The 72,089-nt window shown below is 40.7% G+C and overlaps 2 protein-coding genes across 2 annotated transcripts; both read right to left on the bottom strand.

Annotated features, from left to right (window-relative positions):
* Positions 1 to 17,483: 17,483 nt before the first annotated feature.
* LOC147420423 (uncharacterized) lies at positions 17,484 to 17,951 on the bottom strand. The gene has a single exon (XM_086504533.1). The coding sequence runs from the start codon at positions 17,949 to 17,951 to the stop codon at positions 17,484 to 17,486; it is 468 nt and encodes a 155-aa protein (XP_086360659.1).
* An 11,025-nt stretch (positions 17,952 to 28,976) lies between these two features.
* Positions 28,977 to 29,546, bottom strand: LOC147420424 (uncharacterized). Its single transcript, XM_086504534.1, has one exon. The coding sequence runs from the start codon at positions 29,544 to 29,546 to the stop codon at positions 28,977 to 28,979; it is 570 nt and encodes a 189-aa protein (XP_086360660.1).
* Between the last annotated feature and the right edge of the window lie 42,543 nt (positions 29,547 to 72,089).

A 72,089-nucleotide genomic window follows, 5' to 3' on the forward strand; every position in this document is an offset into this window, starting at 1 on the left:
AAAACGTGAATAGATTTTGACTGCCTACCTTGGAGTAGCTTTCCTCCAAGGGAAAATGAGGGTTTGTGTTGGATACAATACCAAACTAATGTCTGCCATCTGCAGCCATCTGAACTTGATCCAATAACTGCAGCGTACATGGACCTTTGCTCATAAGATCCATCACCAAATCATGGTTATTGGCAAGAAGGGAGCTCCGAAGAAATAATTGTTGTGCGTTCAAATCCACACCCTTAGCATTACCTACTTCATATGAAGCTACTGAAGAGCAACGCTACAGTATACTGTTGTTGCTAATCTCAATTGCACCTGCATTGGCTGCCGCATGTATGCGGGTTAGCAAGACAATCTCTTTACATGTTGCAATATTGTCCATATTGTGTGGAAAGCTTTTTCTATCCCACCCAGTTGTTGAATGGCCAGCGGCACTAGAGGCTAATAGGTGTTGACATATTGGTATACTTATCTCCAGAGCCATTACTCCATAGTCGATGTTCTTTGGCTTCTCCAGCATCAAACTTCTTTTTGTGTGGAAAAAAGAATTAGCTTATGCTTTTTCTCTTTGACTATTCTTTTGATCTTGGTCAGCAGCCACATAGGCACCTGCATGATTGACTTCCGTTGCATTGCTAGTGATGCATCAGCTTGGATCTAGACGTTGACCAACTTCCTCCCACAGACACCATATTCTGCATTGAATTGGTCATGAGAGATGTTTCTTTCATAAAAATTTTAGATAGGCTATCAAAAAATCTAGACGAGGAGTGCGACTGAAGCCAATGGCTCATCCGACCAGTGACTTGCACTAGTGGCAATATTCCCCAATGCGTTTCCCTTGACATTGAGTTGTCTACCACTAATCCCCTCACACTCTGTGCTAAAAGTACAAGCATTGAAGCAACTAGATTAATTACTTGAGGATCCATCATAAGCTTTGCTCTGATCGAGCTGCTAAGCTTTTCTGTCCTAGTCTTGTCAACTTTGACGTTTACTCTTCGACCGTTGTCTGCAACGCCAACCACTTGATAGCATTAGCAAAAAAAGTGTTGGGATGGGCCTGCAAAGGCAATACGTTTTGGTGATTCGACTTCAGAGTAATTAAATTAGTCCAATTGATCATTGATTGAAATCTGATATCTTCTATTTCAGAAGCACTAGAACAGACCTCTGCCATGGTTTGATCTCACAAAATATATGATCTTTGAGAGTGCTCATCACGTTGGAAAGCATCCAAAGTACCCTCCAGGTTGATGATTTGCAAAATATAACCAGTGTTTGCAAGGTCTCCAATATTGATCCTTTTTGGTTTTGCCCGGCTTGCTACTGCACGAGAAAATTACTATGAGGAAAAGAATTGGTGTGAATCTTGAGAATTATGCATGGGGACCTGCTGCATATCATGGTTTCCATGAACATTGAAGGATGGCCGAGGGCACAATATGGTTGTTGAATTTGCATGAGCTATACTTGGAGCGGCATAATGCTGGCCATAACTAGTTGCGCATGCAGAAACTAGCTGAGTAAGGCCGTAGTTGTTGGAGCTATATATGGCTCACTCTACTCAACTTGGTCTCACCTATATATTTGTATCTTGTCCTCAATATGAATCAGTCTTTGGGAGCGTATATGGTGTGTCTCTTGTCTCGTCTCTCTCTCTTTCTCTCTACATCTCAACATGGTATCAGAGCAGTAACGATCATGCGCCGATTCAATTCATGGTGACAAAACAGTATGTGTATGCGATTTGCATGTAAGATTCAAAAATTGCTACAATTTTTTTTTTTGAGCATTGATTCTTGTTAATTGTGGTTGTTTTGTGTTAAGAAGAATATGATTAGTGTTTTGTGTGACGTTTATTGCTAATCAATCTAATCGTTGATTACGTTTTCTTGTTGATGACACCCTGAACTTCATCTCAATTTTTCTTGCTGTTCTGCTCAAAATTTGGAGAAACGGGAAAAGCGCAATGGCCTTTTTCATCCAAAACTTGTTCGTCTCCTCGAGCTCTTCGATTTGAGTTCTAGGTTTGCGTCAATCGGAGTTCGCAGCAGAAAGTTATGCTGTTTTTACTGCAATTGAGCTTGACGCAGCTTTCTTCGTCCTACTTCTTCGTGAAGCGTCCGCGATCATTTTTCTTATTTTGGCGTTAACTTTTTCGAGAAGATTTAGCTTTTTGCTATTCATATTGTGGCCGTCAATCTTGCGTCTCACGCCACTCTATTTTGAGGACTCTTCTATTATTAACGTCTCCTTTACCCTGCCCTTTTTGGGTGACGTCTCTCACATCTTTGGAAGTTCCTTGAGCGTTCTTCTTACGTTTATCGTTGACAGAACGCAGTCCTCATATCTCTCTCATTCTCAATTGCGGCCTTCAACATATATGGTGTGCAAATTCTGCGATCTTATCTTATACGTCTTCTCGCAACAAGATATGGCTATGAATATTCTCGTCAACGGCTTTCCTTCTGGCCAGCGTTCTGTTCCTCTTTTCCAAGGTCAAGGTTTTCCAGGCTGGAAAGCAAAGATGTTGTTAATTCTTGAAGGCGATGAACTCTCCGATGTTGTTCTTGGAAATCGTGTTTGTCCGCCTCAGCCTGTTGATACTGATAATGATAACGTGCTTATCACTGAAGGACCTATATTTGAAGATTGGAATGTTGCCTATACGGATTGGCAACGACGTGATAAAGCAGCTCGTCGGTATATTCTTTCTGCTCTTACTGATTCCCTTTTGCTTGATATGTACGAACTGCCTACTTCCCACGACGTATGGAAGTACCTTATTGCAAACTTTCAGAAGAAATCTGTCACAGAAATACTTTATTTGAGAGGGTTGCTTAACAAGTTACAATATGAAGTTGGTACTGCCATGACGGGACATATTGAATCTTTCAAATCTATTATTAATCAACTTGCTGCTGCCGGTGATCCTGTTCCACAAAAGCAACTGATTACACTTCTCCTTGATACGGTGAAGGACTCTTATTATGATAACATTGTTACTATTCTCTCTAATAAAGATGGTCTTGATTTCGACCAAGCCTGCATGTCTTTAATTGAATACTCTCAACGTCAAGAACGTCGTAATTCTAGTCATGATACAGCTATGATTTCACACGAGGAGACTGAGTCACAACAGATGGTACGGGCTTTTTATGCTCGAAGGCGTCCATTTCAACGAGGAAACCGCAGAGGTGGCCATCGCGGTAATATTTTCTCTCGTCTCAAATTTCCTAATAAGCAATGTTCTTACTGCAACAGAAATGGCCATACTGAAGATGATTGTTGGGCACGTCAATATGATGAAGAACACAATATTACCACAAAACAACCACGTTTATCTAGAGACTCTTCTTCTTCTTCTTGTGAATATTGTGGACGATCTGATCATCCCACTCATATGTGCTATAAGCGTCGATTCGACACAGATCGGAATAGAGCATATGCTACTGAACATCGAAACAACATTGTACCAGAAACAAGCTGCGTCCTATGTTCAGTTGCTCCAGACAGAATACTTCATGTACGCGATGGATCACTTTTTATTGTCGATTCTGGTGCTACAGGAAATATGACATATCAGTCTAAGTGGCTCCATAACTATCATCCACTACCAGTTCAACGTGTTGTTTATCTTGCTGATGATACTACTTGTCAAGTAAAGGGTATTGGAGACTTATATCTTGGTACCTTATCTTCTTCCACTCGAATTTTGCGAGGAGTATTACATGTACCAGATCTTCAACGTAATCTTCTTTCAGTTGCTAGACTTGTTGATCTTGGTCTGTTTGCTGGATTTGATCATACCAAATGCCGAATTGAGAAAGATGGACAGACTATAGCCACTGCTCCTCGAAATGGTAATTTGTTTGAACTCTCTCTCAACGATGCTGTAGCAAATGTTGTCACTGCTCCAGGTGATCATGATTGCAAAGTATGGCATCACCGTTTTGTTCATGCTGATTTCTCAAAACTCCTTGATCTTCAACGTCGTGATCTTGTTCATGGCATGGATCTTAAAGCCCATCCTCATATGGGAATTTGTGAATTTTGTGCTCTTGGGAAACACAATCGCAAACCCTTTCCTCTTTCAAATACAACTCATTCTCATGACATATTGGATCTTGTTCATACTGATATATGTGGACCTCTACCTTCTTCGAGATCACAATATCGCTACTTCATTACTTTCATTAATGATTTCTCAAGGTATACGACTGTATTTCTACTTAGACAAAAATCTGAAGCCTTATCTGTTTTCAAACAATTCCACAAGGCTGCGGAACTTCAAACTGGTCGTCGCCTTAAGAAGCTTCGTAGTGACAATGGAGGAGAATATGTTTCTCGAGAGTTTGTGAGTTACTGTGCTGACAGTGGAATTCATCATGAACACACTATTCCATATTCGCCTCAACAGAACGGAGTTGTTGAACAAAAGAATCGCACTATTCTCAATGCTGTAAGAAGTATGCTGATTCATTCTGGCTTATCTCGTGTTTTTTGGACTGAAGCTACTTTGACAGCAGTATTTATTCAGAATCATCTTCCTACTACTGCACCCTCTGGTAAGATACCCATCACAGCATGGACAGGTGACATTCCTTCTGTATCTCATTTTCGAACCTTTGGATGTATTGCTTATATTCATGTTCCCAAAGAAACACGAACAAAGCTTGATGCTCCTGGTCTTAAAGTTATTTTTATTGGATATTCTGACACTTCCAAAGGCTACGAATTCTATGACCCTTCCTCCAAGAAAGTAATTGTGAATCGTGATGCTACTTTTAACGAACAGCTTATGGGAGGCTCATGGTCCATGGATGATTCTGATGATACTAAATCATTGCTTCAAGCTTTTCCATTTCTTTCAGAAGATGAAACTCTTCCTATAGAGAAACTTTCCTCTTCACAACCATCCATTCCAAATGTCGCCAATGATCATATTGATATTTTTGTTGATCTGCCTATTGATTTTGAACATGGCTCATGTCATGTTTATGATGACGATATTGCTGATAATGGTTTTTGTACTTCCGAAGATCCCATTACTTATGATGAAGCTATCTCTTCACCACAAAAGGATCAATGGCAAGAGGCTATGGAAGCAGAGTACGATTCTCTTATCTCTAAAGGTACATGGATACTAACCGAATTACCTCCTGGTCGTACAGCTATTAAATGTAAGTGGGTGTATAAGACAAAAGTAAAAGCAGATGGATCTTTTGACAAGTTCAAGGCGCGTTTAGTTGCAAAAGGTTATTCCCAAGTAGCTGGTGTTGATTATCAAGAGACCTTTTCACCAGTTGTTCGCATTACAAGTGTTCGAGTTTTATTAGCATTTGCTGTTCAATTTGATTTAGAAGCTCATCAAATGGATGTGCGAACTGCTTTTCTTAATGGTGACTTGGAAGAGGAAATTTATATGGAACAACCAGAAGGGTTTGTTATTCCAGGTAAAGAAGACCTTGTTGCTCAACTCCATAAGGCACTATATGGTCTCAAACAAGCTTCGCGAGCCTGGTATACAAAATTTGATCTTTTTCTCACCTCTAAAGGATTCATCTCTTGCTCGTCAGACCCCAACTTATACATAAAACGCCAAGGTAGCAGTTTTGTGATTCTTGCTCTTTATGTGGATGATACCATCCTTGTTTCCAATGATTTGGGATTTCTTCAGCAAGTGAAAAAGTTATTGTCTTCTGCATTTGATATGGTGGATCTTGGAGAGATTCACTCGTGTCTTGGGATTCAAATCCAACGGAACCGTACAAAAGGTATTTTATTCCTTCGATAGTCAAAGTTTATTGCAGATACTATTCAAAAATTTGGTATGGAATCTGCACATTCAGCCAACACACCTTGTCTTGCAAGCTCTACGAAGAACACTTCTGACAATGGCGGTCAACTTGTCACAAATCAACCTTATGCTAACTTGATTGGATGTCTTCAGTTTGTTGGCATGAACACTCCTCCTGATATTCTGTTTGCTGCTAATTATCTTGGACAACATCTTGCATGTCCTTCTCTTAAGCATTGGTCTGCTGCAAAGCGTGTGTTGAAATACTTGAAACGCACTACAGATTTTGGTTTAGTCTATCGACGACAACTCACATCGGATTCTATGCAATATCTTTCTCTTTTGGGTTACACAGATGCAGACTGGGCAAGCTCACATTTATTTATGCGATCTACTAGTGGAAATTTCTTCTTTATAAATGGTTGTCTTGTTTCTTGGACTAGCAAGAAACAATGTTGTGTTGCAGTTTCTACAACTGAGTCAGAATATGTTGCGGCATCACTTGCAGCTCGTGAGTTGATTTGGCTTCGACAAATGCTGGTTGATATTGGTCACTCTCCTCTTTCTAGCACACCCTTGCGGTGTGACAACCAAAGTGCTATTAGTCTTGCAAAAGACTATGTTCAACATAATAAGTCAAAGCACATTGCTGTCCATTATCATTATGTCAGGTATGAAGTACGCAAAGGAACCATTATGGTTGAACACTGTCCAAGTGACCAGATGATTGCAGACATTTTGACCAAAGGCCTCAACGAGTCACGTTTCATCCTCTTGCGCTCGGAGCTTGGAGCTGCTTCGACCTCACTCTTTCTAGATTAGCTTCTTTGCTATTGTAATAGCTTTGTACATATGACATTGTAATCTTTTAGGTACCATGCACTATGCACACTCCACATTTGCACATTGTGATCTCTAAGTCACTTGAATATTTGTACATAGATGCACAATTCACTTTCACATCATCATCGCTGGTTCATATTTTCAGATTGTATAGGGGCTTGGGTTTTTCCCTTGAACTCCCCAAGGGTTTTTTCATCCAAAGCTAGAGACCTTTGTTTGAGTGGGGGTGTTGGAGCTATATATGGCTCACTCTACTCAACTTGGTCTCACCTATATATTTGTATCTTGTCCTCAATATGAATCAGTCTTTGGGAGTGTATATGGTGTGTCTCTTGTCTCGTCTCTCTCTCTTTCTCTCTACATCTCAACAGTAGTTGAAGGTAGATATATTGTTCAGCTGGGAATTAGGTCTTGTTGCACACAAAGCTTCTATGATCGCTACGCGGGGAAGGTGCAGGTAGGATTATAATTAGATATTGAGGCTTCACTGCAAAACAAGGCCGATTCCAATATGCAGATGGGGCAAATAGTGATATTGTCAACGTTGTACCACCAGAATGAATAGGGAGGAGCTTGGCCTACAAAGTTATCTTGTCATGTTGATGAGGTAGGCTTTTCATCATGGCTCTTTGTTTTCATGTGAACATGTATAAGGTGCCAGTACAGCTAGCTGAGTGTTCCGACTTCCAGCACCATATAAGATGGGAGTTGCCACTTCCTAACCTAACCTAACATAAAAACAACACAATGGTGAGGTGTTTAGCAAAACGGCAATCCATACAGATTGCCCACAATGCATATGCAATGTCAGCAAGGTCTATGGCTCGCCAATTTGGCAAACGACTCACCATTGTGTTGTTTTTAGGGTTGCAAAGTGATTTTATGGCCTGAAAACCGCTCGCAGAAATATAGACAACACAATGGAGATCCTTTTGGAAAAATGGAAAGCCATAGAGCTTGCCCACAATGCTATGCCTTGTGGGCAAGCTTTATGGCTTACCGTATTGCCAAACGGATCACCATTGTGTAGTTTTTAGGGACACGAGGCAGTTTTAGCACTTGAAATTTGCTCGCAAACATGTAATCAAAAACACTTCTGTCTTAGCATACGGCACTCCATAGTTTGATGACACCAATCAATACATTTTAGCCCTTATAACTGTGCAAAAGTGTATGAAGCATGACCCACCAAATTCCTCCCAAACTGGAGTACATTGGCATGTAGAAAATCTTCATTCACTTGGGAATCTCTCAAAGAATCATGTAATAAGTATAATGCATTCCGTCTATGGAAACACTTCTTTATCTCTTGCATCCATCTCATGCTCAAGATCTTGCTTTTTGTCATCTTTTGACTTCTTTTTCTTGCTTCCCATGCACTTGTAAAAAGTTGAGAGGTAGGATAATTTATAGTCTTTGTGTCTTAGCTTGTGGAAATTTTGTAAGAAAGTGATTTTGGACATTCTCAAACTCTTTCCAAGTAGACTTTGAGATGCTCCACTTTAACCTATTTCAATAGGATTGACCTAAAACGTGGCTACCATCAAATAAGGATAGTTGATCAAGACATTGTAAAGACCACATTTCGCACTACGTTTGGTCTTATGATAGATGAATAGGCTATTGATCCCAATTTTAGAGATGTGGTTTTAGCCCTTGCACTAGGGAGAAGGAAGAACCATTAACCCTACAAGATGTTTATCTTCTCTATGGCAATAGACTATGCATTACTAAGTCACTATATATGCAAGAAAGTAATGTATGAATCTCATGCTCCTCCTTATGTAGGCAATAGAGGGATGTATTATACCCTAAAAGGGATAGAAACATATTTCTATTGGCCTACCATGAAAGCAAACATACAAGAGTATGTACGTTTCAAGATGTGTGGTATGCCAAAAGATGAAGTTTGATAGAGGGAAGCAACCTCAACCTTTTCCAATCCCTAATTCCCCATGGGAGAGTATATCCATGGATTTTATCTTTGGATTGCCCACGTCCATCGATGGGAATACAGGATATGGATGATAGTAGACAGATTTAGCAAACAAGTACATTTCATACCTATCAAAAAGACTATCAAAGCCCATCAAAGGGCAACTCTCTTTATATCACAAATCTTCAAGTACCATGGCTTGCCAATGTCCATAGTGTTGGATAGAGATCCTAGAATGACCAATAATTTCAGGAAGGGTCTCTTTGAGAATTTAGCTACAAGGCTAAACTTCTCTTTGGTCTATCATCCTCAAACAAATGGTCAAAGTGAAATAGGTAACCTAACAATTCTTGATCTACTAAAAGCTTATGTCAAAGAAGTAGATCAAAAGTCCCAATGGGAGAAGTACTTACCCTTAGTTGAGTATGCTTACAATAACACTATACATACTTCCACAGAAAAAGCACCTTTTGAGGTGATAGAGGTAAGATAAAAAAGTACCCTGCTACTCAAGGTACATGGGAAGATCTTTGCTGCTGGCCATATCTTGCCAACCGAAACCCTGATTGACAAATTGGAAAGACTGACATGCTCATTGAAGTGAGTACTTTGGACCCATGCATTCGTATCATTTTTGATCTTTTATCAGTAGGTGCTCGATCCAACACGGATCTGCTAATAACTCAAATAAAACTATCATAACTTCCTATCTGTAGCTCCGATTGACGAGCCATAAAGACAGACCTGTAGAGAACTTTGAGTACTTCAATTTTGATCAATAAAATCCCAGCTATGAGCACTTCAAGCATACTAACTGTTTAGCATTACCAAGACATATTTTGGCCCTTAGAGTGGCATCTAGCACACTTTTAGCTTAAAATTGGCTTGTTACCAAGCCCTTATAACTGGTGAATAATCATGTAGGATTCAAATAATCCTGATTGGCATTCCTTTGCTGATTTTTTTGTCTTGGAAGCGGAGCGGCACAACAACGTGGATAAGCGAGGATGCAACATGAGTGTGTTCTTGTCATGAATTATGCAAAAAGGTCATTTTGAGAACTATATTTGGGGGCCACTTTACGTGATTGTGGGATGCATGATTGAGAAAAGTTTAGTGCCAGTTGTGCGAATGGATGTAGAAGGGTTTTGGCTTGTTGGGGGTCTGTTTGAGGCCATTCAAAAGGCCAAAGATGCCCAAGGGATAAAGTGAAGTGTGGACATTAAAAAAACCCTAAGAAAAAATCAGAAAAAACATGGAGAGAAGAGAAGGAACAACTGTAACTCAGTTTTTGTTGTTTTTGGAGCCTGTTTTGGCCATAAACTACTTATCCGAGCTCGGATTTGAGAACTTTGATATTGTAGACTAGGACTTTTTGCCATTCGGGACGCAATGGTGCTGTCTATTTTGCCAAATTTTGTATTGTTTTTGTGATGTTTTGGTTGTGTAAGTTTCTCCTGTGATTGAAGCCTTTGCTCAAATTGTATCTGGCATATTTCATCCATATGGTGTGAGCTATTTGCCCCATTGGTGTTGACCTAAGGTCAATTGTATCTAAGCATAGAAAATATTCCTTCTTTGAGCTGAATTGTGTATGTGTGTGTGTGTGTGTGTGTGTTGAGTGGGCAGATGGATAGTCTCTCTCCTCTCACTCCATCAGTGTGTTCCCTGTCTCAGCCACGTGGATTTTGTAAGCCGAGTGGTGCCTCATAGTGTGTGTGTGTGTGTGTATTATCCCAAGAGTGTGTGTCAGGTGATTATAGAGGCGTTGTGTGTGTTTCCATCCCGCCCACATCGCTAACTATAACCTAACCTATAACCGACACAATCTTGCATGGTGAATGGTGTGTATTCTAATCCAACCATTGCTGTCAAGGTGCTATCTTAAATAGATCTTCTTTTGATGAAACCTTGTTGACGAGAAGTGATACCCTTATCCATAGTGGCATAGAGACTTTGGGAAATTGACTTAGCAATAATTTTGTAAGCTATTTACATCATGGTTATGGGACGCCAATGTTTCAGTTGGAAGCATCTGATTGTTTTCGAACCAAACCTATAACCTAAACATTAGTTAACTTAAACTAAAACCTAACCTAGCCTTTTATGTACAACCTATAACCTAACCTAATTAACCTAACCTAATTAACCTAACCTAGTTTATAACCTATAACCTAAACCTGACCTAGAACCTAACCTATAAGATAATCTAACCTAACCTATAAGTTAACCTAACCTAATTAACCTATAACCTAACCTAACCTAGTCTATATATAATCTAACCCATAAACTAACTTAACTTAACCTATAACCTAAACCTAACCTAACCTAACTTAACGTATGACCTATAACTTAACATATAACCTATACCCTAACCTAATTTATAACCTAAACTACACCTTACCGAAACCAATAACCTAAACCTCATCAATCGCATGATGATGATGAGATGGTAACGTAATTTCAAAACAAAATTTCTTCAAAACATAATGTTTCCATAGCATAATTTTGAAACAAATTTTCTTCAAAGCATACAAAATTTTTCCGTAGCATAATTTCAAATCAAAATTACCCCAAACCATAATTTCAGAACAATTTTTTTTCAAAGAATAATTTTTTAAACAAAATTGCATAAAAATTTATGCATTGAAATCCTTTTAGCTGATTTGTGTATACGTGTGTGTGTGTGTGTGTGTGTGTGTGTGTGTTGAGTGGGCAGATAGATAGTCTCTCTCCTCTCACTCCAATGGTGTGTTCCCTGTCTCAGTCAGGTGGATTTCATAAGCCGAGTGGTATCCCATAGTGTGTGTGTGTGTGTGCATTATCCCAAGAGTGTGTGTCAGGTGATTATAGAGGCGCTGTGTGCATTTCCATCCTGCTCACATCGCTAGCTATAACCTAACCTATAACCGATACAATCTTGCATGGTGAATGGTGTGTATTCTAATCCAACCATTGCTGTCAAGGTGTTATCTTAAATAGATCTTCCTTTGATGAAATCTTGTTGGCGAGGAGTGATACCCTTCTCCATAGTGGGATAGAGTCTTTGGGATATTGACCTGGCAATAATTTTGTAAGCTATTTACATCATGGTTATGGGCCACCAATGTTTCAGTTGGAAGCATCAGATTTTTTTCAAACCAAACGTATAACCTAAACATTAGTTAACTTAAACTATAACCTAACCTAGCTTTTTATGTACAACTTATAACCTAACCTAATTAACCTAACCTATAACCTAACATGTTGCCTAAACCTTACCTTTAACCTAACCTAGTCTATAACTTATAACCTAACCTATAACCTAGAACCTAACCTATAAGCTAATCTAACCTAACCTATAAGTTTACATAACCTAATTAACCTATAGACTAACCTAACCTACTCTATAATCCAACCCATAAACTAGCTTAACTTAACCTATAACCTAAACCTAATCTAACCTAACCTAACCTAACCTAACCTAACGTATGACCTATCACTTAACATATAACCTATACCCTAACCTATCCTATAACCAAAACTACAGTTTACCGAAACCTATAACCTAAATCTCATCAATCGCATGATGATGATGAGATGGTAGCGTAATTTCAAAACTAAATTTCTTCAAAACAAAATTTTTCCATAGCATAATTTTGAAACAAAGTTTCTTCAAAGCATACAAAAACAATTTTTTTTCACAGCATAATTTCTAAACAAAATTGCATGAAAATTTAAGCATTGAAATCCTAATTAATGAAATTTTATTCTGTCATTATACAACATAATTTTAAAGTAATTGAATATGCATAAAACTTTTGAGCACTCGCACGTGGCCTTTTTGAGCAAGAAAGGGTCTTGTAAACGTCTTCAAACCTGCAAAAACGCACGCACACACACACACACACACACACACACACACACTATGTTAAACTCTACAACATAAACCTACAAGAAAATTTCAAAAGAATCCCAGGTTCATTAGGAAGAGGATTGGGTATAGGAGGGCCTCTTTATTTGCCATGAGCATATGGAAGTGATTAACATTTTGACAAATAGGTGTATGCCATGTGTGCTATACTGGTGGGTGTGTAAGAGATGTGTAAGAGTGGTCAAAGGATTCACTTTTCCCAGCTGATTTGTGTATACACGTGTGTGTATGTGTGTTGAGTGGACAGATGGATAGTCTCTTTCCTCTCACTCCATCGGTGTGGTCCCTGTCTCAGCGAGATGGATTTTGTAAGCCGAGTGGTGCCCCATAGTGTGTGTGTGTGTGTATTATCCCAAGAGTGTGTGTCAGGTGATTATAGAGGCGTTGTGTGTGTTTCCATCCCACCCACATCGCTAACTATAACCTAACCTATAACCGATAAAATCTTGCATGGTGAATGGTGTGTATTCTAATCCAACCATTGTTGTCAACGCGTTATCTTAAATAGATCTTCCTTTGATAAAATCCTGTTGGGGAGGAGTGATACCCTTATCCATAGTGGGATAGATTCTTTGGAAAATTGACTTGGCAATAAATTTGTAAGCTATTTACATCATGGTTATGGGCCACCAATGTCTCAGTTGGAAGCATCATATTTTTTTCCAACCAAATCTATAACCTAATCATTAGTTAACATAAACTATAACCTAACCTAGTATTTTATGCACAACTGATAACCTAACCTATAACCGAACATGTTGCCTAAACCTGACCTATAACCTAATCTAGTATATAACTTATAACCCAACTTATAACCTAAACCTAACCTAGAACGTAACCTATAAGCTAATCTAACCTAGCCTATAAGTTTACCTAACCTAATTAACCTATAAACTAACCTAACCTAGTTTATAATCTAACCCATAAACTAACTTAACTTAACCTATAACCTAAACCTAATCTAACCTAACCTAACCTAACCTAACCTAACGTATGACCTATAACTGAACATATAACCTAGACCCTAACCTATCCTATAACCAAAACTACACCTTACCGAAACCTATAACCTAAACCTCATCAATCGCATGATGATGATGAGATGGTAGCGTAATTTGAAAACAAAATTTCTTCAAAACTTAATTGCAAAACAAATTTTTCCATAGCATAATTTTGAAAGAAATTTTCTTCAAACCATACAAAATTTTTCCGTAGCATAATTTCAAATCAAAATTACCCCAAACCATAATTTCAAAACAATTTTTTCAAAGCATAATTTCTAAACAAAATTGCATGAAAATTTAAGCATAGAAATCCTAATTAAAGATTTTTTTTTTGTCAATATACAATATAATTTTAAAGTAATTTAATATGCATAAAACTTTTGAGCACTCGCAGGTGGACTTTTTGAGCAAAAAAGGGTCTTGTAAACGTCTTCAAACTTGCAAAAACGCACACACACACACACACACACTATGTTAATCACTAAACCATAAACCTAGAAGCAAACTTGACAAGAATCTCAGCTTCATTAGGAAGAGGATGGGGTATAGGAGGGCCTCTTTATTTGCCATGAGCATATGGAAGTGATTAACATTTTGACAAATAGGTGTATGCCATGTGTGCTAGAATGGTGGGTGTGTAAGAGATGTGTAAGAGTGGTCAAAGCATGCAGTTTTCCCCCCAAAAAGGAGGTGGACAATTTTATGATTTTTAGCTTTCCATAACTCCCACATATGATCTTCGATTTGAGCAGAGATGATAGATCTACAATCTACGCATTGAATTCTTTCCATAGATATGCTACATGATATGGTTTTACCTGCTAGATTTTTAATTCCATTTTGGGCGAGAAATTTGAATTTAAATAAACTAGCCGTTTGGCATGTTTCTTAATACTAAAGGTTTGACCAACTCTTTAAATTGCCAAATAAAGAGGCCCTCATAGACCCCCATTCTATTCCTAATGGATGCTAAGGAGTAGTCAACAAGCAACATTCTCACCTCCGGCAAGTTGTTGGGCACGAGATCTGCAGTAGGTGAGGAGGACGAGACCAAGAGAAGAGGCACACAAATTAGAGAAATGCTAAGGGAAAGACCTGCGTTTCGGTTTTTGCAGGTTCTGTCAGTATAGGCGTTGTTGCAGGTGCAAGATTAAACATCAGAATACATATCTATATAAGCGTCAAAAAATCATTGGTACAAGCGTCAAAAATTTGAAGATGAAACTGTTTAAAATGTTCATCTCCCTCCATACTTATCTGCACATATACCGACGCCCGCCATTGTCACCCATAATTTGGCGTCAAAATTTAAGTGACCTCTTGTAGTGTAATGTCATAAAATCTAATATCTACGTATCTTATGATTTTCTCATATTGAACTGAGCATTTAATGTGGGAAAATGAAAGGGAACAAGAGTTAGAATATAGATATGTGGTTTTAGATCTATCTCAACACGAAACCAAAAGGAAGAGAAGGCTACCTCTCATTAAGGGTCCAAAAGAGAGATGGTCTATCAAAGAGAAATGAGCAGATAATGGAGATTAAAAGACCTCCAAAGGTTAGTGTTAAAAGTCCTTAGAGCTATGACCTTTAGGTACTTTAAACCTTAGGCAAGCTAGATATGTGCTTGAGGTGCTTCCCTTGCTTGGGTTGACTAAGGTGCTAGAGGTGCTTCTCGTGCTTGATGACTAAGGTGCTTGAGGTGTTCAAAGTCAAGCATGACTCCTACAAAGGAAGGGGCGATCCCTAAAGGTAGGGACATGAGAGAGAACACACACACACATAGACACACACACAGACACACACACACACACACAGACACACACACACACACACACACACACACACTCACACAATCAAGGCAAGCTTAAGACTTCAGAGGCAATAAGGACACATGTCAAGCAGCTACCCATGTTGTACTCATGGTGTGCATGAATCCTATAGGATGGTCTTTAGGAAGGTCCAATGAGAATTTAGATGCATTTTATTAATTACTAAGCTCTCTCTCTCAAACGGGAAAAGAAGGAAACGTGTGCAAATGCTATCTCTATTAGTTGAAATGATCACAGACTGTGATTGGCTAGGATTGGCAAGGGCCAATAGTGATCAAGCATGAGTAAAGAGACAGAGGGGTCTACCTAGGCAAGGAGGGGACTCAATTTGGGTTATTCTCACATGACACTCACACTCTCTCTCATTGTGTTGAGCAAGAATTACTCCATCTCCTTCTCCAAGTTTGAAAAGTAGAGAGCCTACACCAACACCTCTTGGCTATGGGATGCAAATCTAACCAAGAGTCAAGCTTCAATGGCATGCTCATCTTCTCTACCATCTATATTACTATGCTAAGCTAAGCTCCAAGAGTAATCTATCGTGAGGAAACTACTTCTTTCTCGTATGGTACTTCTTTTTCCTCTTTCCATCCCTCACTCCCTGCTAGCTCTCTCCACCTTTGAAGTTGTTTGAGGTCTTGTGATTGAGGCTAAGGACAAGTTGATGTTTTTGCAAGGTAGTACTGGCATAAATTTTGTGCATGAAGTTTACCATCTTCATGCATCAACAAGCTCTCAAGGAGCACAAAGATGTATTGTATCAAGTCTCTCTTTAAGGGAGAATCTATAATACAAAAGCCTTTTGGAGGGGGGGATCGTCTTCAAGTAAATCTCGTCTTCAACTATTGTCAATTTCTCTAATTTTCTCTCTCTCTCTCTCTCTCTCTCTCTCTCTCTCTCTCTCTCTCTCTCTCTTTTACAAGTATTGTTCATGCCAAGCTAACTAGGTGTAATGTTCATTTTTCTACCTTTAATCCACTGCTCTCCTTCTGCTCTTTAAGAATTCTCTTAAGGAAATGCTCACTATTGTTAATTTAATTCAGATACAATCAATGTGATAGCCATATTCTGTTATAGAGTGGGGCTATTATCATATTTTAGTGTATTAAATATGATCAATTGGATAAGTGGTGGCATTTATCCTCGTTTTTTAATTCTTTCCAATTCTAATGTGGATGTGCGAGTTTTGTGCACCTTATGGATATTCAAAGCTTTGGGTTTGTGCGAGTCTATAATTGAGATACAATGAAGACAATTTTAGATTTCAAAGCCTCAAATTGTGTGGGAACACTACACTGAATAGATGGTACTTGCTTTTCAGATGAAAACTAGCTTGAGAGGGTGTGGACAAAGGAAAGCCTATGAAATTTAAAAAGATTAATGATAAAACTAGTATAAGAGCATGGCCACAAAAGAAACCCTATGTAATTTAAAATAATAATGATAAAACTAGCATGAGAGCGTGGCTACAAAAGAAACTCTATCAAATTTTGTTTTAAAAATCTCATAATCACACTCGAAAGCTATCACAAAGGGAGTATCCATAATTGGGGGCTGTCCGTAGGTATGTCTACTAGGTGATTAAGTGGAGATAAAGTCCACTCATTAGATCAATTGGACATGCATCACATCAATATCACATTGGATCATGAGGTGAAGAAGATTATTGGATGGTTCAAAGAAATTGGTGGCACAACCTCTCAAAAAATTAGTGCATGATAGAAGCTATACGTTGAATTTTAATAGTCGTACCACCCATTAATTGCACAAATTTCATGTGCTAGAAAATTGTTTTGAGAGTCAAATACTCCCAAGGTGTGTAGGTGATCTAATACACCATCTTTCTATATTCAAATGTACGCAAAGTCGAAATTTCCTAGTATACGAGGTTGCAGAATGTCATTTATCCAAGCATACATCAATCATGAGGTAAAATAAGAGTATTTGACCTAAACCTATCTGCTGCATTCTACATATCCAATGGAGTATTTTAATATGTTCAACCGTTAGCTCTTTGTATATTATATGAACACAAAATGGTACAGTTGATGGGTGAGCTGCTGTCAAGTGTTATATGGCAGTGCATATTAAAGGTTGGGTGAGTTAAGCTTCTACTGCCGGCGCAAAGGGTGATATTAGGAATCTGTCATCTGTCATCTAGAGGAAGAAGAGCTGGTGGTGGTAAAGTTCAAGGGTGGCAGTGGAGTTGAGGAAGGTGACGATGCCGTATCCGCGAGCGCCTCGAAAGTTTCCGGTGCCGCCAACAATGGCGATGTCGTTAGTGCCAGCGTTGATGAGGCCTTGCAGGCTGATGGTGCCATTGAGCGAGCCATCGTCGAAGGCGAGGACCTCCACTTCGACGCCGTGGAAGTGGGCGGTGGAGCTGGCCATGTCGGTATAACCACGCATGGAGCCGAGGAGCGTGGAGGCTGGGTCAGCGCCGTGCGTGACATTGAAGGCGAAGAGCTGTGTCTGGCCGAAGGTGCCCGTGGAGCCGGTGGGGTCAATGGGAGCGATGAGGGTGTGCATGTCACGGGGGGCCAGCCCCACTTGGACATAGTACTCCAGGGGCCTGGACTGCACGATGCTCCAGGATGCCGCCCGTCCTGCGTGGGCTGCTGGCATCACGAGTATTAACAACATGAGGGCAACGTTTAGGGAGACCTGGATCGACTGGTGCTTCTTCAACAACAACGCATGAGCTGACCCTTGAGAGTGATTGTGCATGATGGCGTCGATTTGTGTGTGTGTGTGTGTGTGCGGGCTGACGTGGGCGTGGCAGGTGCGTGTGCGAGCCACAGAGAAAGGCAGAGATGATCAGTTGAGAGAGAGAGAGTCTTATGAGAGAGTTCGATAGTGGGGGGGGGGGGAGGGGGGGGGAGAGATCTGTACACTTGCTGCTTGATAAGAGTATTGGTGCTGGTGCAGCAATGTATATAATAGCGCCTGGCTTACCGGATGCTGACTTTGTATATCAGCAGCCATCATCCATCATCAGATGAGCGATGACCCGGCACCACACGTGCGCAATTGAAACAGTAGACACGTGCGCAATGAACTTGACGTTGCATGAGGTCGTAGATGAGCATGCATGCAGCGGGTTTCCTGCAGGCTTCGATGCTCTCTTGCCTCCATTGATAGCTAGCTATTCCAAACCAAACAAAAGCCTACTGGAATATAGGGCCAGGCCAGGACTTGGAGTTTTTTTTCTTAGACACAAAGATGCTCGATTATTAGGTTTTTCATAGGCTCTAGTAGAGAAACCATTCAAATCTCAATGATAGATTCTTTGCACTCAAGCTCAATGATGCACAAAGATTCTTTCTAGACACAAAGATGCTCGATTATTGGGTTTTTGATGGGCTCTAGTAGAGAAACTAGTCTTCCTTTGTGGGCCTTGCTATATAACATCTATAGAATATAACATGACACATTCAAATTGACATTCATTTCAAGTTTTGTAATGTCATTTGATTCATCTAGAATACAGGCACCCAAGGTACACTTGATCTCATCTAGGAAATCTGGTTTTATTTCACAAATAATGGTCAAGAACATAAGCAATTTAAGGTCCGTTGCATGTCTTACCAAGCATGACATCTTGTATAAACTTGCAAGTAGCCTCCGGATCGAGCTTGTGAATATATGGCATTTGTTACAAAGCTCCCATGCGTGACTACAAACTAGGAATAGTTGGGCAAGGTCATTGTGCAAGAGAACACATTTGTTGTTTAAGGGATTTGCCAATGTCCTACTTTCTATGTTGACATTTTGTCTTACGATAGGTAAAAATTCGTTTGGATTAACACGGATAGCTCGTCTATAATTATAATATCTGCCTCTTTTATGTCCAAATATCACTCATCGGTCTCATGAATAGAGAGGGGATACTATCGATTCAGGACTGGTATCTTGAACTAGTAATGGATTGTAGATGCAATGCTGCTAAGTCTTGTTGTTGCCGCTCCGATGGCAAAGCACCCAATGATAATACGCACGTGAGAGCAGCAGTAGTGTCTGTTTCATTTTTTTGTCGACCTCGTTAATCCCTATATATGTGAGGTATGCCGTCCTGCAGGAGGGACATATTTTTAGATTGTGAGCAAAGATGTCACATTGCATGCTCTAACCTTTATACAATGCATTAATTTCAAACCATGGCCTAGCATATGGACGATAAGTTAGTTCAAGTTGTGTGCAGTTTTCTCCCTAGCTTATTGACTCTTGGACTGTAATCTTGTAGGTCTTGACAACTTCATACGGACACCTAGTACTGGGAAACGAGGACATATATAGTATGGAATCAATAATTTAGACACCTAGTATAATATCAACTATTTAGAGCTAAAGTAAGGATGCACAAGGTCAATTCACTACTTTGATACACCACATGCATTCACTACTTGTGTATTCACTATTGTAGTACTTCACATGCATTGGCTAGCAACCGTATGCAAAGAGTAACATGTGCAAATGTTGATCAACATCGATCGAGTGTATTGCTATGAAAACGAGATCCAAATAAACCGAAGTAAAGGAAGTAATGCGGATAATTATAAAAGAAGCAAACATATAAAAGTATGAACGAGCTGCAACAATAAATGAGGTGCTTTACTGACCTGCAATGTTGTACTCCTGCTTTTTGATTGTCCGATCTACATGCCGATATTTGAGTTTAACTACAAAAAAGTAATGTGAATAGTTAAACAAATCATGTTGCAATGAAATGTCAAAGATTGGAAGTGCAAAGTATACAATGCACATCATATAGAGGTACCATACACAAGTATGGTGGAGAGCTCGCACTGTGGTCTCTCCAAAAAATTATAAGAAACGGAAGCCGTGCGGTGCCCCGTAGCGTTAATGTGTTGTGCCAAGTAAACACATGCGCATGGGAAATTGGATACAGATAACAGACCTTGTAGTGTTGCTGAGATGGAATCGCGCTCGTGCAATTAGAACGTGCAGTGTTGTAAATATCTGTCCTCCCTGCCATACACAAAACATGAAGATGTAACTCTATGTTCCATGTCCTCTGATCAGTAAGTCGTTGTTGACGATAATTGCACTCGGCTTGTTCAACATACTATAGTTACTATATGAAGTTTCTACCTCGACCGCCTGCTGGAAAAAAGACCTTTGAGAAGACGTGAATAGATTTTGACTGCCTGCCTTGGAGTAGATTTCCTCCAAGGGAAAATGAGGGTTTGTGATGGATACAATACCAAACTAATGTCTGCCATCTGCAGCCATCTGAACTTGATCCAATAACTGCTGCGTACATGGACCTTTGCTCATAGGATCCATCACCAATCGTGGTTATTGGCAAGAAGGGAGCTGCGAAGAAATAATTGTTGTGCGTTCAAATCCACACCATCAGCATTACCTACTTCATATGCAGCTGCTACTGAAGAGCAACGCGGGTTAGCAAGAGAAGCTCTTTACATGCTGCAATATTGGTCATATTATGTGTAAAGCTTTTTCTATCCCACCCAGTTGTTGAATGGCCAGCGGCACTAGAGGCTAATAGGTGTTGACATATTGGTATACATATCTCCAGAGCCATTACTCCACATTCGGTGTTCTTTGGCTTCTCCAGCATCAAACTTCTTTGTGTGGAAAAAAGAATTAGCTTACGCTTTTTCTCTTTGACTATTCTTTTGATCTTGGTCAGCAGCCACATAGGCACCAGCATGATTGACTTCCGTTGCATTGCTAGTGATGCATCAGCTTGGAGCTAAACGTTGACCAACTTCCTCCCACAGACACCATATTCTGCATTGAATTGGTCATGAGAGATGTTTCTTTCATAAAAATTTTAGATAGGCTATCAAAAAATCTAGACGAGGAGTGTGACTGAAGCCAATTGCTCATCAGACCAGTGACTTGCACTAGTGGCAATATTCCCCAATGCGTTTCCCTTGACATTGAGTTGTCTACCACTAATCCCCTCACACTCTGTGCTAAAAGTGCAAGCATTGAAGCAATTAGATTAATTAGTTGAGGATCTATCATAAGCTTTGGTCTGATCGATGTTGCTAAGCTTTTCTGTTCTAGTCTTGTCAACTTTGACGTTTACTCTTCGACCGCTGTCTGCAACCCCAACAACCTGATAGCATCAGAAAAAAAAGTGTTAGGATGGGTCTGCAAAGGCAATGGGTTTTTGTGATTTGACTTCAGATTAATTAAAATAGTCCAATTTATCATTGATTGAAATCTGATATCTTCTATTTCAGAAGCACTAGAACAGACCTCTGCCATGGGTTGATCTCACAAAATATATGATCTTTGAGAGTGCTCATCACGTTGGAAAGCATCCAAACCACCCTCCAGGTTGATTATTTGCAAAATATAACCAGGGTTTGAAAGGTCTCCAATATTGATCCTTTTTGGTTCTGCCCAGCTTGCTACTGCACGAGAAAATTACTACGAGGAAAAGAATTGGTGTGAATCTTGAGAATTAGGCATGGGGACCTGTTGCATATCATGGTTTCCATGAACATTGAAGGATGACAGAGGGCACAATATGGTTGTTGAATTTGCATGAGCTATACTTGGAGCGGCATAATGCTGGCCATAACTAGTTGTGCATGCAGAAACTAGTTGAGTAAGGCCGTAGTTGAAGGTAGATATAGTGTTCAGCTGGGAACTAGGTATTGTTGCACACAAAGCTGCTATGATCGCTACACGGGGAAGGTGCAGGTAGGATTATAAATAGATATTCAGGCTTCACTGCAAAAGAAGGCCGATTCCAATATGCAGATGGGGAAAATAGTGATATTGTCAACGTTGTACCACCGGAATGAATAGGGAGGAGCTTGGCCTACAAAGTTCTCTTGTCATGTCGATGAGGTAGGATTTTCATCATGGCTCTTTGTTTTCATGTGAACATGTATAAGGTGCCAGTACAGCTAGCTAAGTGTTGCCACTTCCAGCACCATATAAGATGGGAGTTGCCGCTTCCTAACCTAACCTAACATAAAAACAACACAATGGTGAGGTGTTTACCAAAACGGAAAGCCTTTTATGTACAAACTATAACCTAACCTAACCTAATTAACCTAACCTAAAAGCTAATCTAACCTAACCTATAAGTTAACCTAACCTAATTAACCTATAACCTAACCTAACCTAGTCTATAATCTAACCCATAAACTAACTTAACTTAACCTATAACCTAAACCTAATTTAACCTAACCTAGCGTATGACCTATAACTTAACATATAACGTATACCCTAACCTAATTTATAACCTAAACTACACCTTACGGAAACCAATAACCTAAACCTCATCAATCGCATGATGATGATGAGATGGTAACGTAATTTCAAAACAAAATTTGTTCAAAACATAATGTTTCCATAGCATAATTTTGAAAAAAAAAATCTTCAAAGCATACAAAAGTTTTCCGTAGCATAATTTCAAATCAAAATTACCCCAAACTATAATTTCAGAACAATTTTTTTTCAAAGCATAATTTTTAAAATAAAATTGCATAAAAATTTAACCATTTAAATCCTTTGAGCTGATTTGTGTATACGTGTGTGTGTGTGTGTGTGTGTGTGTGTGTGTGTTGAGTGGGCAGATAGATAGTCTCTCTCCTCTCACTCCAATGGTGTGTTCCCTGTCTCAGTCACATGGATTTCATAAGCCGAGTGGTGTCCCATAGTGTGTGTGTGTGTGTGTGTGTGTGTGTGTGTGTGTATTATCCCAAGAGTGTGTGTCAGGTGATTATAGAGGCGCTGTGTGTATTTCCGTGCTCACATCGCTAGCTATAACCTAACCTATAATCGATACAATCTTGCATGGTGAATGGTGTGTATTCTAATCTATCCATTGCTGTCAAGGTGTTATCTTAAATAGATCTTCCTTTGATGAAATCTTGTTGGCGAGGAGTGATACCCTTCTCCATAGTGAGATAGAGTCTTTGGGATATTGACTTGGCAAGAATTTTGTAAGCTATTTACATCATGGTTATGGGCCACCAATGTTTCAGTTGGAAGCATCAGATTTTTTTTAAGCCAAACCTATAACCTAAACATTAGTTAACTTAAACTATAACCTAACCTAGCTTTTTATGTACAACTTATAACCTATCTAATTAACCTAACATATAACCTAACATGTTGCCTAAACCTAACCTATAACCTAACCTAGACAATAACTTATAACCTAACCTATAACCTAGAATCTAACCTATAAGCCAATCTAACCTAACCTATAAGTTTACCTAATCTAATTAACCTATAAACTAACTTAACCTAATCTATAATCTAACCCATAAACTAACTTAACTTAACCTATAACCTAAACCTAATCTAACCTAACTTAACGTATGACCTATAACTTAACATATAACATATACCCTAACCTATCCTATAACCAATACTACACCTTACCGAAACCTATAACCTAAACCTCATCAATTGCATCATGATGATGAGATGGTAGCATAATTTCAATACTAAATTTCTTCAAAACACAATTTGAAAAAAAAAAATTTCCATAGCATAATTTTGAAACAATTTTTATTTTCCGTAGCATAATTTCAAATCAAAATTACCCCAAACCATAATTTCAAAACAATTTTTTTTCAAAGCATAATTTCTAAACAAAATTGCATGAAAATTTAAGCATTGAAATCCTAATTAATGAAATTTTGTTCTGTCATTATACAATATAATTTTAAAGTAATTGAATATACATAAAAATTTTGAGCACTCGCACGTGGCCTTTTTGAGCAAGAAAGGGTCCTGTAAACGTCTTCAAACCTGCAAAAACGCACGCGCACACACACACACACACACACACACACTATGTTAAACTCTAAACCATAAACCTACAAGAAAACTTCAAAAGAATCTCAGCTTCATTAGGAAGAGGATGGGGTATAGGAGGGCCTCTTTATTTGCCATGAGCATATGGAAGTGATTAACATTTTGACAAATAGGTGTATGCCATGTGTGCTATAATGGTGGGTGTGTAAGAGATATGTAAGAGTGGTCAAAGGATTCACTTTTCCCAGCTGATTTGTGTATACACGTGTGTGTATGTGTGTTGAGTGGGCAGATGGATAGTCTCTCTCCTCTCACTCCATCGGTGTGGTCCCTGTCTCAGCCAGATTGATTTTGTAAGCCGAGTGGTCCCTCATAGTGTGTGTGTCTGTGTATTATCCCAAGAGTGTGTGTTAGGTGATTATAGAGGCGTTGTGTTTGTGTGTTTCCATACCACCCACATCGCTAACTATAACCTAACCTATAACCGATACAATCTTGCATGGTGAATGGTGTGTATTCTAATCCAACCATTGCTGTCAAGGCGTTATCTTAATTAGATCTTCCTTTGATAAATTTGGAAGCTATTTACATCATGGTTATGGGCCGCCAATGTTTCAGTTGGAAGCATCATATTTTTTTCCAACCAAACCTATAATCTAATCATTAGTTAGCTTAAACTATAACCTAACCTAGCATTTGATGCACAACTGATAACCTAACCTAATTAACCTAACCTATAACCTAACATGTTGCTTAAACTTGACCTATAACCTAACCTAGTATATAACTTATAACCCAACCTAACCTAGAACCTAACCTATAAGCTAATCTAACCTAGCCTATAAGTTTACCTAACCTAATTAACCTATAAACTAATCTAACGTAACCTAATCTAACCTAACGTATGACCTATAATTGAACATATAACCTAGACCCTAACCTATCCTATAACCAAAACTACACCTTACCAAAACCTATAACCTAAACCTCATCAATCGCATGATGATGATGAGATGGTAGCGTAATTTCAAACCAAAATTTCTTCAAAACAAAATTTTTCCATAGCATAATTTTGAAACAAATTTTCTTCAAAGCATACAAAATTTTTCCGTAGCATAATTTCAAATCAAAATTACCCCAAACCATATTTTCAAAACAATTTTTTCAAAGCATAATTTCTAAACAAAATTGCATGAAAATTTAAGCATAGAAATCCTAATTAAAGAAATTTTATTTTGTCAATATACAATATAATTTTAAAGTAATTTAATATGTATAAAACTTTTGAGCACTCGCAGGCAGCCTTTTTGAGCAAAACAAGGGTCTTGTAAACGTCTTCAAACCTGCAGAAAAAAAAAAAAAAAAAAACACACACACACACACACACACACTTTGTTAAACACTAAACCATAAACCTACAAACAAACTTGAAAAGAATCTCAGCTTCATTAGGAAGAGGATGGGGTATAGGAGGGCCTCTTTATTTGCCATGAGCATATGGAAGTGATTAACATTTTGACAAATAGGTATATGCCATGTGTGCTAGAATGGTGGGTGTGTAAGAGATGTGTAAGAGTGGTCAAAGGATGCACTTTTCCCCCCAAAAAGGAGGTGGACAATTTTATGATTTTTGGCCTTCCATAACTCCCACATATGATCTTCGATTTGAGCAAAGATGATAGATCTACAATCTACGCATTGTGCTCTTTCCATAGATATGCTAGATGATATGGTTTTACTTGCTAGATTTTTAATTCCATTTTGGGGGGGAAATTTGAATTCAAATAAGCTAGTTGTTTGGCCTGTTTGAATTCAAAAGTTGTCCTTTGATTACTTTCTTAATACTAAAGGTTTGACTTCTTTAAACTGCCAAATAAAGAGGCCCTCATAGACCCCATTCTATTCCTAATGGATACGAAGGAGTAGTCAACAAGCAACATTCTCACCTCCGGCAAGTTTTTGGGCACGAGATCTGCACTAGGTGAGGAGGACGAGACCAAGAGAAGAGGCACACAAATTAGAGAAATGCTCAGGGAAAGACTCGCATTTCGGTTTTTGCAGGTTCTGTCAGTACAGACGCTCTTGCAGACGCAAGATTAAACATCGGAATCCATATCTATATAAGCGTCAAAAAAATCATTGATACAAGCGTGAAAAATTTGAAGATGAAAATGTTTAAAGTGTTCATCTCCCTCCATACTTATCTGCACAAATACCGACGCCCGCCATTGTCATCCATAATTTGGCGGCAAAATTTAAGTGACCTCTTGTAGTGTAATGTCATAAAATCTAATATCTACATATGTTATGATTTTCTCATATTGAACTGAGCATTTATATGGGAAAATGAAAGGGAACAAGAGTTAGAATATAGATATGTGGTTTTAGATCTATCTCAACAAGAAACCAAAAGGGAGAGAAGGCTACCTCTCATTAAGGGTCCAAAAGAGATCTGGTCTATCAAAGAGAAATGAGCAGATAATGGAGATTAAAAGACCTCCAAAGGTTAGTGTTAAAAGTCCTTAGACCTATGACCTTTAGGTACTTTAAAGCTTAGGCAAGCTAGGTATGTGCTTGAGGTGCTTGCCTTGCTTGGGTTGACTAAGGTGCTTGAGGTGCTTCTCGTGCTTGATGACTAAGGTGCTTGAGGTGTTCAAAGTCAAGCATGACTCCTACAAAGGAGGGGACGATCCCTAAAGGTAGGGACATGAGAGAGAACACACACACACACACACACACACTCAAGGCAAGCCCGAGACTTAAGAGGCAAGAAGGACACATGTCAAGCAGCTACCCATGTTGTACTCAAGGTGTGCATGAATTCTATTGGATGGTCTTTAGGGAGTTCCAATGAGAATTTAGATGCATTTTATTAATTACTAAGCTCTTTCTCTCAAAAGGGAAGAGAAGGAAACGTGTCCAAATGCTATCTCTATTGCTTGAAATGATCATAGCCTGTGATTGGCCAGGCTTGGCAAAGGCCAATAGTGATCAAGCATGAGTAAAGAGACAGAGGGGTCTACCTAGGCAAGGAGGGGACTCATTTTGGCTTATTCTCACATGACACTCATACTCTCTCTCATTGTGTTGAGCAAGAATTACTCCATCTCCTTCTCCAAGTTTGAAAAGTAGAGAACCTACACCAACACCTCTTGGCTATGGGATGCAAATCTAACCAAGAGTCAAGCTTCAATGGCATGCTCATCTTCTCTACCATCTATATTACTATGCTAAGCTAAGCTCCAAGAGTAATCTATCGTGAGGAAACTACTTCTTTCTCGTATGGTACTTCTTTTTCCTCTTCCCATCCCTCACACCCTGCTAGCTCTCTCCACCTTTGAAGTTCTTTGAGGTCTTGTGATTAAGGCTGAGGACAAGTTAATGTTTTTGCAAGGTAGTTACTGGCATAAATTTGGTGCATGAAGTTTACCATCTTCATGCATCAACAAGCTCTCAAGGAGCACAAAGAGGTTCTGTATCAAGTCTCTCTTTAAGGGAGAATCTATAATACAAAATCCTTTTGAAGGGGGGAATCGGCTTCAAGTAAATCTCGTCTTCAACTATTGTCAATTTCTCTAATTTTCTCTTTCTCTCTCTCTCTCTCTCTCTCTCTCTCTCTCTCTCTCTCTTACAAGTATTGTTCATGCCAAGCTAACTAGGTGTAATGTTCATTTTTCTACCTTTAATCCAATGCTCTCCTTATGCTCTTTAAGAATTCTTTTAAGGAAATGCTCACTATTGTTAATTTAATTCCCATCCAATCAATGTTATAGCCATATTCTGTTACAGAGTGGGGCTATTATCATATTTTAGTGTATTAAATATGATCAATTGGACAAGTGGTGGCATTTATCCTCGTTTTTCAATTCTTTCCAATTCTAATGTGGATGTGCGAGTTTTGTGCACCTTATGGATATTCAAAGCTTTGGGTTTGTGCGAGTCTATAATTGAGATACAATGAAGAAAAGTTTAGATTTCAAAGCCTCAAATTGTGTGGGAACACTACACTGAATAGATGGTACTTGCTTTTCAGATGAAAACTAGCTTGAGAGGGTGTGGACAAAGGAAAGCCTATGAAATTTAAATAGATTAATGATAAAACTAGTATAAGAGCATGGCTACAAAAGAAACCCTATGTAATTTAAAATAATAATGATAAAACTAGCATGAGAGCGTGGCTACAAAAGAAACTCTATCAATTTTTGTTTTAAAAAATCTCTTAATCACACTCGAAAGGTATCACAAAGGGAGTATCCATAATTGGGGGTTGTAGGTATGTCTACTAGGTGATTAAGTGGAGATAAACTCCACTCATCATATCAATTGGACATGCATCACATCAATATCACATTGGATCATGAGGTGAAGAAGATTATTGGATGGTTCAGGGAAATTGGTGGCACAACCTCTCAAAAAATTAGTGCATGATAGAAGCTATACGTTGAATTTTAATAGTCGTACTACCCATTAATTGCACAAATTTCATGTGCTAGAAAATTGTTTTGAGAGTCAAATACTCCCAAGGTGTGTAGGTGATCTAATACACCATCTTTCTATATTCAAATGTACGCAAATTAGAAATGTCCTAGTATATGAGGTTGCACAATGTCATTTATCCAAGCATACATCAATCATGAGGTAAAATAAGAGTATTTGACCTAAACCTATCTGCTGCATTCTACATATCCAATGGACTATTTTTATATGTTCAAGCGTTAGCTCTTTGTATATTTTATGAACACAAAATGGTACAGTTGATGGGTGAGCTGCTGTCAAGTGTAAGTGTTATATGGCAGTGCATATTAAAGGTTGGGTGAGTTAAGCTTCTACGGCCTGCGCAAAGGGTGATATTAGGAAGCTGTCATCTGTCATCTAGAGGAAGAAGAGTTGGTGGTGGTAAAGTGCAAGGGTGGCAGTGGAGTTGAGGAAGGTGACGATGCCGTAGCCGCGAGCGCCTCGAAAGTTTCCGGTACCGCCAACAATGGCGATGTCGTTAGTGCCAGCGTTGATGAGGCCTTGCAGGCTGATGGTGCCATTGAGCGAGCCATCGTCGAAGGCGAGGACCTCCACTTCGACGCCGTGGAAGTCGGCGGTGGAGCTGGCTTGGACGGTGTAACCACGCATGGAGCCGAGCAGCGTGGAGGCTGGGTCAGCGCCGTGCGTGACATTGAAGGCGAAGAGCTGTGTCTGGCCGAAGGTGCCCGTGGAGCCGGTGGGGTCAATGGGAGCGATGAGGGTGTCCATGTCAGGGGGGCCCAGCCCCACTTGGACATAGTACTCCAGGGGCCTGGACTGCACGATGCTCCAGGATGCCGCCCGTCCTGCGTGGGCTGCTGGCATCACGAGTATTAACAACATGAGGGCAACGTTTAGGGCGACCTGGATCGACTGCTGCCTCTTCAACAACAACGCATTAGCTGACCCTTGAGAGTGATTATGCATGATGGCCTCGATTTGTGTGTGTGTGTGTGTGCGGGCTGACGTGGCGTGGCAGGTGCGTGTGCGAGCCACAGAGAAAGGGAGAGATGATCAGTTGAGAGAGAGAGAGAGAGTCTTATGAGAGAGTTGTTGCTTGATAAGAGTATTGGTGCTGGTGCAGCTATGTATATAATAGCGCCTGGCCTGGCGGATGTTGACTTTGACCTGGCCTGCCGGATGTTGACTTTGTATATCAGCAACCATCATCCATCATCAGATGAGCGATGACCCGGCACCACACGTGCGCAATTGAAACAGTAGACACGTGCGCAATGAACTTGACGTTGCATGAGGTCGTAGATGAGCATGCATGCAGCGGGTTTCCTGCAGGCTGCGATGCTCTCTTGCCTCTATTGATCTGCCCACAAACCAAACAAAAGCGGACTTGGAGTTTTTTTCCTTAGACACAAAGATGCTCGATTATTGGGTTTTTCATAGGCTCTAGTAGAGAAACCATTCAAATCTCAATGATAGATTCTTTGCACTCAAGCTCAATGATGCACAAAAATTCTTTCTAGACACAAAGATGCTCGATTATTGGGTTTTTGATGGGCTCTAGTAGAGAAACTAGTCTTCCTTGGTGGGCCTTGCTATATAACATCTATAGAATATAACATGACACATTCAAATTGACATTCATTTCAAGTTTTGTAATGGCAGTTTGATTCATCTAGAATACATGCACCCAAGGTACACTTGATCTCATCTAGGAAGTACAAATAATGGTCAAGAACATAAGCAATTTAAGGTCCGTTGCATGTCTTACCAAGCATGACATCTTGTATAAACTTGCAAGTAGCCTCTGGATCGAGCTTGTGAATATATGGCATTTGTTACAAAGCTCCCATGCGTGACTACATATTTTTAGATTGTGAGCAAAGATGTCACATTGCATGCTCCAACCTTTATACAATGCAGTAATTTTAGACCATGGCCTAGCATATTGATGCTTGGACTGTAATCTTGTAGGTCTTGACAACTTCATACTGACACCTAGTACTGGGAAACGAGGACATATATAGTATGGAATCAATAACTTAGACACCTAGTATAATATCAACTATTTAGAGCTAAAGTAAGGATGGACAAGGTCAATTCACTACTTTGATACACCACATGCATTCACTACTTGTGTATTCACTCTCACATGCATTGGCTAGCAACCGTATGCAAAGAGTTGTGTGTATAACTAACATGTGCAAATGTTGATCAACATCGATCGAGTGTATTGCTATGAAAATGAGATCCAAACAAACCGAAGTAAAGGAAGTAATGCGGATAATTATAAAACAAGCAAACAGATAAAAGTATGAATGAGTTGCAACAATAAATGAGGTGCCTTACTGACCTGCAATGTTGTACTCCTGCTTTTTGATTGTCCGATCTACATGCCAATATTTGAGTTTAACTACAAAAAAGCAATGTGAATAGTTAAACAAATCGTGTTGCAATGAAATGTCAAAGATTGGAAGTGCAAAGTTTACAATGCACATCATGTAGAGGTACCCTACACAAGTATGGTGGAGAGCTCGCACTGTGGTCTCTCCAAAAAATTATTAGAAACGGAAGCCGTGTCCTGCTCCGTAGCGTTAATGTGTTGCGCCAAGTAAACACATGCGCATGGGAAATTGGATACATATAACAGACCTTGTAGTGTTGCTGAGATGGAGTCGCGCTCGTGCAATTAGAACGTGCAGTGTTGTAAATATATGTCCTCCCGGCCATACACAAAACATGAAGATGTAACTCTATGTTCCATGTCCTCTGATCAGTATTACCTTGTCCCTGTGTGTGTGTGTGTATGTGCGCGCGCCTGCGTGCCTCGTGTGCACGTGCACATGTGTGTGTTGTAAGTTGCTTTGATCAACAATTATGTCTTCTTGCCTCCTTGTTGACAAGCACACGTTACGTATCGTGCTTCCTAACTGCACATGATATGGGCATCTTGAGGTCCGCATCCCCATAGCGAAAGGCACTATATTCAATCCGCTCATCAATAATCGAAACGTGCATTTGGCGAACTACTATTACGTGATGCTCATAGGCATTAGTACGGGTGGCGTTCCGCTCGACATCATTCACCTTGAAAAGTGAGCCAGAAAATGGTGGAGACGTTGTCATATTTAGTAGTTATGAAGCCCATACTACCTTGCATTCAGCTGTCTACTAGGCATTGTGACAAGCTATGACCAACTAGAACTTGTAAATGCCCCATGTTATACTTTTCAACACATCATCCTACCGTACTTCAAGGAAACACAACGTCAAATTTTTCAATCCGTTTGTCGTATGTTATTTCCAAGGGGTTTTAATCAGGATCTCAATCAAGTGGCAATTCTATTCAACACCGCTCGAAGGTGAGGGTATAATGGGTGTGTTTTTGTGGCCAAGAGACTGCATAATCAAGCGCGTCACGAAAAATTGTAAAATATCTATTGATGCCTTTGACGATGATCTCACTTTCAAGAGAAATAGATTTGTTTTCTGCATTGAGCGTACGTGAGTCCCGTGCTTTGAGCAGTACAATGAGGAAAAAACAACTCTAAAGATCCATCGATTTTGGGCCTCCAATAACCACTTTCTACATGCAAGGGGTGCAACAACCATCCATTAGAAAGTGATATCTCTAGTCAAAAGATGCAAATTGAAGGCTATCAAGGTGCGATCCCTCCAAAAGATGCAGAAGTGAGTGCTCACGACAGAGGTACTAGTAGTTTTGTTAATGATGGAATTGAGGTGGCGGCATAAAGATTGCGAGAAATCTAGCCCTTTTTTGCATACAGTTAGATTCCACATGTTTGGTCCAATTGATGGGGCCGCCACCACCCCATTCAACCAGCTCTCCTTCTCAAGCATTGGCGGCCTTCCAATCCGCAGCACCGCACCCTAGCCAACCCCTCTGTCAAGACAATCCTCCTCGAATTTTTGCCGATGTAATGGATCTTACATTGTAAGCCACTAATAGATGCAAAGAAAGCTAACTCGTCTCTACAAGAAAACCAAGATAAGATGCAACATCATGAGGAATGTATTTGCACAAGAGGGCGCTTTGAACCTAACATATATGATATATTGAGTGTATAACTAAATAAAATATCTTTTGTGTCTTGAGGTTGGAAAATGCATTCAACAGTAGACAAACTCTGTCCTCTTGACGCTGAAGATGGTTCTGCATTTAGACAATATATTAATAGCAGTAGGCCTTGTGCTATGGAATGTTAAGTCATTGTTGACGATAATTGCACTCGGCTTGTTCAGCATACTATAGCTCCTATATGGAGTTTCTATCTCGACCGCCTGCTGCACAAAATACCTTTGAGAAGACATGAATAGATTTTGACTGCCTGCCTCGGAGTAGCTTTCCTCCAAGGGAAAATGAGGGTTTGTGTTGGATACAATACCAAACTAATGTCTGCAATCTGCAGCCATCTGAACTTGATCCAATAACTGCTGCGTACATGGACCTTTGCTCATAGGATCCATCACCAAATCGTGGTTATTGGCAAGAAGGGAGCTCCGAAGAAATATATGTTGTGCGTTCAAATCCACACCATCAGCATTACCTAATTCATATGCAGCTGCTGAAGAGCAACGCTGCAGTATATTGTTGTCGCTAATCTCAATTGCACCTGCATTGGCTACCGCATGAACACGGGTTAGCAAGAGAATCTCTTTACATGTTGCAATATTGGCCATATTGTGTGGAAAGCTTTTTCTATCACACCCAGTTGTTGAATGGCCAGCAGCGCTAGAGGCTAATAGGTGTTTACATATTGGTATACTTATCTGCAGAGCCATTACTCCATAGTCGGTGTTCTTTGGCTTCTCCAGCATGAAACTTCTTTGTGTGGAAAAAAGAATTACCTTACGCTTTTTCTCTTTGACTATTCTTTTGATCTTGGTCAGCAGCCACATAGGCACCTGCATGATTGACTTCTGTTGCAATGCTAGTCGTGCATCTGCTTGCAGCTAGACATTGACCAACTTCCTCCCACAGACATCATCTTCTGCATTGAATTGGTCATGAGAGATGTTCCTATCATAAAAATTTTAGATAGGCTATCAAAAAATATAGACGAGGAGTGCGACTGAAGCAAATGGCTCATCAGAACAGGGACTTGCAGTAGTGGCAATATTCCCCAATGCGTTTCCCTTGACATTGAGCTGTCTACCACTAATCCCCTCACACTCTGTGCTAAAAGTGCAAGCATTGAAGCAATAAGATTAATTACTTGAGGATCTATCATAAGCTTTGGTCTGATCGATGCTGCTAAGCTTTTCTGTCCTAGTCTTGTCAACTTTGACGTTTACTCTTCGACCGCTGTCTGCAACGCCAACAACCTGATAGCATCAACAAAAAAAGTGTTGGGATGGGTCTGCAAAGGCAATGGGTTTTTGTGATTCGACTTGAGATTAATTAAAATAGTCCAATTTATCATTGATTGAAATCTGATATCTTCTATTTCAGAAGCACTAGAACAGACCTCTGCCATGGGTTGATCTCACAAAATATATGATCTTTGAGAGTGCTCATCACGTTGGAAAGCATCCAAACCACCCTCCAGGTTGATGATTTGCAAAATATAACCAGGGTTTGAAAGGTCTCCAATATTGATCCTTTTTGGTTTTGCCCGGCTTGCTACTGCACGAGAAATTTACTACGAGGAAAAGAATTGTTGTGAATCTTGAGATTTAGGCGTGGGGACCTGCTGCATATCATGGTATCCATGAACATTGAAGGATGACAGAGGGCACAATATGGTTGTTGAATTTGCATGAGCTATACTTGGAGCGGCATATTGCTAGCCATAACTAGTTGCGCATGCAGAAACTAGCTGAGTAAGGCCGTAGTTGAAGGTAGATATAGTGTTCAGCTGGGAACTAGGTCCTGTTGCACACAAAGCTGCTATGATCGCTACGCGGGGAAGGTGCAGGTAGGATTATAATTAGATATTCAGGCTTCACTGCAAAAGAAGGCCGATTCCGATATGCAGATGGGGAAAATAGTGATATTGTCAACGTTGTACCACCAGAGTGAATAGGGAGGAGCTTGGCCTACAAAGTTCTCTTGTCATGTCGATGAGGTAGGCTTTTCATCATGGCTCTTTGTTTTCATGTGAACATGTATAAGGTGCCAGTACAGCTAGCTGAGTGTTGCCACTTCCAGCACCATATAAGATGGGAGTTGCCACTTCCTAACCTAACCTAACATAAAAACAGCACAATGGTGAGGTGTTTACCAAAACGGAAATCCATACAGATTGCCCACAATGCATATGCAATGTCAGCAAGGTCTATGGCTTGCCAATTTGGCAAACGACTCACCATTGTGTTGTTTTTAGGGTTGCAAAGTGATTTTATGGCCTCAAAACCACTCGCAGAAATATAGACAACACAATGGAGATCCTTTTGGCAAAACGGAAAGCCATAGAGCTTGCCCACAATGCTATGCCTTGTGGGAAAGCTTTATGGCTTACCGTATTGCCAAACGGATCACCATTGTGTAGTTTTTAGGGACACGAGGCAATTTTAGCGCTTGAAATTCGCGCGCAAACATATAATCAAAAACACTTCTGTCTTAGCATACGACACTCCATAGTTCGATCACACCAATCAATACATTTTAGCCCTTATAACTATGCAAAAGTGTATGAAGCATGACCCACCAAATTCCTCCCAAATTGGAGTACATTGTCATGTAGAAAATCTTTATTCACTCGGGAATCTCTCAAGGCATCATGTAAAAAGTATAATGCATTCCATCTTTGGAAACACTTCTTTATCTCTTGCATCCATCTCATGCTCAAGATCTTGCTTTTTGTCATCTTTTACCTTCTTTTTCTTGCTTCCCATGCACTTGTAAAAAGTTGAGAGATAGGATAATTTATAGTCTTTGTGTCTTAGCTTGTGGAAATTTTGTAAGAAAGTGATTTTGGACATTCTCAAACTCTTTCCAAGTAGACTTTGAGATGCTCCACATTAACCTATTTCGATAGGATTGACCTAAAACGTGGCTACCATCAAATAAGGTTGATCAAGACATTGTAAAGACCACATTTCGCACTACGTTTGGTCTTATGATAGATGAATAGGCTATTGATCCCAATTTTAGAGATGTGGTTTTAGCCCTTGCACTAGGGAGAAGGAAGAACCATTTACCCTACAAGATGGGTATCTTGTCTATGGCAATAGACTATGCATTACTAAGTCACTACGCGAGAAAGTAATGTATGAATCTCATGATCCTCCTTATGCAAGGCATAGAGGGATTTAGTATACCCTAAAAGGGATAGAAACATATTTCTATTGGCCTACCATGAAAGTAAACATACAAGAGTATGTACGTTTCAAGATGTGTGGTATGCCAAAAGATGAAGCAACCTCAACCTTTTCCAATCTTTTCCAATCCTTAATTCCCCATGGGAGAGTATATCCATGGATTTTATCTTTGGATTGCCCAAGTCTATCGATGGGAATACAGGATATGGATGATAGTAGACAGGTTTAGCAAACAAGTACATTTCATACCTGTCAAAAAGACTATCAAAGCCCATCAAAGGGCCCGGGGGATTCACCATGAAAAGTGCAGGGGAGGGGGTTTTTTTTACAAGTTACATAAGCGTATAAGTTAGGGGTAGGCCCCCAATAATTTATCTCCTAAGCTTAAAAATAAGGGAGGGGGTATCATATTTAGGGGGGCAGGGGGGAAGTGAGAAAAGGGAAAAACGAAAGGAATTTTTTGTGTTTGAAAATCATGGCTTCCCAAAAGAGTCTTCCCTCAAACTTGTGAGTCAATAGCTACCAAGATACATGCAAGAACCAACACTGCTTTGTATCAATTGCTTGTTTTGTTATTATAGTTCATTTGTTGAGGGATGAAAGCTATAAAGAGTTTGTATAGATGAAAATTTACATGGAGAACCTAACACAACTTTACAACCATGTTTTTTGAGTAATTTAGATGGCTCAAAATGGACAAGTAGCTAGAGTAAGAGTTTGTATAGATGAAAATTTACATGGAGAACCTAACACAACTTTATAACCATGTTTTTTGAGTATTCTAGATGGGTCAAAATGGACAAGTAGCTAGAGTAAGAGTTTGTATAGATGAAAATTTACATGGAGAACCTAACACAACTTTATAACCATGTTCTTTGAGTATTTTAGATGGGTCAAAATGGACAAGTAGCTAGAGTGCAAGCTAAACAGACACATAGTTTGAGAGTAAAATTAAGACACATTGAGGGTACATCTAGTTATGAACAAAAGTGGTTCCTTAGTACATTGTCAGTCACTATGCTACATGCTCTTTGACTAGTTTTACTCAGTTGGATCATGTGAGACTTAAATTGTATATGTAAGATAGGGGTATGATAGTTTTCTACATTGACTTTCGTATAAGCGTAGAAAGGGGGCTCATATTCCCTTATATGAGTCGTGTATAGGGATTTTATCAAATTTTTCCACTCGCAGGTGGCGTCTCGTTTTGTATATAGAGTGAATCCCCCAGGTCAAAGGGCAACTCTCTTTATATCACAAATCTTCAAGTACCATGGCTTGCCAATGTCCATAGTGTTGGATAGAGATCCTAGAGTGACCAATAATTTCAGGAAGGGTCTCTTTGAGAATTTAGCTACAAGGCTAAACTTCTCTTTGGTCTATCATCCTCAAACAAATGGTCAAAGTGAAATAGGTAACCTAACAATTTTTTATCTACTAAAAGCTTATGTCAAAGAAGTAGATCAAAAGTCCCAATGGGAGAAGTACTTACCCTTAGTGGAGTATACTTACAATAACACTGTACATACTTCCACGGGAAAATCACCTTTTGAGGTGATAGAGGTAAGATAAAAAAAAGTCCCCTGCTAGTCAAGGTACATGGGAAGATCTTTGTTGCTGGCCATATCTTGCCAACTGAAACCCCGATTGACAAACTGGAAAGACACACATGCTCGTTGAAGTGAGTACTTTGGACCCATGCATTCGTATCATTTTTGACCTTTTATCAGTAGGTGCTCGATCCGGTATGGATCTGCTACTAACTCAAATAAAACTATCATAACTTCTTATCTGTAGCTCCAATTGAGAAGCCATAAAGACAGGCCTGTAGAGCACTTTGAGTACTTCAATTTTGATCGATAAAATCCCATCTATGAGCACTTCAAGCATACTCACTGTTTAGCATTACCAAGACATCTTTTGGCCGTTAGAGCCACATCTAGCACACTTTTAGCTTAAAATTGGCTTGGTACCAAGCCCTTATAACTGGTGAATAATCATGTAGGATTCAAATAAGCCTGATTGGCATTCCTTTGCTCATTTTGTTGTCTTGGAAGCGAAGCAGCACGACAACGTGGATAAGCGAGGAAGCAACAGGAGTGTTTTCTTGTGATGCATTATGCAAAAAGCTCATTTTGAGAACTATATTTGGGGGTCACTTTACGTGATTGTGGGATGCATGATTGAGAAAAGTTTAGTGCCAGTTGTGCGAATGGATGTAGAAGGGTTTTGGCCTATTCGGGGTCTGTTTGAGGCCAATCAAAAGGCCAAAGATGCCCAAGGGATAAAGTGAAGTGTGGACATTAAAAAACTGTAACTCAATTTTTGCTGTTTTTGGAGCCTGTTTTGGCCATAAACTACTTATCCGAGCTCGGATTTGAGCACTTTAATATTGTAGACTAGGACTTTTGGCCATTTTGAATGCAATGGTGCTGTCCATTTTGCCAAATTTTGTATTGTTTTTGTGATGTTTTGGTTGTGTAAGTTTCTCCTATGTGATTGAAGCCTTTGCTCAAATTGTATCTGGCATATTTCATCCATATGGTGTGATCTATTTGCCCCATTGGTATTGACCCAAGGTCAATTGTATCTAAGCATAAAAAATATTCCTTCTTTGAGCTGAATTGTGTATGTGTGTGTGTGTGTGTGTGTGTGTGTGTGTGTGTGTGTGTTGAGTAGGCAGATGGATAGTCTCTCTCCTCTCACTCCATCGGTGTGTTCCCTGTCTCAGCCACGTGGATTTTGTAAGCCGAGTTGTGCCCCATAGTGTGTGTGTGTGTGTGTGTGTGTGTGTGTGTGTGTGTATTATCCCAAGAGTGTGTGTCAGGTGATTATAGAGGCGTTGTGTGTGTGTGTGTGTGTGTGTGTGTGTGTGTGTGTGTGTGTGTGTGTGTGTGTGTGTGTGTGTATTATCCCAAGAGTGTGTGTCAGGTGATTATAGAGGCGTTGTGTGTGTTTCCATCCCGCTCACATTGCTAACTATAACGTAACCTATAACCGACACAATCTTGCATGGTGAATGGTGATCGTAGACAAGAGGTATAGATGCTCCCTTACATTTGATTATTACAAATGATTTTGTTAATGTTATATCATAATTCTGTGCCCTATCTCAGAAAACCTATGTTTTGCAGGATGTTCTGGAGGTTGACGCTTGGGCGCAACGGTCAGGGGGGAGGAGGACGCCGCTCGGACCTCAAGCGGCACTTGCTCACTACCTCGGCACACTTCCCACTGGTGTCGTGGGTTTGTCTATGCTGACTAATCTCCCAATGGTCGCTACAACATTTTTGCTCTCCGTTCACTCTCCAAGGCGTTGTGTTTAACAACACTTGCCCAAACGGCCAACCTTGTAGTGCTTGTAAAGAAAGATTTTGCAATATCCACTTTCTGTGTAAACTTTTGTGGGTGCCTTATTGCCCATGTCGGCATGAACCAAGCTGTAGGGGTTAATGACACCCAAGAAATCACAACCACTTTACTTAACAGGGAGCCACCCCAAAAGGCCAAGCGCCAGGAAATTGTAATTAGAAAGATCCCAAAGCAAAAGCCGGATATCATGTAAAGCATTGATTTCTTTAATGAAACTACTTTTTGTTGTCTATGACTCTCTTTCTTGCAAGGTTTTGAATTTATTATATGTTGGGCTTCCATTGTGTATGAGAAGCACCATAATTTCTGCTATGACTACTAAAGGGTTTGGCAGGCATTAAAATTTATAAAATGCATACTTTGTTATATCTAGGCTTCCAAACTTATGGATGTGCCTAGTAAAGGGCTTGGAAGTCCCTAAAATATGCTGCCACAAGGGCGCGCATTGGGGCCTTCCATCAACAGATGAAGTGTGCAAATCCGCGCCCTTGTGGCAAATGAATTTGGACACATCTAGGAGCATACCCAGGTACAAAACAGACTGAGAAGACATTAATACACAGTTGTAAAACAGAAAGACATGGATACCCAGGTGACCTTAAGCCCATCTTGCCCCAGATACCTAAAGTTGCATTAACAAAATACAAGAGTAAACTATGTGGCAATATCTAGCCCTTTTTGGAGTATACGACTGACATGGACTAAGGGGGGATGATTGCAAGAAGTATCTATGTTAATTGAAGCATTGAAGCAAACAAAACATACTTATTTCTTGTCAAAATTGTTTGGAAACCACTGGAAAGTGTCTGGAAAGCACTAGGAAAGGCTGCCACAAGGGCGCGCATTGTGTCCATCCATAGGCCTGTGGAAGCCCCAAATGCGCGCCCTTGTGGTAGCCAGTTTGGGGGCATTTCAAGCCATTTTTAACACTTTGTAGATGCTTTTTCCATGCAATAGTGAGTCACATAGCATGGATACATCAGGAAGTGCATGCCCCACTTAGCCAAGGTGCTAAACGTAGGCAAATTTTCACAATAACAAGCTAATGGCTACATACATACAATAGAAGGTAGACAAAACTTGGATACAATAAAAGACGCTTATATTCAAATTCTTCCCAATACAATGCACATAGTGGGGTATGCAATCAAAAGACGCTTGTATTCAAATTCTTCCCAATCTTGGAGTTCCGTAAATACAAAAAGGTTTGATGCCTAATTACAAGCTACTCCTCATGCCGCAAACGGAGAGCAAGCTGCATATCCTTGGGCATAATGGTTACATGCTTTGCATGGATGGCACAGAGGTTAGAATCCTCAAATATGCTAGTTAAATATTGCTCTGCTGCCTCTTGGACTGCCTCTATGGCCACGGCGCCCATCCGAAACTGAGTGTTGTACAATTGCAAAACCTAGCTGCATAGCCTTGCAAAAGGGGCCCTCCGAATCAAGAGCTCGGTGCTGTTTTGATAGTGTCGAATCTCCGCAAAAGCACGGCTGTGCTTTTGTACCTTCTGAGGTCGATGTGGAGGTGTATTTTTGGCACGAGTTGGGGCAACTTGCTTCCTCTTCTTGTAGACAATGCTCTTTCTCTTTTTTTTCTGCACGGGCACTTCCGACACCTCATAATCTGATTCCACCCGCTCTCCATCTGATTCGTGCTCTTCACTATTGACCGGATGTGATGGTGTAGGTCCACTCCCTTTAGGAAGTGTCTTACCCCCAATAGACATGTGAGCCTGATAAGTTTGTATTTGGACGCCAACCCATGGGGCATCTTCATCCGTTTGCGTCTCTTCGGAGCCTTCTAACGGTTGCTTTTGGCTGTTTGTTTCTTTGCCTTGGTCGCTCTCATCCTCCCTGTTGCCATCAGAATCGTTGGAGTCCGATGAATAGACAACAAGGCGATGCTTCCGTCTCTCTTTTGCTGTTGTAGAGGACTGGCCATGCTGATTTGAAGCTCTAGCTTCTTCTGTGTGGACTTCACCTTGAGCTTGTGAAGTTCCAGCTTTTGTTGCTGTACCTTTGAGTCGTTGGCCATCCGGCCCCTCTGGATATGCAATCCCAGCCGTTTGTTTTGTTCTTGCGATGGTAGCACCTAGTAGGGAAAATGACAAAATGAGCGCCTTCAACCTTTAAATAGGTTTTTTGAGATTTGGGCCCTTTCACACTATGCGGCCAATTGAGTGAAACTCAAATAAACCAATTGAAATTAACAACTAAACCTGAATCATGCAGACGGCTGACGCGATGCCCAAACGCTGCCTTTTCGATACTTAGTTGCACGCCAAGCTTCATGGCCCAGGGACGCTCGCGAGCGTTTCCACCTCTCGGATGCTACAGTACGGGACGCGTTGCGTAATTGCTTTGCTAACATTGACTCTCTTGCTTTCTCAATAGTAGAAGTTCTCCCAAAGGTGTGCCTAAAAAACCAGTTAAACATCTGTTGGAGGTAGTTGGAGTGTGAACTACCACCACCATGCCGAGTATTCTTGAAGTAGACTTCTTTTGCTCGATAGTGGGACTTCTCCATGCCTTGTGTACTCCATATATCAAGCGAACCATAGCGGTCCATGAAGAGGCACCATGCGCATAGAGAATGTGCTAAAACAACCAAAAAGGAGATAAGCTAATAGAAAAGTTGCATTTTCAAACATTGCATATGTATTAAGTCCGTTAAAACAAACCATGTAGTGTGTAATCTTGCTTTCAGACCATCCGTCCTTCGCGGCCTTTGTGAATTCATAAAGCACCTTCTTGAATTCCTCTCGCTTCTCAACGGTGGTGCTTGAAAGATTCATCAATTGCACAAACTTTTGAAAGGATGACCATACTAGCTTGCGTTGGTTAGCAACCTCCACATTGGGATCTTTGTCCGTCGTGCAAGAACACAAATCTTTCCACAACTCCCACCGTTCTCACTTCCTAGATCGAAACTTGGCTTGGATACCTACATTGGAGACTTTGACATCTTCTTGAAAAATCGACGTGCCTTGGCTCCATTCATGGAAACCTTTTGTGCCACCTCATATGTCTTCTCCCTACAAGTCTTTGCTACAATGTTCACCCTTGATCGGTGACATTCCAATCTCATTAAGGAGCGTCTCCACCCCCTGCAAGGAGTCTTTTGACCGTTGAAGGGGCTTCATTGTGAAAGCATAATCAATGTGATTCTTTAGGATCCTATCAAATATTCGCATAAACACATGCAATGTACAAAAGTGAACATTGTTGAGGGAGAAGGGAATTATGGGGTTCCACCCAGGATCTTTGCTATCCCTATTGGGCACCTGCAGCACATCACATGAAAGAACCGAAGTTTTCCACTCCCTATTAATATGGTCATCATTATCTTCGTCCTGACCTTCCACTTGAGTTGCTCAACTTGTCTTGTGCCCTTTCGTACAGAATGGAAAGGGAAGTAAAGAATTTGCACCTTGTTTGCATCCAAGCACGCACTTTATGGTCTTTAGATCACCACCTAAATGCCATTCAACATCAAACTCCCCACGTCCTGGAACCATGAGCTTCTCACCGTTTATTTGAGCTTTAATGACCTCTGTGACCCATGGGATTCTACTGAAAATCCATGCAAAGACTTCATGTGTCTCTTTCGGAACTTCAATTGCACCAAGCCACCATATATCCTTCTCTGATTGCACACTAAAAGAGGGCTTTGTCGCTTCACTCGAACGGCAAGATTTCTTGGCATAAGCTAGGGCTTCATTCATAAGCGTGATGCTCATTCTCTCCAACTTTCTCCCTTTAACAATTATACACTCATCCAACGTCAACATGAACACAAGCTTGCCTTCAAGAACTACCAACAATATAAAGCCTCAGAATGCATGTTATGACACATCATAGATCATGTAGGAAACTCTACACTAACCTGCATCACTCAAATTGTAGAAAACAGCCGTGGACTGCTGCAATCGTATCAAGTCCACAAAGATATTGTTGAATTTGGTGTAAACAAACCCTTCGGTCCGCAACACACTGTTAGAAATAGCACCGCTTCCCTTCCCATGGCCCTTCCTTCCTTCTGATTTGCTACGGAGCGGTTGAAGAGGCATCGCGTCTTCAATATACAAGTAGTCCCCTAATCGGTGAACAACATCTTCATTTGACACCTTCTTGGCAATCGCCACTCTGTGAGGAAGTGGAAATAGGTTTTCCGTGACTCCTCGACTTCTTAATGCATCTTTTAACACTTGATGTATTGTACTAATCCCAACAGCATCACAAATATCCTGAACATCTAGATCAGTGACAATATTAGAAAAATCACTAATTGAACTCTCTTAGTGATTGCGTCTTTCAAGTGTTTTGCCTCTGGAGCATCAAGCATCCCAATAAAATCCTCTTTGTTGAAATAAGAACGAAGTAAAGTAGCCCTAGCTGACGCATTCTCGCCGCCGCACGTTTCTTGGACGAAGTTCCTATTGCCCAAAACAACAATGATGAGCGGTATTAGACTTAAACAACATGAGGGATAGAACATGTTACCTCATAGATGTCACCCTTCGTTTTCTTGCACCTCCACGTGGTGCAAGAGTCTGAATTTCGGACAACTCTCGTTTCCTCACCCTACCTCCCATGGCAGTACTCTTCATGTTTAAAAGAGTATCCTCAAGCTTTTTAATTACATTTTCCTTGGTTGTGATGTAGCTGTTTGCATCTGATCTTGAAGTTTGTGGAAACTCCCATTGAGAAACTACCAATGACGCAAGTAGATCTCGGACCGCGCAATCTCGTGTTTGTTGAGTCTCTTGCAGTAGCCAACAAACCTTGCTCTCCATTTCCAACGTATTGCAATAGTGATGGAATGTTTGTAAAAGACGGATGAACATTGAGAGAAGGATCCTTTGAATACAAGCATCCTTCTGTCCAGAGATCCATATTCTTCTCCCCTTGAGCGCGGCGTTCGTTGGCTGAAGGAAATGTACCCAAGCATGTTTTCTTTGTCGAAACATACTCTTGAGGTAGGCGTAGGAAAATCCCTAGAGACCTACCGCGTGAAGAGCTTGCTGGGACATTGGTCACGTCGTCAAGAGGCATTGTAGGATGGAGAGATGGAGCTTGAAGGATGGAGAGATTGGTGTGTAGGTGCAGAAAGTGCAGGTGCAAGGGGGATGGGTGTAGGAGAGGAGCTTAGATTAGGAGGGAAAGTTTTCAATTTTGGGGGGAATTTCCTAAAAGTTTTGGAGGGAGTCAAAAAATGTTGAATAATGAGTAATTTAACTTAAATTTCTTTTTCTTATTATGTGTATATGTTGGGGGTACTTTTTAGGGGGGAATAGAGTTTTTTTGAAAGTTTTTGAAAAAAGTCATTTTTTTAACCTCTTTGAGCCACGGATTTGCTTAGGTGGCATGGGAGAGTTAAGAGGCCACTTACAAGTTGGCCAAAAAGCTAGAGAGATAAGACCCCCTGCCCCCCTACTTTTCAAATGGTTTACCCCCCCTTTCCTACATTTTGAATGGTTACCCCCCCCCCCCCCCCCCTCCCCCCCCCCCCCCCCCCCCCTTCCCCCTACCTTTTTAGGGGTCAAAGGTGGAGGAGACCCTACCAAAATAGCCCCATTCAAAGCCTTTGTCCCCCTTAATCTTGGGAGGCTTCCTTTAAATTAGGGATTTTTACAAGGCCCATGGAGAGTCCATTTTTTTCCTAATGTTTGCGTGACAGTAAATTGGATGCACCTTTGTCTATTCGTACTTGTTCAGGCTCTCGCCATGCATCTTATGCATCAGATTGTTATGCTTTGGCTCTGTCTAGCTTACATGATGTTGAGGAGCCTCTGTCTTTTGATGAAGCACAGAATTCAAAAAATTGGATGGCTGCCATGCAATCAGAATATGATGCACTTATAGAAAATGACACATGGACTTTATGTGATTTGCCTCCTGGCAAAAAGGCCATTGGTACGAAGTGGGTTTACAAGTTGAAACGCAAGCCGGATGGTGCGATCGTTCGCGATAAGGCTCGACTTGTTGCAAAAGGTTATGAACAGCAAAAAGGCATAGATTATGAAGAGAATTTTGCTCCCACTTGTCGTATGACTACTGTACGTTTTCTATATGCATTGGCAGATCATTTTGGTTGGGATGTACATCAATCAGACATTGTTACTACTTTCTTGAATGGTGACATATTTGAGGAAGTTTTAATGTAACGCAGCCTCGCGGTTATATCATAAAAGGACAAGAGGACAAAGTGTGCAGATGTAAGAAGTCTTTGTACGGGTTGAAGCAATCTCCTCGTGCTTGGTATGAGAAAGCTGGCACTCATTTGGTTAAACGAGGCTTTCATAACAGTCCAACAGAAAGCACATTGTATGTAAAGCGTGAGGGTGATGTACTTCTCATTGTGGTATGTTGATGATTTGCTGATTACTAGACCAAATGAGAGACATATTGCTGAATTAAGGTTGATTTGAATGCTACTTTCAAGATGAAAGATTTGGGACTGTTGCATCATTACTTGGGTATACAGTTTAAGAAGTGTGATGGTGGTATTGCCTTGTGTCAGAAAAGTTACATAGAGACATTGCTATGTAACTTTGGACTTGAGGATTGCAAACCTATCGCCACTCCCATGGAAACAGGTTTGAAGTTGAGTCTACATGATGCTAGCGATCCTACTGATGTCACTCTTTACCAAACTGCTGTTGGCTGCCTCATTTATGTATGCAACACGAGGCCGGATATTCAGTTTGCAGTCTCACAGGTCAGCAGATTTATGCATAGCCCAGGGTCTAAGCATTGGCAGGCTATCAAGAGGATTTTCCGCTACCTTAGTGGCACTTTACATCTTGGCTTGTTTTATCCCAAGGGGGGATCATTGCCGCCAGACTTACATGCTTTTTCGGACTCAGATTGGACTGGTTGTTTTGACACGCGAGTGTCCACAAGTGGTTTTTTTTTCATGCTTGGTAGTTCATGTATATCATGGTTGAGCAAGAAGCAACCTACTGTGGCCACTTCGAGTTGTGAGGCTGAGTACCAGGCAGTCTTCACAGCTACGGTTGAGTGTGTATGGCTCAGACGCCTTATGGCTGATTTGGGTGTTGGACAGGACACTGCCAACACTATCTACACTGACAGTCAGAGCGCATTGGCAGTTGCGAGGAACCCAGTTTTTCATTCTCGCACAAAGCACATTGAGGTGCATTACCACTATGTTAGGGAGAGGCTCTCAGCAGGAGATATCAGCTTGGCTTATGTGTCTCATGAGAAGCTTGAAGCTTTCCGCGAAGCTTTGGGCTTACTCCGCTTTGTGGACTAATCCTGTCCTCAGGGCATGGCACTTCCCTTTACTCATGTGCCAGCTCTTGTTCACCGCATCACTCCAGGGGGGATTTGTTACCATATACATGTGGTAGTGATGTGTGTGAACACACTAGGACCGCCGGGGCATTTTTTCCCTCTTAAAGAGGTTTTTTCCCCCGTGCATTGTATATACGCCCATCACTCTAAGGCTATCTATCTTTCCATTGCACACTAAGTAACACACTCTTTGTTGTGTGCCTTGAGCTTCCTTCGTCTTCTCCAAGCTGTGTGTGTCTCTTTGCAACCCTAATTCCAACACCCCGGTGATACTTAACCTGGCCATATCTTGCCAACCAAAACCCCGATTGACAAACTGGAAAAACCGACATGCTCCTGGAAGTGAGAAATTTGGACCCATGCATTCCTATCATCTTTGACCTTTTATCAGTGGGTGCTCGATCCGGTACGGATCTGCTACTAACTCAAATAAAACTATCATGACTTTTTATATGTAGCTCCGATTGACGAGCCATAAAGACAGGCCTGTAGAGCACTTTGAGTACTTCAATTTTGATTGATAAAATCCCAGCTTTGAGCACTTCAAGCATACTAACTGTTTAGCATTACCAAGACATCTTTTGGCCCTTAGAGCCGCATCTAGCACACTTTTAGCTTAAGATTGGCTTGTTACCAAGCCCTTATAACTGCTGAATAATCATGTAGGATTCAAATAAGCGTGATTGGCATTCCTTTGCTCATTTTTTTTTGTCTTGGAAGCAGAGCGGCACGACAACGTGGATAAGTGAGGACACAACAGGAGTTTTTTCTTGTGATGAATTATGCAAAAAGGTAATTTTGAGAACTATATTTGGGGGCCACGTACTTTGTGTGATTGTGGGATGCATGATTGAGAAAAGTTTAGTGCCAGCTGTGCGAATGGATGTAGAAGGGTTTTGGCCTGTTCAGGGTCCGTTTGAGGCCAATCAAAAGGCCAAAGATGCCCAAGGGATAAAGTGAAGTGTGGACATTGAAAACCCTGAGAAAAAATCAGAAAAAACATGGAGAGAAAAGAAGGAGCAACTGTAACTCAGTTTTTGCTTCTTTTGGAGCTTGTTTTGGCCATAAACTATTTATCCGAGCTCGGATTTGAGCACTTTGATATTGTAGACTGGGACTTTTGGCCATTCTGGACGCAATGGTGCTGTCCATTTTGCCAATTATTGTATTTTGTTTGTAATGCTTTGGTTGTGTAAATTTCTCTTGTGAGTGAAGCCTTTGCTCAAATTGTATATGGCATATTTCATCCATATGGTGTGAGCTATTTGCCCCATTGGTGTTGACCCAATCTCAATTGTATCTAAGCATAAAAAATCTTCCTTCTTTGAGCTGAATTGCGTATACGTGTGTGTTTGTTTTTGTGTGTGTTGAGTGTTCAGATGGATAGTCTCTCTCCTCTCACTCCATCGGTGTGTTCCCTAACTCAATCAGGTGGATAGTCTCTCTCCTCTCACTCCGTCGTTGTGTTCCTTGTCTCAGCCAGGTGGATTTTGTAAGCCGAGTGATGCCCCTTAGTGTGTGTGTATTATCCCAAGAGTGTGTGTCAGGTGATTATAGAGGCGTTGTGTGTGTTTCCATCCTGCTCACATCGCTAACTATAACCTAACCTATAACCGACACAATTATCTTGCATGGTGAATGGTGTGTATTCTAATCCAACCATTGCTGTCAAGGTGCTATCTTCAATAGATCTTCCTTTGATGAAACTTTCTTGGCAAGGAGTGATACCCTTATCCATAGTGGGATAGAGTCTTTGGGAAATTGACTTAGCAATAATTTTGTAAGCTATTTACATCATGGTTATGGGCCGCCAATGTTTCAGTTGGAAGCATCGGATTTTTTTCGAACCAAACCTATAACCTAAACATTAGTTAACTTAAACTATAACCTAACCTCGCCTTTTATGTACAACCTAATTAACCTAACCTAATTAACCTAACCTATAACCTAACATGTTGCCTAAACCTGACCTATAACCTAACCTAGTTTATAACCTATAAGCTAATTTAACCTAACCTAATTAACCTATAACCTAACTTAACCTAGTCTATAATCTAACCCATAAACTAACTTAACTTAACCTAATCTAACCTAACCTAGCCTAACGTATGATCTATAACTTAACATATACCCTGTACCCTAACCTAATTTATAACCTAAACTACACCTTCCCAAAACCAATATGCTAAACCTCATCAATCGCATGATGATAATGAGATGGTAACGTAATTTCAAAAAAAATAATCTTCAAAACATAATTTGAAAACATAATGTTTCCATAGCATAATTTTGAAACAAATTTTCTTCAAAGCATACAAATTTTTTTCGTAGGATCATTTCAAATCAAAATTACCCCAAACCATAATTTTAGAACATTTTTTTTTCAAAGCATAATTTCTAAACAAAATTGCATAAAAACTTAAGCATTGCAATCCTTTGAGCTGATTTGTGTATACGTGTGTGTGTGTGTGTGTGTGTGTGTGTGTGTGTGTGTTGAGTGGGCAGATAGATAGTCTCTCTCCTCTCACTCCAATGGTGTGTTCCCTGTCTCAGTCAGGTGGATTTTGTAAGCCGAGTGGTGTCCCATAGTGTGTGCGTGTGTGTGTATTATCCCAAGAGTGTGTGTCAGGTGATTATAGAGGCGCTGTGTGTGTTTTCATCCCGCCCACATCGCTAGCTATAACCTAACCTATAACCGATACAATCTTGCATGGTGACTGGTGTGTATTCTAATCCAACCATTGCTGTCAAGGTGTTATCTTAAATAGATCTTCCTTTGATGAAATCTTGTTGGCGAGGAGTGATACCCTTCTCCATAGTGGGATAGTGTCTTTGGGATATTGACTTGGCAATAATTTTGTAAGCTATTTACATCATGGTTATGGGCCACCCATGTTTCAATTGGAAGCATCAGATTTTTTTTGAACCAAACCTATAACCTAAACATTAGTTAACTTAAACTATAACCTAACCTAGATTTTTATGTGCAACTTATAACCTAACCTAATTAACCTAACCTATAACATAACATGTTGCCTAAACCTGACCTATAACCTAACCTAGTCTATAACTTATAACCTAACCTATAACCTAGAACCTAACCTATAAGCTAATCTAACCTAACTTATAAGTTTACCTAATCTAATTAACCTATAAACTAACCTAACCTAGTCTATAATCTAACCCATAAACTAACTTAATTACCTTAACCTATAACCTAAACAAAATCTAAACTAACCTAACGTATGACCTATAACTTCACATATAACCTATCCTATAACCAAAAGTACACCTTATCACATGATGATGATGAGATGGTAGTGTAATTGCAAAATAGAATTTCTTCAAAAACAGAATTTCAAAAAATAAATTTTCCATAGCATAATTCTGAAACAAATTTTCTTCAAAGAATACAAAATTTTTCTGTAGCATAATTTCAAATCAAATTACCCCAAACCATAATTTCAAAACAAATTTTTTTCAAAGTATAATTTCTAAATAAAATTGCATGAAAATTTAAGCATTGAAATCCTAATTAATGAAATTTTATTCTGTCAATATACAATATAATTTTAAAGTAATTTAAGATACATAAAAATTTTGAGCACTGGCACGTGGCCTTTTTGAGCAAGAAAGGGTCTTGTAAACGTCTTCAAACTTGCAAAAACGCACACACACACACGCACACACAAACACACACACGCACACACACTATGTTAAACCCTAAACCATAAACCTACAAGAAAACTTCAAAAGAATCTCAGCTTCATTAGGAGGAGGATGGGATATAGGAGGGCCTCTTTATTTGCCGTGAGCATATAGAAGTGATTAACATTTTGACAAATAGGTGTATGCCATGTGTGCTAGAATCGTGGGTGTGTAAGAGATATGTAAGAGTGGTCAAAGGATGCACTTTTCCCAGCTGATTTGTGTATACACGTGTGTGTGTGTGTGTGTGTTGAGTGGGCAGATGGACAGTCTCTCTCCTCGCACTCCATCGGTGTGGTCCCTGTCTTAGCCAGGTGGATTTTGTAAGCCGAGTGGTGGTCCATCGTGTGTGTGTGTGTGTGTGTGTGTGTGTGTGTGTGTGTGTATTATCCCAAGAGTGTGTGTCAGGTGATTATGGAGGCGTTGTGTGTGTTTCCATCCCTCTCACATTACTAACTATAACCTAACCTATAACCGATGCAATCTTGCATGGTGAATGGTGTGTATTCTAATCCAACCGTTGCTGTCAATGTGTTATCTTAAAGAGATCTTCCTTTGATGAAATCTTGTTGTCAAGGAGTGATACCCTTATCCATAGTGGGATAGATTCTTTGGAAAATTGACTTGGCAATAAATTTATAAGCTATTTACATCATGGTTATCGGCCGCCAATGTTTCAGTTGGAAGCATCAGATTTTTTTCAAACCAAACCTATAACCTAAACATTAGTTACCTTTAACTGTAACCTAACCTAGCCTTTTATGTACAACTTATAACATATCCTAATTAACCTAACCTATAACCTAACATGTTGCCTAAACCTTACCTATAACCTAACCTAGTCTATAACCTATAACCTAAACCTAACTTAGAACCTAACCTATAACCTAATCTAACCTAACCTAATTAACCTATAACCTAACCTAACATAGTCTATAATCTAACCCATAAACTAACTTAACTTAACCTATAACCTAAACCTAGTCTAGCCTTACCTAACCTAACGTATGACGTATAAATTAACATATAACCTATACCCTAACCTATCCTATAACCAAAACTACACCTTACCAAAACCGATAACCCAAACCTCATCAATCGCATGATGATGATGACATGGTAGCGTAATTTCAAAAGAAAATTTCTTCAAAACAATATTTCAAAAAAGAATTTTTCCATAGCATAATTTTGAAACAAATTTTCTTCAAAGCATACAAAATTCATCCGTAGCATAATTTCAAATCAAAATTACCCCAAACCATAATTTCAAAACAATTTTTTTTCAAAGCATAATTTCTAAACAAAATTGCATGAAAATTTAAGCATAGAAATCCTTATTAATGAAATTTTATTTTGTCAATATACAATATAATTTTAAAGTAATTTAATATGCATAAAACTTTTGAGCAAAAAGAGCAAAAAAGAGTCTTGTTCAAACCTACAAAAATGCACACACACACACACACACAAACACACACTATGCTAAACCCTAAACCATAAACCTACAAGCAAACTTGAAAAGAATCTCAGTTTCATTAGGAAGAGGATGGGGTATAGGAGGGCCTCTTTATTTGCCATGAGCATATGGAAGTGATTAACATTTTGACAAATAGGTGTATGCCATGTGTGCTAGAATGGTGGGTGTGTAAGGGATGTGTAAGAGTGTAAGACCTGGATCGACTGGTGCCTCTTCAACAACAACGCATGAGCTGACCCTTGAGAGTGATTATGCATGATGGCGTCGATTTGTGTGTGTGTGTGTGCGGGCTGACGTGGGCGTGGCAGGTGCGTGTGCGAGCCACAGAGATAGGGAGAGATGATCAGTTGAGAGAGAGAGAGTCTTATGAGAGAGTTCGATAGTGGGGGGGAGAGATCTGTACCCTTGTCGATAGTCGAGCGCCTGGCCTGCCGGATGTTGACTTTGTATATGAGCCTGGCGGATGTTGACTTTGTATATCAGCAGCCATCATCCATCATCAGATGAGCGATGACCTGGCACCACAGTAGACACGTGCGCAATGAACTTGACGTTGCATGAGGTCGTAGATGAGCATGCATGCAGTGGGTTTCCTGCAGGCTGAGATACTCTCTTGCATCCATTGATCTGCCAACAAGCTAGCTATTCCAAACCAAACAAAAGCGGAGTTGGAGTTTTTTTCCTTAGACACAAAGATGCTCGATTATTGGGTTTTGTATAGGCTCTAGTAGAGAAACCATTCAAATCTCAATGATAGATTCTTTTCACTCAAGCTCAATGATGCACAAAGATTCTTTCTACACACAAAGATGCTCGATTATTGGGTTTTGATGGGCTCTAGTAGAGAAACTAGTGTTCCTTGGTGGGCCTTGCTATATAACATCTATAGAATATAACATGACACATTAAAATTGACATTCATTTCAAGTTTTGTAATGTCAGTTTGATTCATCTAGAATACATGCACCCAAGCTACACTTGATCTCATCTAGGAAGTCTGGCTTTATTTCACAAATAATGGTCAAGAACATAAGCAATTTAAGATCCGTCACTACAAGAGGTTGTGTGCTCTTGTGACGCTGTTAGCGACGGAAATACACTGGGTTTTTATAACCCCCGGCGTCGCTAAAACCGTCGCTAATAGCGACGGTTATAGCGACGTTTAAACAGAAGTCTATAGCGACACTCATAGCGACGCTACAGAGCCATAAATAGCGACGGTTATAGCGACGCCTGAGAGAATTTTTTTTTGGTGACAGGGCATTGAATGCCCTGCCACCCATCAACCATATTGTACTCGATTCACTTTTTAAAAAAAGTGCAAGGGTAGATAATAGACCCAAAATAGTCACCCACAAGACGCATTGTTTGCAAAATTGACAAGCGTAAAATTGACAATTGTACACATCATAGGCAAAATGAATTGATTGGCAAATGTAATAATGACAATTGTACAACATCATAGGCATAAAGAATTGATTGGGAAAATGAACTGCGGTGACAAATGTAATAATATACATGGTTCAAAAAGACGTATAAAATCCGTCTCATGATACATAAGCTATGAGAAACCCTAAACTAATGCTATCTAGCTACGGCTAAACTGACGTCGTCTAGTCAGACGTCTCATCGCGTCCAAGCGGCGTATCTGTCGGATTCTGCAAAAAAAGACAATAAGACAGCTTTCAGTAAGTATAAACATATAACGACATTTATAAAACAATACAAAAAATAGAAAAGAGTAAACCCTAATACTAACCATGCCTCCACGAGAACTGAGAATGTCCATCAGGGTGTTTAAGCCCTTCCTGCCTGCGTACTCGCACTCGTACGGTGTGGGATCACGTCCTGTCATCGACCACTGTCAAAACATACAAAGATTTCATTATGTTAGAATTAAAAAACTCATAAACCCTAAACTATCGAACATAAAGAGTAATGCGAAAACACTTACAAAATCGGCCTCAAATGATGCCCATCCACCGCTTCCCAAGTGGTGCGAGCTCCCTGCCTCTACTCGCGCTCTGGCTGCATCCTTTTGTTGCTTCCACTTGTCGGGATTCTCGCACGCTGCTTTCTTCGCATTCTTCCAATCTTCTTTGGCCAGCCAATCTGGCCTGTTCCACCCATGCTTGATTGCTTTTTGCACTTTGGAACGGTTGTGTTTGCAGTATTCGCGCATTCGAATCTTCATCAGGTCTTCATTGAAGCGCTGATCCCATGTTGGAACGGGAAACTCATCATGAAGTATGCTGATGACTCTGGCTTTTAAATCACTTGTCACTTCACTCCATTTGTTTAGTATGTAGTGTCTAAACAGCAGAGAGCAAAGACCACCCATGCGCGAGATCACCTTCTTGCCGTCATCATCCATGATGATGCCGCCGCTGAAGTCGACGGAGTAAGGCAAGCCCTTTGGCCGGTGACACGTGAACCTGGGTGTCCCGGCAGGGGTCTCTAGCGGCGTGTCGATGGGGGTACGGACGTCTGGTGTCTCCACCGGCGTCTGGGCCCCGAAGAGAGGAGTGTCGAGTGGGATCGAGCAAGTGATTGATCATGAGTCGGGGCCAGTATGGTAACTCGTACCATAGAGATAGTCTCTTCATCCCTGGAGGCAATCCGTCATCGCACATCTCCTTCTGCTCTAACCATGCTTGTGCAGACATCCTTGGTGGCTCTTTTCCCAAAAAGCCGTCGCATAACACATGATTCTCTGGAAGATACGCTTGATGACCTTCGTAGATTTGCTTCTTCAGTGAGGAAGCCCTACGTGCATTCAGTCTAGGTCCACATGTGACACATGCTCTGTATCCGCTTGTTTGAAGCCCTGCATGTATACACATGATAATAGATCAACTATGGGAAAAAACAAGATTTACAGTGTCTGAGTGAGGAGTGTCAATAGGTCACCTGAGCTTTGTGTTAGCCCAGGATAGTCATGCATGGTCCACATTAGAATGCCTCTGATCAAAGCATTCCGTCGTCCTGTGTGTCGGCTCATATCCACCACCTCTATGCCAATCCACAATTGTTGTAGCTCTTCCAATAGTGGACGAAGATACACATCCATATTCCCCACTTTATATCGCTCTGGCACAATCAAGCTTAGCCATAGGTGCCCCTTCTTTGTAGTCAACCACGGGTGAATGTTGTAGTTGACGATGACAACGGGCCATACACTGTAAGATGTTGATCTTTGACAAAATGGATTTACGCCATCCATAGCCAGGCCTAAGCGCAAATTTCGAGCTTCCCTGGTAAAATCCGACCATGTTCCATCTATATGTTTCCAGGCTGCGCAATCTGTAGGAATTCGTAGCACACCATCCGAAGATTTATTCTCCTCATGCCATGATGCTAGGGCGGCCATGGACTTACATTCGAAGAAATACTTGATGCGAGGAAACAGAGGAAAATGTCGCAAAACCTTTTGTGGAATTTTTGTCCCGTGGAGATCTACTCGATATCTTTCGGAATCACATTTCGGACACTTCTCCGTGTCTGTGTATTCCCCTGTGAAAAGAATGCAGTCATTAGGACAAGCGTGGATAGAATTGTAATCCATCCCCAAGTTTCGCAAAATCTTTCTTGCTTCATCTCGGGAATCTGGAATCACATTGTCAGCTGGTAGTATGTGCTCTTTAAGCAATCCACACAACATAAAAATACGATACAGTCGTGTAAAAATCTATCAGATCATTATACATTTAGAGTTTTATTAAAGTAAACTAATTGTAATAGATCACCGGAAAAGCGCTGTGACGCTAGTGTCACTCCATCCAAACTTTGCCTGCATGTTGAGAAGAACCAGGAGTGCTTTCAATCTAGACATACGTGCTCCATTATACAATGGCTTATCGGCTTCACTTTTCATATCATCATAGATAAGCCTTTCTGAATCCATGATCGTCTCGATCATTTCATCAATCTCGGGCTCAAACATTGCCTCGTTGGGAATGTGCTCTGCATGATCATCCCCCGAGCTGTCAGAGGCTACATCTTGTGGCCTCACATATGCTGCTTGACCAAAGCGCCTGCGAACACGTCTATTGGGTTACAAGATTGCTGCTTGTTGGCCAGCGTCACAGTCCGACGAGTTATAATTGGCAACAACTCGATCTATAATAGATGGATCGAACTCGCTAAATTCGCGAACGTGCTGCAAAGAAACACGTCTTGTCCGTCGCACAGCATGCTTGCATTGATTATAAGGACATAAGACCCTCGTTGAGAGATAGGTGTTTCGGTTGGACGGTCCCACATCCTCGTCACTACTCATAATGAGGATAAAAACTTATAACCTGGACAACAAATTTAATATTCTATTGGCATTCTTCGTCTTATCTCTCTCTGTCTCTCTCTCTCTCTCTCTCTCTCTCTCTCTCTCTCTCTCTCTCTTTACCTCACGTTCTCTAGTCATGTCCAATCCCCGCACACCTCGGTCTAGAGGTGCACGGAGATCAGAACCACCGGGTTATAATCTTGTCTTTATTGGTCAATACCTATATTTGTGGGTACAAGAAATCTACAGACCCACGTCTACATGATACTGCATGTAATGGACAAAACCCCTTTGTCTCTTCTCTAGCTGTAGCACTTCACAGCATCTTAACATCTTTTCACAGTAGATCTTTTCACTGTTCGTCTAACTCTAAACCCTAAACCGTAAGTAATTCTTGCGTGGACTCGATCTAACGTAAATAAGCGTAAATCTAAATAAACGTAAATCTAACTAAAAATAAACCTAAATCTAATTTAATGTAAGTCTACATCTAACCTAATCTTTAACGTCTTTTGGGATAGTTTCCTACGACGTTCAAACTCTCTTCTTCTTGTGTGTGTGTGTGTGTGTGTGTGGGTAAACCTAAATAAACCTAAGTCTAATCTAATATAACATGAATCTAAATCTAACGTAAATTATGTTATATTAAAAACAAAGAACTAAACTAACAGGGATTATAAGAACCTTAAAACTGATTTAACACATAATTTTTCACATAACTCGGCAAGAGTTGGCATTCTCATCACTAAAGATGTGAGAGTTAACTTCCGTCGGTGACGCTGCCTCATCTCCATCCACATCTGACGACAGCAATTGGCCCTTTAGTCCGTTCTTGCTCTTGTTACTAACTTTGAAGTTGTTGTTGAATGACTAGAGGTTGTCTAGATGGTCATTGTGTCGGGGATGTAGTGACTCTTGCCGTCCTGAAGATCCACTTTTTTCCCCATTTTCTGAAGACATTTCACCAGTATGTTTGGATCGACGGAGCCCACCATGAGTGAAGGCAGCAATACCCTATATTCCATTGAGGGCTTTCTTCACCCGCTTCATGCAGGCATCGCAGTCTATGAAGACCTAAATCTAATCTAATATAACGTAAATCTAAATCTAGTGTAAATAAACGTAAATCTATTTAAAAATAAACCTAAATCTAATATAATTTAACTTAAATAAACCTAAATCTAATTTAACGTAAGTCTACATCTAACCTAATCTTTAACGTCTTTTAGGATAGTTTCCTACGACGTTATAACTCTCTTCTTCTTGTGTGTGCGCGTGTGTGTGGATGTGTGTGCCAATAAAAAGAGATAAATGGTATAACCTTTCTATCACCCATGCCAAGTATGATAGATTGGTTATGCCATTTCCCTCTTGAATAATAGGTCATGAGTTCAACTCCTCGTCGGCTAGATCTTTAGGTCTTTTAATTTTAATTAGTTTCCTATGACGTTAAATTAGTTTCTCTCTCTTTCTCTCTCAATGTGTGTGCGTTTTTTTGTTTATGCATGTTTTCTCTCTCTTTTCCTCTCTCAATGTGTGCGTTTTTTGTTTATGCATGTTCTCTCTCTCTTTTCCTCTCTCAATGTGTGCGTTTTTTGTTTATGCATGCTCTCTCTCTCTTTTCCTCTCTCAATGTGTGTGTGCATTCTTTGTTTATGTATGTGTGTGTGCGTTTTTGTTTATGTTTGTACTCTCTCTCTCTCTCAAAAACACTATGTGTGTGTGTGTGAGAGAGAGAGAGGGACAGAGAAAGAGGGGAAGGGAACATGAGAGTGAGGAGAGGGAAGAAGCATACCTGGCACTCCTTCCTCTCCTCGTGTGTGTGTGTGTGTGTGTGTGTGGAGAAGAAAGAGAGAGAGAGAGAGAGAGAGAGAGAGAGAGAGAGAGAGAGAGAGAGAGAGAGAGAGGGAGAGCGTTACCTGATCCTTGCTTGAGGGCGCCGAAAAACTCAGATCTGAGATCTGAGTTTTTGGGCGCTCTCTGTTATTTTTTTAGCCCAGTCGGCGTCGCTATGAGCGTCGCAAATTTACTTGTAAATCTGCGACGCTTATAGCGACGCTCATAGCGACGCCGAGATATTTTTTTTTGAGCGTCGCTATGTGAGCGTCGCTAATATGAATAGCCTCTTGTAGTGTTTCTACTCGCGCTCACATCTTTTGATTGAAAATTCTGAGTTTTCGACTTGCCTCTGATGCATGGTTTTTAGGACCCCTTCTGAAGATGCAATATAGGCACAGTCAGTTGTTGGGGAGATGAGGATACTCTAGTCCAAGGGATCTCGAAAGAGAAGAAAAATCTACTTCACAAGCACCAAAGAGTAAAAAGTGCCATGGACAGAAGATACGTGGGAACGAACTCTTATGCATGCCTACAAGCTATATCTTACAGAATAGCCCATTCTAGGTGTGGATTTCTAGTAAAATTTACACGAGGATGTTCGTGTGGACTCACAGCACAGCATACTCCGTTTTCACTTTTTTACCGACAGTAAATATTTTTTACCTACAGTAAATATTTTTCACCTACATGGTAAATACAAATCACTTTTTACCTACAGTAACTTTTTTTACCCATGGTAAATATTTTTTACTGCACCATAAGTATTTGGTAGGTAACAGTTCACTGTTACTAGAAGCAGTGATTGGGCATCAACAATGCAGTTACAGGAGGAGAAAAGGGGAAAATATTATGGTAAAGGTGAGTCAACAGGGATAAAGACTTTTGAGTTGAAAAGAGACATGCTGATTTTTTCAAAGAACACATGTCAAAAGAAGCCATGGTTGAGGATTTTTTGAGAATTTGATATTCAGGAAGACCCAGCAGGTCCCCCCCTGACATGTGCAGAACCTCCAGTTTCAACAGCCACCTTACCTGCTCTTAAATGCTGGTCAAGGCCTTATCCCCATGTGTCACAATCAGAAAAATCAGCATTTACCCTCCCCTCTCACATCACTCTAGAGAATATCTTGATGGTGACATATCAGGTGACCTCAATCTGTTGACCACCCTAAGCAAAAAGTAATCCCAATCAGCGGATTTAAGCATGTTTATCCCTAATCCTAAACCCTCTCAGAAACCTATATAAGGAGGCCTTCTCTCACTCAAAACACAACACTTCACCCACTTCACCAAGCAATGAAGCTATGACGACATTGCTCACAACGAGGAGCTATGGATGGAGCTCTACTCTCTCTCCCTCTCTCTCTCTCCCTCTAGTATGCTACATTACTAACCCTAAAACCTAAATAAGGAGTCTTCTCTCATGCTCCATGGCCACCATCCTCTCCATCATTCTCTAAGGTATTGATGTGTTGCTAGTAGGATCATACCTACTTGCTGGGTTGATTGTTTTTGACAAGGGATTATGCCATCCTTGGCTTGCTTCTCTATATCCTTGTTATGTATGATCAGATGCCGTTGTATTGTTAAGCTGATGTCTTGTGTATATATATGCTACATAAGGTCCCTAAGCTTCATTTCTATGTGTTTTGCCACATGTTTTGATGCCATCATAATGCCAGAAGTCTCACTATGTGTGAGGTCCCTAAACCTCTTAATTTAGGGTGGTGCCCCCTTTGTTTTGTTCTTTGCTTGTTTGCATGAGGAGTGGTTTGTGGAGTGTGGACGAGTACAGAGGCCACCCGATTGCACTGCTCTTTTTCCCGCTATCATTTTGGTGCCCCCACGGAGGAGGGCTACACAGACCTTCAGTTCACAAGCAATGAAGATGTGCAATCTACAACATGGACGAAGGGCGTGAGGAGTTTGCAAATTGGAGAACAGAAGAGGAGGAGGCTTTAGAGGCCTTAAAATCTTTCATCGAGGTCTTGTGACCAGGTTGCAGTGTCATTGAAATTCAAGAAGTAAGTTCTTCTACATGCCTTGTTCGTGATCATCGCCAACGAAGGAGAGTAAGAAGAAGAGCTTGATATACCTCTCCTCTCAACCTATGAGTTCTCCAGAAACCTCCAACGCACATGAGCTTGAAATATTCTACATCAATATACACGAAGGTACTGTGACACACATTAAGGGAAGAGAAAGCATCACCAGACCTCTCTTTCTTGAGGAGCCGACTAAGAGGAGGAAGATCACCTCTACACCTAAGTGGCCCAAGGCCGCAGCGCGTCATTAGGAAATTTTGGAGGTCATTTGGAGGGCCATATGAAGAGAGAGAAAAATAGAGCGCGTCCAATGAGCATGAAGGCTACGTTACGTAGAAAAGTACCTGGAAAAACTCAAAAAATAGAAAAATAGCATAAAACTTTCACGAAACTAGGATTGTAGCATAGTAATTTCCTTACTTTTACCGAGCTTTTAGGTGCTTGCGTGTGGTCCCACTTCTGATATTCTCTCATGGTCATTAACGTACTGGAGGGTGACCATTAAGCCCGCACAAGATATTGGAATTTTGAAACACTTTCCCTCCATTAGAATGCTTTCAAAGTGAATCTCCCTCCACTAAAGCTTTTCTCTGAGAGTTATGGCATCCACGTCTTCTCGCCCAAGAGCCTCAAGGTGTTTACTGTCTCTCACACCAACAAACAACAACGGCACTTTGCCTAGAAGGCCAAGTAGTAGCATATCCTCAATTACAATACCAGCTTCAATAAGTGCAGACAACCAATGGGTTGGACAAAGGATAAACAAAGGTTCATGGGTCCTCATGAAACCAAGAAGACCCAAGAGGTTTAGTGGTATCAACGTTTACCGCTCAGCATGGAAGGCCAGGGTGTTGGATTTCAAAGTTGAGATCGGAAAAAGATCTGTAAAGGAAGTTCTTGTTCAGCATGTGTTTACCCATCCAGAGGTGATAGCAAACGGTGGAAATGTATCAAATATACATCAACCACGTTGCAATTGTAAGTACTCTTGACATGTGAACTTACTGATACTCTCATTATAACTTTTCTTATATATTTTGCAATGTTTCTCCCGCTTGTTATGAGTAATGTCTCTACTCTTCACAACTCAATTACATTAGATTTGTCATTTGTACTTATTGATACTCTTAGTTTAACTCTTCTTATATATATTGCAGATGTTTATCCCTCTTCTTATGAGCAATGGGAGCCTGTGGAGTGCATAATAGGCCTCTTCCATGTTGTACATGCCCATATTGGTTCTCTACAGTATTCAGAGAGGAGCAGCAAAAGATTGGCTGATGAGGGAATCTTTTTTTATGACCACTTTTACCAACTCAGCTCAGGCAATAAGAATGGCATGTTGGTGAAACTACCTCTACCGACCGATTGGAACACTGTGGACTGGCCAGTTCCCGAGGAAACAATGGTGGAGGCAATGCGAAGTAAGCTCTACAAGGATATACAAAGGTCTCTGCGTAGCTCTGTTCCTACCAAACTGGTTCGAATTGCAAAATTTTGTCCTATTGCACTCTTCATAGAGCTGTTTCATAGCTACAACATCAGAGTTACAAAAACTATGTTCATGTGCAAGTCATTTCAGCAGTCATCCTGTGACAAACTTCTTGACAAAGGATGGTATGCAAAGGAAGAGATTGGTTTACGGTGCGAGGTCGCGCTTGATACTCTAGTTGTCAAGTACATGATTGCAAGCCAATCACTATTACTCTCATTTTGGTATATGCGATCACAAATGCTAAACGGTAAGTACATTCCTATGGACCAAGTTTCTGCAGGTTTGGAAGATAATCCTACTGTGGATGTGGAAGTGATTGATAAAGAGAATGGCCTACTATTGGTGGTTACAATAAGGGAGCTATGCAGTCTTCAGCATTTGCGAAATGACATCATTGAAGAGTCAATGGACAAGGAATTATCAGATTTTTCCTTTTTCTTAGCTGGCCGTAAGGTGATGCGGCGAAGAGAAAAAGATATTTTGTGCAAAGAGTTGGATGGTCGGGTTGAAGTAGTGTCAATGTAACAGATATTCTTGTAAACCCAAGTGTATACAAATGACTTTCAAGACATGAAGTTTATTGATCTCATTTTTCAATTGTGCCCTGTGAAAAAGTGTGCTTGAAATACATTTGTTTACCACGTCAAATCTCTCTCTCTCTCTCTCTCTCTCTCTCTCTCTCTATGTCTATATATTATATATATATATATATATATATATATATATATATATGTTAGACAAGACAAAGACAGATAGAAGAATCATCTTAATTCATTAGAAAGTACAAACTCGTCCGTGAACAATGGACTGAGATACAATTTCTGTAAGTATGGAATCAGAATGTCTTCAAGGTAAAAATCGAAGGAATGCCCCTCGAAAGAAGGTGGTGAGATAGTTGTTCCCGGCGGATTTAGTTCTCCCTTTTCGGGAGTATCATCAATTAGTAGTGTATTAGTTGCATCAAAGGGTACACCGATTTGGCTAAACGGTTTGTACAAAAGAGGTAATCCTGGTTTTTTAGGGTGGTAGTGGCCCTCAACAGTAACGCATTTTCTTTGATCATACAAAAAGGCAAAATCTGACGTGTGAGCTTGGCATACACTGCAAACTATTGCAACTAGTGGCGATAAGTTTTGCCTTTGCATTGAAGACCATATGCCAACTCTGAAGCGCGGAAGAAGAAACTCAATAAACTCCTTGGTTCCTGGACGAACCACGACTCGACAAGTTCCCATCCGAAACGTTTGCAAATCATCAAAGGGTCCTCTGTCACCGAGAGGCACCCGCATCAGCAGCAATCCATTGACGTCCAAGATAATCAACCTCTGTAAAAGTTGACAAGTACATATAAGTAGTTAGAAGCTGAACATATTTTGCCATACTTGAATAGACATTACCGGAACAACCGTATCTACAGGTAGCAAGGGTCCATACTGGGTCTCTGTAGTGTTCATGTCATTGTTGCTCTCCTCCGCTTTATCTTCATAGTCATCATTCAAATCTTCATCAGGGGTGTCCCCCATGGCCCTTTCTGCCTGATTCAAGGTTGATCGGCTTGCCTCATACATCCTTTCCTGATCCATATCATTTTGCTCGTCCCGAGGCCTGCTTTCCTCATCCATATCCTTTTGCTCATCTATAGGCCTGCTTTCCTCATCTTCGGTTTCAGCCATAGGCTCTTTTGGCTGGTCCACAGGCTGACTTGCCTCTTTTATTGTCTCCTCCGGTTGAACCTTAGCTGCTTCCATATGCTCATTTGTCCTTTCCTCATCCTCGACTCTTTGATCTTCTGCTGATATGACACCCTCGGCCCGATGCGATTCCACTGTATCGGATGTAGGGGTTTGTCGTGGTGGCACGTCATGTTTTGTAAGATCAATAGTGCGCTCATCCAAGCCGCTATCTTCAAGCTCTCTAGGGCTAGACATAGTAAGCAGGTGTTGTATTAAACTTACCCGGTATCTTTGCAAATAATCATATGTGTAGTTTTTTAAAGCACTCTGCAAAATTGAAAGACCACATGATGAGAATTCTTTTATAGACTAAACCAAAACTAACTGAATGCATTGCAAAATGGGTACCTTAGTCATGAAAGGTTTTAATGCAAAGTAGCTTTGCAAGACATATTCTGCATGGAGAAGACATCTCCAGCCGCAAGAATTCCCATCGGTTTGATTTGGGACAGGTACTTCTTTGATTGTGGCCTTGTATAGTTCATACCTTCCACATAGCTTGCCATAGGCAAGCAACAACCTCTTTATACAACTGCATTAGGCAATGTCAAGATGTTAGCATGAGGCTTCAAATTTACATGGATATCTATAATAAACACTTTCTGACACAAAACACTTACAGCCTAATTTCAGGGTGGGTTCCTTTTATTGAATTGAACACCCACACTGCTGGTTGGTCAACATCAAGGCATATGAGACTCCAGTGATGGTTGTTCTCATATGGGAAGATGATCACAGTAACTTCCAGCATAGCACAGTGGCGGAACCAGCTCTCAAATGTCCCAGATGGACTATTCTTTTGTCTAATAATTACAGACATTTGTGGATCAAGGAGAAACACCTCTGTGTGAGTGTGCAGTGGGAGTTGACTTTTGATCAGGCTGCAGAGACTCTACCTGAGTTAGCAAACCTATTATCTGAGTTTTCAAAGCTAGCAAGATAGTAACACTTACTTAAGACAAGCATAGATAATTGTGTCTGAAATCTGAGCATCTGGATTCTGCAATAAATCAATGTCCACCTTTTCCAGAGCTAGGCTTCTGGTTCCATCTACAAATGGTATCTCTGCAAGCAAACCATTCTTCATTGAAAGCAGAGTTTCTTGATTCATTGCCTCTATAGACAGGGTCACATTGCACTCTGTTTGTTTCTGGGACACCTCTGCTACTTTTGCTTTCTCCTGAAGCTCTGCTTCCCTCATTTCCTCTGTTTGGCGAGCAATAGTCTCTGCCTTTGCCCTTGTATTCACATCATGTGTGACATCTACAACTGTGAGCTGAGGCACTAGCTCCGGGGGGTATAACAAAATTTCTCTCATTTTCTTATCCTTGCAGACATTGGGGACCAGCAGTTTGTCATACCTCCACCTTATTCTTTTCAATGTCTCACTATCTTTGTCCATTATAGTAACCCTGTGGGCATGGGCTGCAACAATGGTCATGTCACTGAAGTACTCCAGTAGAAAGTCCTCAGCTGCTTCCTGTAGAGCCATCAATGCCACCACCTTCCACCTTTTGGTGCCCCAGGTAGCTTCATCACATATGGACCTCACCATCCTCTGGAAGGGCAGTTTTGGTATGCATAAATCTACACATTTTTGTGCCTTTCTGATTTCTCTGAAAAGTCCCATGCAGGTTTGGAGCTTCTTCATCCTTGGCCCTTTCAGAATTTTATTTGGTTTTCCAAGTCTTTTCTTTGGGGTTGCTGATCTACCACTTGCTTTCGATGCTAATCCTGGACCCTTGCCTGCCTTCCTTGCAGTGGCTTTTGTTCTAGCCATCTTACTGTACACCAAAAGAAGAGTCTCAATCCCCTTCTCTCTTTCTATGAATCTCTCTCTCTCTCTCTCTCTCTCTCTCTCTCTCTCTCTCTCTCTCTCTCTCTCTGACTCTCTCTCTCACTCTGACTCTCTCTGACTCTCTCTCTCTCTCTCTCTCTCTCTCTCTCTCTCTCCCTGACTCTCTCTCTCTCTCTCTCTCTCTCTCTCTCTCTCTCTCTCTCTCTCTGACTCTCTGTGTCTCTCTCTCTCTCTCTCTCTCTCTCTAGCTTAGCATATATAACTAGAGAGAGAGAGAGAGAGAGAGAGAATCCACATTACTAAAGGCGTGCACAGACCACTTTTTAACCTCAACAAACACGTTCGCGTGCCGTTAGTATAGGTTAAAATAACACACCGATACTCTCTCTCTCTCTCTCTCTCTCTCTGCTGAATGGACTGTACTAACGGCGCGCATAGACACATGAACTACGGGTATGACTCTCTACGCGCGCCGTTGGTATAGAGAGAGAGGGAGAGAGAGAGAGAGGGAGAGAGAATGTGTGTGTGTGTGTGGGTGTGTGTGTGTGTGTATTTTTAAGATGTGTGTCTGTGTGTAAGTGTGTGTGTTTGTGAGTGTTTGTGAGTGTGGGTGTGTGTGTGTGTGTGTGTGTGTGTGTGTGTGTGAGTGTCTGTGTGTGTGTGTGTGTGTGTGTGTGTGTGTGTGTGTGGGTGTGTATATGTGTGTGTGTTTGTGTGTGGGTGACAGAAACAGAGATAGAGAGATTTAGGCAAAGCCAGAGGGAGAAGCAGACCTTCGTTATCTCGCTGCGTGGGGTTGCTGTCGGAGACGCAGGCTTTGCTCTTGCACACTCTCTATCTCACTCTCTCACTCACTCACTCTCTTTCACGAGGTGTAGTTTTTCTCTCTCTTGACCGCTTTATATGGCGTACAAAAAGTATACGGAAATAATAATGACCACACGTGCGACCGCATGCAAATATATTTTAATTTATTGTGACACGTGGGGCGCCGCCGTGTGTATCCGTTAAAGGTGTGATTTTGAGAGAGAGAAAGAGAGAGAACAATAGAGAGAGAGAGAGAGAGAGAGAGAGAGAGAGAGAGAGAGAGAGAGAGTCTTAGAGAGACAGAGAGAGAGAGAGAGAGAGAGAGCAGATTGTCACAAAGAGAGAGAGAGAGAGTGAGAGTCTCAGAGAGAGAGAAAGCGTGATCAGCTTGTCACAGAAATAGGGAGAGGGAGAGACACAGATTGAGAGAGATAGAGAAAGAGGGAGTCCTTACTCTCAGAGAGAGAGGGAGAGAGAGAGAGAGAGGGAGGGAGAAAGACAGACTCCGCTTGACACAGAGAAAAGCAATGGAGGAGACACCTCCCTTTGAGTTCTTGCAAACCCCACCAAAAAAAGGTGATCTCTCACTCTTTCTCTCTGTATTTCTAGCAGTTGGTGTGTGTGTGTGTGTGTGTGTGTTCTTCAACACACACACACCTCAATACCCATAGTTCCATAGACAAAGACACAGACACATCCTCTCTCTCTCTCTCTCTCTCTCTCTCTCTCTCTCTCTCTCTCTCTCTCTCTCTCTCTCTCTCTCTCTTTGCATTTGTCCATTGGACTAAAGGCGCGCGAGGAAGGGAAAGTTCCTTTTGCTACTCTCTCCGCGCGCCGTTAGTAATGTTATTTCTCTGGCAGTTGTACTTAAGGCGCGCGGAGAGGTTTGCAAAAGGCACATTTCCTTCCTCGCGCGCCTTTAGTCCTATAGACAAATGCAGAGAGAGAGAGAGAGAGAGAGAGAGAGAGAGAGAGAGAGAGAGAGAGAGAGAGAGAGAGAGAGAGAGAGAGAGAGAGACTAGGTGTGTTTCTGTTTCTGTTTTGGTGAGAGACAGATATATTTATTTATTTATTTATTTATATTTATAGATATATTTATATCTATAAGGGGAGAGAGAGAGATCATGATGGTTTGGTTTTGGCAGAATTGTCATGTTTGCTCATGGTTTTGACTTGTTATGTTTCTTGATGATTAGGATTAAGGTCCAGTAGGCAGAAGAGGCTGAAACCAGATCCAGGGATTGTGCCAGGATTTCAAACCTTGCAGGCTCAGTTGCTTAATGTATCTGCCAAAAGAACTGTTGACTTTTGTCAGGACATATCTGAGGAAAAGTTTCTTGGTGAAGACCAATCAGAGAGGTCACCAGGGCAAGAAGATTCCTCACCCGACAAGGGTGTGGTGCCCTGTAAGGTACATCTCAAGAAAAATACCAGAAAGAGAAATATAGACTTCTCAGATGATGCAGATGTGCTAGAAAGTACAAAATGTAAAGAAAAGGAGGATGTGTCTTCTCTGGAAGACCCAGCTGCAACTGATGAGAGGCTGTTTGATTTTGCAGCATCTTGTGGTGCTGGGGACAAGTATGATCTAATTCATTCTATGTTTAATCCAAAGTTTGACATTGAAGACCTATTAGCTCAGCACAGTAATTTCTTGCAGTCCTACAGAGATAAGTTTGAGGTGATGGTGCAGGTAGGAAGGGTTGTTCTGCCTACTATGACTCTTGTGCATTTAAATGACTGTGGTGGAAAGGGACAGGGAGTGAAGAAGTATAGGGAATTACCACCCTCTTGCCGACATTCAGTCTGCCCTTTGCACCAAAAAGAATGCAAACTCATTCAGGAAGCCTTTGGCTTTATGATTTACCTCAACAGCCTGTTTGGATTCCTCATGCAGAATCCTGATGAGGTGTTAGAGGAGCAGGATGCAGCACCAGAAGAGGAATGCGAGGAGACAACTCATATGCAAGAAGTCGAGGAGGTTGAAGACACAGTCGACCTTGAGGTTGAGGCAATTGAAGTACAAAGAAGTAAGATGCTCTCTGTGAAAACCACAGAAATCAAACTTCCATTGGATGTCAGTAACTTCACTGAGAAGCATGCTCAGATGATGTTGCCAGCTGTGCCTGAGTTCAGGATTGGAGACAGGACCTATATCTTCTTACATGATGTGCAAAGTGTGTTTTATTTAAGGGAGGATTTCTCCCTGGCTATTATTTCCAGAGTCCAAGAGGAGAGGAGTGGATTTGTTTCAGAGGATAGTAGTGATGATGAGGCAATGGAAACATCCAACAATCCAATGGAATGCCTTCGAAGATGCTTTGAGAAAGCTGAAAAATACAAGGAGACACTACCTGATGAAGCCACCTTCCAAGCAATAAGACAAAGCCTAAGACCATCAAAAAGTAACAAAGAAGTGGAGGATTGGTTTAACCATTCAGGTCAGGGGTCAACTACATCTGTAGACCTGTGGCAAGAAAACCTCTTTCTGCAGGATGAGAGCTTCATGGTATCTCTCTCTCTCTCTCTCTCTCTCTCTCTCTCTCTCTCTCTCTCTCTCTCTCTCTCTCTCTCTCTCTCTCTCTCTCTCTCTCTCTCTCTCTCTCTCTCTCTCTGTTTGTGTCATTTCTGACATTGTATGTGCAGTCTTGGATTGCTGACAAGGATGACTTCCTTCGGCGCCGGACAAGAGAGTATCGAGGAAGGGATGCGGCCCTAGCACAGTATCTTTCAAAGCTCTGCGAGTCACCGATAGTAGTTTTTCACAATTCCATGTCACAAGAGGGTTCAATAGCAACTTACACATTCAAGACACTATCACGCTTCTTGGGTGGACCGGTGCTGCCCAAAAGTGCAGATAAAGTCATTCTTGTTGACAAAGTGTTTGCTAGAGATTGTTTTGGTTACTGCCCAGGCTATATAGGTGGTCGGGCAGCGTATTACTACACGTACACAGCAATGGCACTAGCTCTTGGTAGACAAAACCCAGATGAACTTTTAGAGTATGGCAAACATCTCATGATTCGTTACAAGGGTGACGTGCCAAAAAACAAAATTGAACCTGCAAAATCTTGATACACTTCAAGTAGCAATTGTATAAGATCATGTATTACATAAATTTTTTACAATGCCATCCACTCAGAGTATCTTTCTCCACTTGTGATTCACATACACCATTGTCTCTCTCCACCTTCGTTGACTTTCACGAGCTCCGGAGTTGTTGTATGCCATTGATCTTTTAGCTTTTTGTTGTTGTAAATGTCTGATGGCTTGTGCTGTTGCTGAATTTGCCAAGACTTCTTTTGCCTGCATTCGATGAATGATTCTACGATAGAACCATTCAAATAGTTCTCTCAAACTGTTAGCCTTGATTCGAGAGCCACCATGTCGTGTGTGCCTGAAATAAGCATTTCTCGCCATGTAATGAGACTTTTCCATCCCTTGGGTATTCCATATTGCCGGGTTCCCATACTTCTGTATAAAATATGGCAAATGATTGAAGATGATGTGCTGGATATGAAAACAGATTAGTTAGAATGTTTTACACTCACATATTTGCACATAAGAGAGAAAGAAATACATGATAATACCATGTAGTGAGTAATCTGGGTGTCTGTCCATGCTGTCTTGAATGATTTTTTCAGAAGGTTGAGATTTTCCTTGAACTTGTTCATATCACCTTGTGACCAGTCATCTTTGTCGCACATCAAAAATAGGATGTCTATTGATCGCCAAACCTCAGCCTTCGCGTTACGAGTAGTTGGTTCGTGGTCTTTGACTGCAATATGTAGCTTTTTCCAACTCTGATACTCTACCTTGCTAACATAAGATGTGTTATATATTTTTCCATGTTTTGTTAGCTTAGATAAAAACCTCCGTGCCTTCACCCCACCGATGGATGGTTTGCATGGGACATCCTTCTCAGCAGTTGATCTCTTTTCATCCCGCTGGATTTTCACATTGCCACCATGAAGCCCCATATCCGACAGTACCATTTCTAAGCACTGCAAGGCTACTTGTCGTTCTGCAGAGTTCTTAATCTTCCAAGCAAACCCGATGTATAAGTAGACCAATTTCTCTACAATTCTACAAAGGGCATGCATTGTACAAATGTGAACATTCACAAGTGGTATTTTCAAAACTGGTCGAAAAGCAGGATCCTCAATGTGACGTGTTGGACCTTTTCTCCACCACTTTGGGTTCATGACCTTTGCAGGCTCCATGCAGAACAAACACGGTGACTTTGCCATTGCACCCATTCCACAATTATACATGCACTTTAATGTTTTAAGGTCACCTGCAAGATGCCACTGAACTTGAAAGTCTCCCCTTCCATTTAGACGTAGTACCTCTCCCTGGTTAGTCTGTCGATCAATCAGCTCCGGAATATTAGTTCGATGGAACACCCAATATAGAATCTCATGATCTTCTTTCTTTACCTGCAACACAAAATAAATGAGACTTAAGTAGATCTGAATATTTGAGCTTACTTGAGAATATCGCTTACCTCAAACGCACCAAGCCACCATATGTTAGATTCTGATTGAACACTAAAATATAAAGGATCATCACTGGGACACTTTGAGAGGGCTCTATTCATTAAAGTAATAGTAACACGCTCTAGCTTTTTCTCTTTAACAAGCTCACACTCATCCAGTTTTAACACAAAATGTAATAGTCCACGTGACTCTTCAAATGTGATGTTGTAAAACTCCACCATTCTCTTCTGTAGTATCCGCAGGTCCATAAAAATATTGTTGAACTCATCATATGCCATGTTGGCTCCATGGCCACTGTAAGTTGCTTTAATATGAAAGGGCTGTCCAAGATAGTCTCCCTGTGCCTCGTTAAGCTGAAGCCTCTCTTTCCAAACACTTGAGGCTGATGGTAGAAGTTTGGATTTTATACCCTTCCTAACAAAGATGGATGAGACAGACTTTTGGATAGCCGAATATTCTCTTTTGCTTACACCAAGTGAATCAAGTGTGCCTTGTATCTCTTTTGCAGGCACTGAGTTCTCTGAAATAAAGCGGTCCACTACATTTCTTTGTAGAACCTTAAACTTCTTGTCATGTACTATATCTGCTGCCAGGCTTCTACTTATAAGTGGCTTCAATCTCTTTCCTATATTGGCTTTGGGGTCAATGTTTTCCTTGTCAGGATAGATTGAGTCTCTACATGAAGACAATGCATAAGTAAATAACAGAAAATTTGCTTCACTAACACTATTTAGGCACATGAAAACAATGCATAACAAGAAAAAACAAAGAGATTACTTAACTAAGACAATGTAGCCAACCAAGAAGCATCACCTTAATGCTCAGATTCTTTTCTTGAGACCTCCTGATGCAACCTGCAATGTTTCAAGATTGCGCAATTTCTTCTTTCGGATACGACCACCCAAGATGGTGTCCTTCATTTGACAACTTCGCACCTTTTCTTTCAGTTCTTGTACCTCTGTTTTATGTTGCAAAATGGTAACCTGATCTGTAGAATGTAAATGTGAAAGGCGAACAATCTCACATTGTTGAGCTTGGAGAATGCTCTTGTAAGTTCCAGCTTCTCTTGTAAGTGATTTACAATAACCCAGAAGGCCGTTTTCTCCATCACCAGCAAAGGTCAATAAGCTTGTAGGATTGACAAACGGTGGAGACGCATTAGTTATTGGATTCTTAGGGTAGAGAGAGCCTCTCGTCCAGATATCTATGTGTTTAGCTCCTTGAGCTCTGAGCGTGTCTATGGAGGTGGGAGGTATATGTGTGTTTGTTTTACTGCGCTTAATCAATGGTTGGTACTCATTGTCCAAATCAATGTGAAGGTGATATTTGGCTCGTTTGTGGGTAACATTTGTGCCATTTGAGGAGTGCGCCATTAGCCAAATGTGCAGGTTTAATGGAAAGTGAATAGCGGCTGCGGATTCGTCCCTCCATGTTAGCCTCATTCCCTCCGTATTGACGTTGTTCATTCAATACAACTAAAAAGAGTATTATCCCTCAATCACTACGAACGAATGTTCAGAGGGGTAAGGAATCTACTTAAAGTACACTTTTTGAAGTTTTACTATGAAAGACCCAGCTCTTTTATTTGTCATTTTTTCTAGAGAGAGAGTGCAAAAAATACATTTTCTTAGAAGGCCCTCCAAATGACCTCCAAAATTTCCTAATGGCTCAAGCGTAAGGTAACATTTGGCTTAATCTCATTAATAAGGGATTACATGACCACTACAGGCAAGAAAAAGGCTAGTGAGCAACCAACTTCAACCTCCAACTTGCAACCACGACTCTCACCCCTAAATCCTCCTGAAGCAAAGAGGCGAAGGCTTGCCTACAAGATTGCCGCTGATGGGG

The sequence above is a fragment of the Adiantum capillus-veneris genome, chromosome 28 (genome assembly GCF_014529385.1).
Source record: "Adiantum capillus-veneris isolate H3 chromosome 28, ASM1452938v2, whole genome shotgun sequence".
Taxonomy (NCBI): Eukaryota; Viridiplantae; Streptophyta; class Polypodiopsida; order Polypodiales; family Pteridaceae; genus Adiantum; species Adiantum capillus-veneris.

Bases quoted from the DNA above. Each gene is read 5' to 3' on its own strand.
- LOC147420423 (XM_086504533.1), bottom strand. From the start codon at position 17,951: ATGCCAGCAGCCCACGCAGGACGGGCGGCATCCTGGAGCATCGTGCAG.
- LOC147420424 (XM_086504534.1), bottom strand. From the start codon at position 29,546: ATGCATAATCACTCTCAAGGGTCAGCTAATGCGTTGTTGTTGAAGAGG.